Consider the following 72,089-nt stretch of genomic DNA (forward strand, 5'->3'; position numbering starts at 1 on the left):
GCTCAGGCCGAAGCAGCTGCAAGAGAAGAACGCGGTAAAGGTAAAAGAAAGGAAAAACAAACAGCTGAAGGTGAACCGCCCAAAAAGAAAAGGACACCGGAAAGCTCTGAACGTTTCATGGGTGCAAGCATAAGGGCAGCTGAATCTGAAGAGCACCGCCAACACATCAAAGATTTGAAAGCAATTCACGCTCTGCAAGAGAAGGAGAAAATGGATAAAAGTTTAAAGCGCAAAGAAATATCTCCCACAGAAAGGCCCGAAACGATACCTGAAGAAATTCAAAGAATGAATGAATTTGTTGACGCCATACTTGTTGATCCCGATGAAGTCCAAGCAAGTCAAGGCCCCTCAAATGTGTCTCCAGTAAAGCCAACAAGGATTTCAAGGCCTCCGGTTCCTCCGCAAAGGGTTCGCCCCTTCCAAGAACTGTACAACAAGTTAATCAAAGACACCGGGCCTTCAGTAGCTAAAGAAATCTGTTTGTTAAAAATCAAGTGAATGATACCAACATCCTCAGGGAAAAAGATTAAAGACCAGAGGAAGAAAAACAAAGATATGACTGCGTACATGGCTAAGCAGTCCAAATTCATCAGGTTCCAGCAAGCAGGGCTGGAGAAAATGTATAGAATGATGCGAAGTATGTGTGAGAAATTGAAAATCGAGCCAATGTTCACGTTTGACGAAATCTTTGACTTCGATGCTTTTATTGAAGAAGAAACATCTCGAAAGGAAAAAGAGGCTGAAGCCAAGAAGAGGCGGTTAGAGTCAGTTGACAAAGTATCGGAAGGTAATGAAAGTGACGAAGAAGAAGTAGATCGAGATGATATGCCAGCAAAATTTCTCGAATGGGGTCTTAGGAAGAAGTTCTTTATGAACTAGAAAATGGAAAGACATTTGCTCCTGAGCACCCCGAATGGTTCAAGAAAGAGAGAGAACGACTTCCGGATTTTTATCAAGTTATCACTGTGGAAAAGACTGAAGCTACCGATAAGATTATCAGTTGGATGTATGATAATATTCGAGGAATGTTCGTGGTGAAAAGACGGGGTGGAGTTGTACAGTATTTTCAGACCGGCTTTGACCTTTTCTCTCTTCCAAGGTGGGATCTACGAGAACTTGGGCGTCTAGACTTACTAAACCATGAAGACAGAGGAATCGGGAGGGATTTTGAACGAATAATCGCCAAAGAATGTAACAAGGGTTTCCAGAATCACACTCTGCAGCGCCCTAGACGCAGAGTATCAAAAACCACTATCGATCCTGTTACCGGAAAAGGAAAAGTGACGTGGGTGATCAACCCAGCCAAAGTTGTCACTAGAATTAAGCTTCCAGAAGAAATCTCTGTCGCTCTCAAGGATTTCAAGAAATGGTTTTACGACAGCAAGACCGGTGAAGTTGTGATAAGGTCGAATGAAAATGTGGATATTCGCATTCTGGATCCGATGGATGTATTTATGTTTGGGCTCTCAGACCTGACTATGCTGAACGCTAGCCGTATTATTGTTGGAGCAGGCAATGCAAACCTGGAAGAGGCAGCGTTATTTCAAAGAGCGGTAGAACGTGCCTGGAGATTGAAGAGAGAAATGCTTGATGTGGTCGATAAAATGGAGAAGAGAAAGGAAAAGGAACAAAAGAAGAAATAAGCAAGGAAGAAAAAGAAGCACGAGCGAACGAAGGAAGGAAGTTCTGTTTCAACAACTGAACCCACCACAACCTCACAAACAACACCAACACCTCCGGCCTCATCCACATATGAGGCCACCAAGGAGGACCAACCAACTTGTGAAGCTACTATTACTCAAGAAACTCCGAAAGCACCAACCGAGACAGAGGCACCACCAGAAACAACAACTAACGAAGAAAATCCAACAGAGCCCGAGAAGCAAGCTACTGAGAATCCAGCCGCCACAACTGAAGAATGAGAAGACAAGTATGCAACGATCTAGGGGGATATTGTTAGAACTTTTGAGATCGTTGATACTTGTGCTGGATCAGTTTAGTCTCAGTTAGTAGCTATTTTGAATGTATAGGGGCTGATTTTGTAATTCTCTAGAATTAGGAATCCTGACTTGGTGTAGTTAAGATTCCAGCAAATTTATAAATTTGCTGGCAAGTCAGGAGCTCACTATAAATACCCCAAGCATTGTAACCTAGCCAAGCTTTTGGCTCTTTGATGAATATTAGTGTTGTTACTTTCTCTTGTTGATCTTGTGCTCAAATCTGATATCCAAGGTTGTTTATTGTTATATCTTATTGTTTGGATTCAATACAACACTTGTTGTATTCATTAATCCATTAGCTTCACCTTCATCTTTGATTCTTCTTGACTTTTCATTTCTCAAACACCTAATCAATAGGTGTTATGGGCTAAAACAACCAACCACTGTGATCCGGATACGTTTTGGGATCTACAAGAATAAAATGAAAATGTAGAAAAAAACACTAAAAAATAACGGAAAGAAATCAACTAAAAAGTTGTATGGTAATGATGTTTGGTAGAAACCCGTAGTCAGAGATGAGCAAATAGTAATGGGTAGCGGTACCAAATTTTCTGAACCGAAAGATCCTAAGTACCAAATTGGTACTGACGTTTGGCGTTCCTAGTACCGATTCGCTACCGGTTTTTACCTTCATATATCGATACCGTAACCGGGGTATCAGTTGGCACCGAGTTCATCCCTACCCTTGAAACTAAAAAAAAAGTTGTACGACACCGTTGTTGTTCGCACGGTACCCGTGATCAGGGATGAGCAAATGGTACTGGGTAGCAGTACCAAATTTCTCGAATTAAAAGACTATCAAACTCAATCCGGTACCGACTTTTGGCGTTTTTGGTGCTGGTTTTTACCTTCATGTACCGATCATGAACCGGTATTTTCGAAACAAGTACCGATTGATAACAAACTTATCAAACTTAAAAAGTGGGTATTTTCGATACAAGTACCGGTTGATAACAAACTTAAAAAGTAAAGAAAATAACAATTAGTATAATATTAAAATAATAAAACTATAAAAAAACTGTATCTAATCTTTTATTATATTACTAGTATTAAGCCCTTGCGTTGCAACGTTGTAATGAAACTGTGTGAAGTAGTAGCAATACTATACCATTGTCAGCAACCACCAACACCTGAAAAGCTCGTAAAAACAAAATAAATAAAAATGGGAAAATATAATGCTGAGTGAAAAGTAGACGTAAAATCTTTGAATCACGCACGCTCGTTGCTGAGAAATTAAACCGAAACGTAAAACATAGAAAAAAATAACTAAATCCATCCAAGACCCGCATGTTGGACGAACTTTTCAAACGCAGAAAAATAGATGTAACGCGACGGGCCAGTTAAATGGGAAAAAATACACGAAAAAATGTTGAACCTCACACGGACGTTGCGGTGCGTTAACTCACAAAATTTAGAACGAAATGAAAAACTTAGGAAAAATGAAAAGTGTGGTGGACCAAAATTGAAATTAAAAAAGAGTTGGGATTAAATTAGAAAAGATGAAAAACTTTGGGTTAAAAGTAAAAAAAAGGGTCTAAATTGCAAAATTGAAGTTATTATTAATTTTAGATAAAGATAAGAATGAAAATAAGTGATATCTATACATTGGTTATTAATTAATATTAATATTAAAAGAAATTTATTAAATAAATATAAATAAAATTTATGAATTTGAAAGAGAGAATGACATGTGTCATTATTTGGAGTCTTTTATTATAAGTTAGATAATTAGATAATATATTAAAAATTACTGTTCATTGCATTGTATAATAATGTCTAAATTGCAAAATTGAAGTTATTTTTAATTTTAGATAAAGATAAGAATGAAAATAAGTGATATCTATATATTGGTTATTAATTAATATTAATATTTTAAATAAATATAAATTAAATTTATGAAGTTGAAGGAGAGAATGACATGTGTCATTATTTGGAGTCTTTTATTATAAGTTAGATAATTAGATAATATATTAAAAAATACTGTTCATTGCATTAATAATAATATTAATAATAATAATAATAAGGGGTATTGGATTTTAATAATCCCAAGTTTCACTAATTGGCCGATAATAATCCCAATTGCAAAAATTGCCTACAACAGTCCCAACTTGTAAGATTTTGGCCACCTATGATCCTTGTCTAACTGGGTTATAACCTTGTTGGGCTGGTGACTTCCAACTTATTCCGCCGACCCGTTTTACCCCTAAAACCACCAAACGAGACTACCACCAATCATCTCCGACCTCCTGTAGTCTTCTCCGCTTCTCAAAAGTTTAAAATTTCCACCATCTACGCAACTCCGGTGACCTGCAACTTATTCCGACGACCTTCTTTACCCCTGAAACCACCAAAGGAGACCACCACTTGTCATCTCCAACCTCTAGTGACCTTCTCCGCCGCTCAAAACTTCAAAAAACTAACAACCCTGTTAGACTAGGATCATTGGTGGCCAAAATCTTACAAGTTGAGACTGCTGTAGGCAATTTTTGAAGTTGAGATTATTACCGGCTAATTAGTGAAACTTGGCATTATTAAAATCCAATACCCCTAATTACTCGAGTTTTTTCCCAAAGGAGTGTAGGTGGAAAATTATTTACCAAAATGGGTGATTTGAAAAATAATTACCAAAATAGATGTTTTGCAGAGACTTTTTTTCCCAAATTGGTGAGGGTGGAAAAAATATTTACCAAAATGGGTGATTTTTAAAAAATTATTAAAATGAGTGTTATTTCTTATTTCTTTATTATTAACTAATCTATTATATTTTTTTTCAATTAACCTAATATGTTTTTAATCTATTTTCTCCAAACAATTACTTTTTATATTGTATTTACTTTTTAACCAACCAAAATATAATTCTTTTTCATAACATTTTTTTCTTTTATTTCCTTTTACATTTATGTGAGCTAAATCATTCTAATTTTAGAGATGTAAACAATCACTAAAGTGGCAAGTTCATGTTCATTTATTTAATGTTAATCGAACAAACAATCAAACACAAACATGGTTTTCTTTTTTGTAAACGAGGCATGTGTTCATGTTTACATCAACCCATGTTAATAAAATTATGTAACTTTAGAAAATACTATATTATGGGTTTTCATTTGAATTGGTAATCAACTACACGAACAATAGTAAATGAAAAGTTAATCTCAAAAAAATTAAATTAAAACAGTAGATGAGAGGTATTAGCACTCAGTTTGTTTTAACATGGGTTTCATTATAAAAAAAAGAAAAAAAATATATAATAATTAATAAGTTAGTTAAAAAAAATCTGTATAATGAGTTAGATGGAAGAAAAGAATATAAACGTGATAGGTTGATTAAATAAAAATAGAAGAATTATAACAGATTAGTTAAAAAATAAAGAAATATAGAAAAAACCTCATTTTAGTAATTATTTTTCAAATCACCTATTTTGGTAAATAAGTTTTCCACCAACACCCTTTTGAGAAAAAACTCCTAATTACTCATGAATTAATACATTATGAATAATTTGTTAATAGGTAATAATACAACAAGTTGCTTATCCCCTGGTCCCTTACATGTCGCCACCAACCCACTGTCTCCATCACAGCTCCGGAACTTGGGGTTTTCTGTAGGTGCTGTTAAACAATGAAATCTGAAGTTCTGGCGAAGCTTTCGTCGGAGGAGGATTTGAGGAAGTTGCGAGACGCGGTCTCGATCTTAAAAAAACGCCAGAAGCGTTTCAGTCGTTTCGTCTACCCCCAAAAGCGGTATCATCAGGACCTACGTCGCGAAATCCAGGTAATAAGCCGCTCCTTTTCAATTTTCACTGAAAGATAGTATTTTTCTTTTAGTCTAATTATCTTTTAGCCGGAAATCCTGTGTAAAATCTGGTGTTGATGGTAGACGCAGGATGTCTAAAACACCCTTGCCTTACCTTTTCGTGAGGTAAACGATCCGATCCGAGCTGGTTTGGTTTGGTTTGTAAACAAACCGATCTTGATGTTGGCAGTGGCGAAGCTTGAGATTTCCGACCGGGCGGAAGTCACCAGACCTAAAAATTTCTATAAAACCGGGGGTCGAAAATGTATATACCCAAAAACTTCTATATGAAAACTTACTGAGCGAAAAGTTCGGGGTCGGCGGCCCCCTCTCGCCCCTTAAAAGCTTCGCCCATGGATGTTGGCACATGCACTTTATCGGATCACATAAAGACACTAGGGGTCTTTTTGGTAGGAGTGGTAGCGGCGGAGGAGGCGGGTGGTGGGTAGCGGCGACGACGGCGGATGGTGGCGGTGGGTGGTGGTGGTCTATGTTGTCAAAGACGCAAAGCGTAGGCGAGGCGCATCGGCCTCGCCCGGAGCCTAGGCGCAAAAAAAGCGTGGGCTTTTTTAAGAAAAACGCACATAGAAAAAAAAGTATAAAAAATATGTTATGCTTTGAAAATAAATAAGATTCCACATATAAAATAAAAAAAGCTATTATATATGCCATTTAAGATCATGTAGCTAATAGTTAGTGGCAAAAGTTTAGGACTTATACACACATAGTGATACCAAAAGTTATACCAAAAGCTACTAGGATTTATACAAACGTTTGCGGTTACTAAAACATTTAAACTTATAGTTCATCATCAATCATCAAGACCATCATCAAAGTCATCAGAACTTCCATCAACATCAATTGGATATTCAGCTTCGGCTCGCTTCGCTGCACCCGAGCGCCTAGGCGCACGCCTTTTGCGCCTGAGCACCGTTTTACAAAAAAGCCCATTTTTGCGCCTAAGCTACCACCAGGCGCTATAGGCGCGCCTCGCAGCGCCCGAGCGCCTAGGCGCGCGCCTTTTGCGCTTTTGACAACTATGGTGGTGGTGATGAAGGGTGAACTATATAATTGAATGAAAAAAGATATAATTGAATGAAAAAAAGACAGGGGTGGATGAAATAAATTTCGGGTGACTAGCGAAGGAGATTTCTTGTACTAGGTGTAACTATTCCATTGACCAACCAAACACCTTTGTTTTCATTCTCTTATAATGGTCCATTTCATTTCATTGACCGCCCAAACACCCATTCCTGCATTTTAAACACTACATAATTGATTAAAACACAATAAAACACCGTTTTTTTGTGACTAAAACCTAGCCATATTTTCTCCAATAGTAAATAGTCATTTTAGTCCTTGTGGTTTTGGTCAGAAATGACTCTATATACAAGTGAACCAAAACAAATTTTCACATGTAAAATCAAGAATAAATTTCCAACATTTTAGCGAGCTTCAGGCTATGACTATGAGCTATTCAAACAACCCTAATATCAAGTGGTTCATATTGTTTCAGTTGTTTCGAGGATTCGGAGTTCAAATTTTATAACCCGTTTCCATACAATGATACCTCCTTGGTTTTAAAAAACAAGGGGCACACAAAAGTGACAAAGTCTAAAACGAGGCGCAAAACGCGAAGCGCAAAAGCGGTGGGATTTTCGTACCTGAGGCGCAAGGAGATTATATAAAGTTTTTTATGTATCCCATAGGTTTTAGCATTCCTTATATATGATGTTACTAACATGTACAAGCCAAAAAACCTATAGTACAACACTTCGATGCATAAAAAACCTACAGACCCCAAAAAAACCCAAAATATGCGTTTTTCTTGCGCTTTGTGGAAAAGGTGCGCCTCAGGTGACATAAGGCGCCGAGGCCTGCGCCACGTGCCTCAGGCGTGCTTTTATTAAAACCCAGGATACCTCTACTCTAAATAGCTTTGGTGACTCATTTGAGTGACTGATTATTGAGAACACACTTATGTGAGAATACTTAGGTAATTTGCATTAGCTATTTCTTGCATCTAGATAATCAAATCAAAATTATATATAAAATGATATATTTTTATCTAGATAATCAAATCAAAATTATATATAAAGTGATATATTTTTTTTTGCAGGAGAAAATAAGAGTTTCACTTTCTACACACAAGGCGCCACTGCAGTTTATAGACGGCATACAGGTACTAAACTTGCTACCTTGATTTAGACAATTTATAACCTACCTAAGCTAGAAAACCGAAGGCATTAAAGGCTATAATATCTCTCGAGTTACAATTCGGTCAAAGTTATACAATTTTTTAAAGACACATTTGGATTACAAATATTGTATATCATTCTACTAACTCTCCTAGTTATAATTGGTACTTAAAGGATTGTGCCATATGTTTTAAAAGTTGTATTATAAGTCTTAAAATTATGTAAAATTACCTTGTGCTCTTTATATGCATTATAATTTAGTATAGATGATATGTACCTTTCCTTTGTTGTTGAGACTAAACATACCTTCTAAATAAATATTATATTTTTTTATTATTCATAAGCATTATTTTAGCATTCGGATTTTAGACTGACCAGCCCAATTTGCAACCATGTATTGCAATATGCACCTTAGCCAAAAAGTTATATGTCGTTGCCATAGTCTATCACTAGTTCATAGATATTTATTTTTTCATTAAAAGTGAGAGGTTTAGTATGCCATTATACATCAATGTATTACCATGTATTAGCATTTGTTTTCTATAGGTATTTAACTTTAGATGTTTTTATTTATTATTGTATATTAAAAATTATTATATGACTTCTAAAGCATTTTAAACATAACAAATATTTAAATATGTATTTTTTTTTTTGTTTCAAAACAATAAACAATAACAATACCTTCTCATTCAGTTTATCTCTGTTTTTCTCTCCGGTTTACTTAGAGATACCGACATAAAGAGATATTATCCGCAACCAACAACTTTTCTCCTGAAAATCTCATTACGAAAGGTGCCTTAGGAGAGGTGTACAAAGGACAACTCTTGCGGGATGGGATTTTGATGAATTTTACCATACGAAGGTTAGATTGCACGTACAGGCAAGGAGATGAGATGCAGACGGAGGTTTCAATGCTTAAGAGCCTTGAACATAAAAATATCATTTCCATTTTTGGGCATTATGACGAGAATAATGAAAACATCATCATTTACGAGCAAGCATTTCACGGAACTCTTGACCATCATTTAAGTGATCCAACTCTCACATGGTCCCAAAGACTTAAAATATGTTTTGGTGTTGCAAGCGCACTCAGTTACATCCATTGTGATATCATACATTGCGACATCAATAGCTCTAAAGTATTTTTAGACGAAGATTGGGAACCTAAGATTTATGGTTTTGAACTTTCCACAAAATATCCTCAAAGTTGGAGGCATCGTCTTCTTTACTCTCACTACTTTGGCACCAACATTATGACACCGAAGTATGATATTCACTCTTTTGGTGTATTATTGTTTGAAATCCTTTGTGGGAGGAAACCAATGACTACAGATGATGGTATTCCAGAAGAACTAATTGATCGTAATTTAAGGAGACAGATGGAGACAGAATCATTGAAACAGTTCAAAGAATTGGCTCTTAAATGCTTGAATCAACAACTTGTGAAACATCTTACTATGGATCAGGTTGTTAAAGAACTTGAGGAGGTGTTGGAACTTCAATGGAAACATGCAAATATTGTAAGCCCATCCTTTTGTTTTTGCTGTTTCACCCTTTTCTCATTATTATTTTTGTGCTTACAATTCATTTTCCATTGTGGTAATTTGTATTGAAGGAGTCCTCTGTAGATGAAGGTACACCATCCAACAGCTTAAAGGTAAATAGTGTTTTTTTTTTTCACTATAACACAACTAAATTAGATTTTCTTTTAGTTTGTGTGATGTTCCTGGAATATAATAAGATTTTATAATTGAACTAAGTTATTTAAAAAAAGAAATACATGGAAAAGGATAAATAGAAAATTTTTATACCCAACAAACTAAACCACCATAATAAGAACACTATTCTTTTAACTGACAGCCACATATTTCAACACCAAAGAAATCACATCTTTTTTCTCCACACTTTCCATATCTGCACAATTTAAGAAGTATGTGCTCATGTTGTGTTTCTTTTCATACCAAATAAGTGTCAGGCGTGGCAAAGTGGGTAGGCTGGGTGGGTTTGGGACATGGGTCAAGATGGGTTTAGGTAAGGATGAGTTTGGGTCAGAACAAATATATATATATTTTTTTCTCATTCCAATAACCAGGGCAAAAAATAGGTCAAAATGGGTATATTAAAAATGTGTTAGGATGGGTTAGGGTTAGGATGAGCTAGGGCCATGATGAGTTTGGGTCAAGATGAGTTCGGGTTAAGATGGGATAAAAAAATTAATAATAAAAAATGAATATATATATATATATATATATATATATATATATATATATATATATATATATATATATATATATATATATATATATATATATATAGGGAGAAGATCATGCGAGAACCACCTCTTATTGTGAGAACCGCGAGAACCAATGTGAACACACCAAAAATGCCTAAAAATAGCTAAAAATCACACAAATTTTTTTTTTGATTTTTTTAATATTTTTTAGGTTAAAATCGCTACTTTTCGAATAAAAAAAAATAATTTTTTTTTTATTTTTTTTTGCTTCGAAAAGTAGCGATTTTAACCTAAAAAATATTAAAAAAATCAAAAAAAAATTTTTAGATTTTTTTTAGATTTTTTTAGATTTTTTTTTAGATTTTTAGGTTTTTTGGGGGTTTAGTTTTTAGCATTTTAGCTTGGGTGGGGGGGGGGGGGGTTTAGGTTTTTGGGGGGTGGGGGAGGGGGGTTTAGGTATTTTTTTGGGGGTGGGGGTGGGGGTTAGGTTTTTTTTTAGGTTTTTTTTAGCTTGGGGGGGGGTTTAGTTTTTTTGGGGGGGGGGGGGGTGGGGGTTAGGTTTTTTTTAGCTTTTTTTAGGTTTTTTTAGCTTGGGGGGGGGGGGTTAGGTTTTTTGGGGGGTGGGGGGCTTAGGTTTTTTTTTTTTGGGGGGGGGGGGTTGGGGGTTAGGTTTTTTTAGCTATTTTAGGTTGTGTTCACATTGGTTCTCAAGGTTCTCACAATAAGGGTGGTTCTCGCATGAGCTCCTCCCTATATATATATATATATATAGATTAAGTATAATGTACAAAAAGCCTAAACGTACGTTAACGTACGCGACAAGATTACAACGTGCGTGATTAACATACAACGTGCGTGATTTGTATAATAAAGGCTCCCATGCGTGATTTATTAGGGTTCCATGCGTGATTTGTGCCTCCCATGCGTGATTATCAAAAAAAACTGTCCCATGCGTGATTACTTACCTGATCGTACGGTTACACCCTTTGCGTATGTTAATGTACGATAAGGTGTTTTGTATGATAACCTTTCCCTATATATATATATATATATATATATATATATATATATATATATATATATATATATATATATATATAGGACAAAGATCCGTTAGGAACCACCCTTTATTGCGAGAACCGCGAGAACCAGTGTGAACACAAACAGTAATACCTAAAAAAATCTAAAAAACACCCAAATTTTTTTTTTATTTTTTTACTATTTTTTATATAAAAATCGCTACTTTTAGTACCCAAAAAAAAAAATTATTTTTTTGGCTACTAAAAGTAGCGATTTGAACATAAAAAATAGTAAAAAAATAAAAAAAAAATTTAGATTTTTTTTTTTGATTTTTTTTAGATTTTTTTAGATTTTTTTAGATTTTTTAGGTTTTTTGGGGGGTTTAGTTTTTAGCATTTTAGCTTGGAGGGGGGGGTTAGGTTTTTGGGGGGTGGGGGAGGGGGGTTTAGGTTTTTTTTGGGGGGGGGGGGTGGTTAGGTTTTTTGAGAGTTTTAGTTTTTAGCATTTAGCTTGGGGGGGGGGTTAGGTTTTTTTTTTGGGGGGGGGGGGGTTTAGGTTTTGGGGGGGGGGTTAGGTTTTTTGAGGGTTTTAGTTTTTAGCATTTAGCTTGGGGGGGGGGGTTAGGTTTTTTTTTTTGGGGGGGGGGTGGGGGTTAGGTTTTTTTTTTTTTGGGGGGGGGGGGTGGGGGTTAGGTTTTTTTAGGGTTTTTTAGGTTTTTTTAGCTATTTTAGCTTGGGTTCACATTGGTTCTCGCGGTTCTCACAATAAAGGTGGTTCTCGCATGAACCTTACCCTATATATATATATATATATATATGGGAAGGTTCATTGGGGAACACTTAAAAATTGGGGAACAGCGGGGAACCGGCTTAAACGAACTCCGATTGGACTCATTCCAGCGGCGTTGGAACCGGCTCGTCGAACCCTAACTAAGATCTTTTAACCCTAAACCCTAAATCCTAACTCCTAAACTCTAAACCCTAAAGCTAAAAAATAAGGCTAAAACCTAAGATAAACCGTACAATCTAAACTATAAACCCTAAAAACTAAACCCTAAAGGCTAAACCCTAATGCCTAAATTTTTTTTTGATTTTTTAATATTTTTTAGGTTGCGTTCACATTGGTTCTCGCATGAACCTTACCACATATATATATATACATATATACATATAGGGAGGAGCTCATGCGAGAACCACCCTTATTGTGAGAACCTTGAGAACCAATGTGAACACAACCTAAAATAGCTAAAAAAACCTAAAAAATCCTAACCCACAACCCCCCCCCCCCCCCCCCCCCCCCCCAAGCTAAAATGCTAAAAACTAAACCCCCAAAAAACCTAAAAAAATCTAAAAAAAATCTAAAATTTTTTTTTGATTTTTTTAATTTTTTTTAGGTTAAAATCGCTACTTTTCGAAGAAAAAAAAATTAAAAAAAAATAAAATAAATTTTTTTGCTTCTAAAAGTAGCGATTTTAACCTAAAAAATATTAAAAAAATCAAAAAAAAAAATTTTTGTGTGATTTTTAGCTATTTTTAGGCATTTTTGGTGTGTTCACATTGGTTTTCGCGGTTCTCACAATAAGAGGTGGTTCTCGCATGATCTTCTCCCTATACATATATACATATATATATATATATAGAAAAAGTGTATCGTACAATATGCCTTAACGTACGCTACCGCGATGGCAAAAGCGCACGTTATGTTACCAAAAAATTAAAACCGCGTGTTTCAAAAAACCTGAAAATCGTATGTACATAAGGGAAATCACATGTTCCAAAAAAACTCAAAATCGCATGTACATAAAAAAAGTGAAATCGCATGTAAAAAAATAAAAGTCGCATGTTATAAACCACATGTCGCATGTTTTTTTTTTTTTGAAACGTATACTTCATTACGAAACCGACGGCCCAAACCGGGCCGACGAAACAAACAAACAGACAAGGAAACTTACATATTTACAAATGAAACCCAATCCCCCCACATGTCGCATGTTGATACCGAATCTCGTACGCAGCGCACGTTAAGACATTTTGTAAATAACCGACCTCTATATATATAAATATAAAAAATAATTAAAAAGAAGTAAAGTAAAAAAAATTAAATTAAAATAAAAAAATTAAAAAAAATACTTAAATACTAAAAATAAAACAAGAAAAAAGTAAAAAAAAAAAATTCTAAAAATAAAAATAAGAAGAAATAAAAATAAAGAAAACTAATAAAGTCAATAAAACAAATGAAATATCTATGAGATACAAATGAAATATCTATGACATACAGAAAACATAGTCAAATAGTGAGCCATAAACAAACAACTGTTTATGCTTGCAATCCCATGAATACTGTTTTGTATAATTTTATTTATAACCAGTGTTTAACCCCCGTGTTGCGGTGGTATGGGTTGTAAAACCGTACAAAGTAGTAAGCAAACGACAACTAAAACCAGGAAAAATCATAAAACAAAGACGCGAATTTATAATGCCACGTGACGTGAAACGCAAACTTATGTCAGTAACCCAAGTGTTCTTCGCATCATAGACCCTAATCCAATTCCACCTCAACACACTACGTCCTTCGTAGAGTAATTCGTTCTCTAAAACTAGGGGTAACTTTATAGAATAGTAACCAAGTTTCCTATATGTTCTATAAAAGTCACTCGTTCTTATTTTGTTTATCTAAAGTCATTCAACTTTCATATGCCGTTACAATTTTGCGCAATTAGTAGGTTACCAGGTTACCCCACATGATGTGTCAGGTAACATTTTATATTTGAATTTTTAATGTTTACTTGAATAAAAAATAGTGACATGGCTTTTTAATTAAGAATGTTAAATTAGAAAATGTCATTTCTTTATTTTTTCAAATACAAAAATATTATATGAAAAAAAACTATCAAAAACGAGTATCGCAATGCCATGTGTCGTTCCCGTCGCATCGCACGGGCATCTTGCTAGTGTGTATATACGTGTTTAAAATTGAAAAATAAGTATTGTACATTTATGCTTGATAATGTACATATATGTACAAATGTGTATAATTGATTGTAGATCTATGTATATTAAGGAAGATTATGGTTCTGGGCATGTTTTTTCTAGTGTACACATGTGTAAATACGTGTTTAACGTTAAAAAATAAGTATTGTACATATATGTTTTATAATATACACATATGTATAATTTAAAATTTGACAATACACGTGTATAAATTAGTAAAAAATAATTTTAAAAAGGTGCGACTTGCGGTAATTTTTTCTTTCTTAGAGAAATTGTGTGGTCCTGAATAGTTCTCACAGCTCTCAATTACCATGTGTTTCTCTCATAGTTGTTAAAAGTCATCGCCTCTTGCGACTAGGCCCATTTTTAAGGCGAGCCGAGGCAATTGCGCTTTAATCCTCCAAGTGATGATTTTGGCGTAGATTCCAGCCAAATTCTCTAAATTCTGGCAAGATTTGAGCCAAATTTCTTTTGTTACCTAATGAAAACTACTTATCTACACCAATACGCCAATATTTTAGAACTGTTGGTACTAAATAGATGATATTAAATGTTATATAATGGGTTTTGTTTATTTTCCTTATAGAAATATTATTATTTTTCTACTACATAATATATATATATATATATATATATATATATATATATATATATATATATATATATATATATATATATTTCATTGTGCGCTTTTATTTTATCGGGCCCTGGTTTTTTTGCGCCTTGTGCCTAGGCCCCAGGCGAGGCCTATGTGCCTTTAATAACTATGGTTTCTCTTGGGATATATATATATATATATATATATATATATATATATATATATATATATATATATATATATATATATATATATATATATATATATATAGAGAGAGAGAGAGAGAGAGAGAGAGAGAGAGAGAGAGAGAGAAAGTGTAAAATACAATTGGCCTTAATGTACGAGCGTGTATATATTATACATACACAGTATAAACGTCAATTCATTTGTACTGTTGACACTCCCATTCATATATATTTCGTGTTAACTTAAACAAAGGATGTACACGCTCCAATGCTCCCCATTCTCACTTTATGCATAATTTTGTAGATGGATTTGCTGATGATCCCGCTAAGCGAAATAAGGCAAGCCACACAAAATTTCGAACAACAGGTTGTTGGGGCTGGTGCGTATGGTATAGTGTATAAAGCAAAACTTGATGTTTTAGACATCCAAAGCTTGTCATCAATGGTAGGGAAGCTTAATGATGAATTGCCCAAGATAAACAAAACGGTAGCTATAAAACGTATTATCGGTAAAATGGACGATGAAGGCAGAGAAGGGTTTTCAACAGAACTTGAATTGCTTACTAGTTGTACGCATCCAAATATAGTCTCTCTTCTTGGCTTTTCTAGAGAAGCTCAAGAAAAGATTCTTGTTTTTGAGTATGCTTCTAACGGAAGCCTTAGTGATTATTTGGAAAACAATGATAATACGGTTAATCTTACTTGGGTGCAAAGAATACAAATTTGCCTTAATACTGCAAATGCAATTAAGTACCTTCACACAGACATGGAGGGAAAACCAAGGATAATACATCGAGATATAAAGAGCGATAACATTTTATTAGATGAAAATATGAATGCAAAGCTTGCTGACTTTGGGCTCTCCAAATTTCAAAATAAACGATTTGCTAGCACTGTCAGTACAAAACATATCGCAGGCACAAAGGTTTATCTGGATCCAGAATATCTGACTACAGGCAGGTATAAAAGGAAATCAGATATCTACTCTTTTGGGGTTGTTTTATTTGAAGTCCTATCTGGGAGTTTGGCCTATGATTCATTTTACCTTCGCCAAGATGAAATGGGACTTGCACCCATTGCAAGGAGACACTACAATGAGCGAACGTTAAAGGAATTGATAGATCCTAAAATAACAGAAGAAGATAATGATCACATTTTCACTTTAAATAGAGGACCCAACCAAGATTCTTTCCACACATTTTCAGAAATTGCATATCGATGTTTGTTAGAAACTCAAGCCAAGCGTCCAACAATTGAAGACGGAACTTACAAAAGCATTGAAGTTGCAAGTAAGTCAATATTTTAGAAAAATTTACTATATATATATATAAATTTACTATATATATATATAGGGTATGGTAATTGTAAAAAAGGGTGTGTTTTGTGAGAAGTGTAGGAAAGAATCTACACCCTTTGATATGTGCAATATATATGGCATATGTGTAGTGTATCATACGTTACACATGTGTAATATATGTAGCAGACGTGCAACATATGATATGTTACACATCTGCAACATATGATATATTGCACATATGTAATAGAGTTTTCGAGTTTTCTCTTGAACCCTCCCCTATATATATATATATATATATATATATATATATATATATATATATAGGGTTCGGTTCAAATGAGAACCAACACGAGTTGTGAGATCTGTGAGAACCTTCTCTTCTCGCGCGAGTTGGGCCAAATTTTTTTTGCACAAACGTTGATGAAATATTATAAACACATCTGTAAAAAAAAGTAAAAAAAAATTGTCGAGTCGGTAGTTTTGACTGATGCAAGTTTTTTTTTACGCGCTGGTGTAAAATTTGTACGAAGATAAATATTTTTTTTACGCCTCATGTAAATTTGGGTATGCAGCATTTTTTTTTTGTTGAAACAAGTGATTTTTTATGACTTTTGAGAAAAAAAACCTTTTGGATGGCCTAGTTCTCACGGTTCTCACAACTCAAGGTGATTCTCATTTTAACCCATCCCTATATGTGTGTGTGTGTGTGTGTGTTTCATTTTATTAACCCCTTTATAGACATCGTGCTCTTACTTTAGTTTAGAATACATAGAGCACATATTTTATTTCGTATGCACAGAGCACAGAAGCACATACTTTATTTTATCATATAAATATACTTATCTGTTTGAAAATTTAGAGATTATAATGTGTATTTTTAGTGGGCTCTTCTAAACAGGTTTATAAGGGGCTTAATACTTTTAAGGGGTTCTAAATTTTGTGTTTTAACATCAACTTTATTGCCAAAATTTAGTTTTTAACCATATTTCTCATCAGTTTCTGTTAGTAATTCATATATGTGTATATATATATATATGTATATATAATACTTTTATCCCACTGATGCACAACTTTTGTAAATTGATCTCCACCTAAAATGCGGAGGCATATGCAAATGGATCAGTCTAGAAAAATAAGTGTGTTTTGCCCTTTAATAAAAAGAAAAATTACAAGTTTTGTCCTTTATCTTTATACCACTTTTCAGGCAGTGTCCTTTTTAACGAATGTTGACAGGCGGTGTCCTTTACTAGGTATTTTGTTGCAAGTTTAGTCCTTTACACCCAACCCAGTTAAAAAACCATGTTAATTGTTGGGTGTAAAGGACTAAACTTGCAACAAAATACCTAGGTAAAGGACAAAACTTGCAACAAAATACCTAGTAAAGGACACCGCCTGTCAACATTCGTTAAAAAGGACACCGCTTGAAAAGTGGTATAAAGATGACAAAACTTGTAATTTTTCCTTAATAAAATACATTTTTATACTTTTTACGTCAAGATCAAGATCGTTTTGGCTCAATGCTATATTCACAATTCACACATCTTTGTGTGTGAACTTGTCTTGCAATTCTAAAAAGTCGTGAACAAAGGATAAGGACAGTTCCTTTTAATTTCATCATCCTTACCCACATGTACAAATTTCTCATTTATTTTGAATCAAAATTTTGCAGGGGGAAACCATGGTACTCTCAAGGTTTCGGCTTAATGATATAAAGTCGGCTACCAAGAACTTTGCTGAATCATACCGCATTGGTCTAGACACAAACAGTATGGTGTACAAGGCCGAACTCGCTCATTTTGGAAACAATAGTTTGCTGGCAACAGATGGGAAGAATAATGGTGTCCCATCCGAGAAAGGCATTGCGGTAGCTATAAATCGCTTCACTAGTAGAAAAAGCATCCAAGGAAAACAAGAATTCTTCGCAGAGCTTGAAATGAGTACTGTTTATAAGCATCTCAACATAGTCTCTGTTCTTGGTCTTTGTGACGAAGCTGATGAAATGACCCTTGTCTATGACTATGCTCCTGAGAGAAGCCTTGATTACTATTTGAAACACAATACTAACATAGATAATTTTACATGGACTCACCGTCTACACATTTGCCTTGAGATTGCACGTGGGCTTGATCACCTTCACACCAATATGGTCAACCAACAAAGGATAATAACTATTGACATAAAGAGTGCTAACATTCTGTTAGACGAGAATTCGGAGGCGAAAATTGCGTGTTTTAAGATTTCCAAGTTACACCCAACAAATCAAGAGATAGACATGAAAGTGTATGAGGATCCGGAATACAAAACCACAGGTAAAGTAAAAAGAAAATCTGATGTATACTCTTTCGGAGTTGTTCTTTTTGAGATCTTTAGTGGGAGGTTGGCATATGATCTAGATTACATACGAGAAAATGACAAAGGGCTTGCACCAATTGCACGTCAATGTTTCAACGACAGAACCATAGAGAGAATAATGGATCAAAAGCTAAAGGAAGAAACCGATGAAGACATTTTCATTTTAAATAGACCACCCAATAAAAATTCTGTGGACACATTTTTAAAAGTTGCATATCAGTGTTTGGGAAAAGCTTCTGAGCGGCCTACAATGGGACTCGTGATCAAGGAGCTTGAGATAGCAGTAAACTTTCATGTAAGTCAAATAGTCAATAATTTCAAAGTACAAAATTCTTAACTTCTCTTCATATTCTTGATCACTAGTATTTGCTGTGCCATTTCCATTATCTTACCTGCTCTTCCATTTGAAACATGATGATCACAGGAATGTTTAGGATTGGTGTTGAGAGAGAATTCTTACATAAGTCTTAGAGATGCATTAGTCACAAATGTAGGATCACAAGGGTTTATATAGTTTGTGAAAGGGTGTGTTATCCCTTTGTTAACCGGCGTGATGGTTCGGCTTTATAACAACCATAAACGCCACCACTTTAGTTAAAATAATAATAATAATAATAATAATAATAATAATAATAATAATAATAATACAATTAAACTAATCCAACTTATGATTAAATCTAGGGGTGCAAACGAGTTGAGCGGCTCGCGAGCTACTCGAGATCGGCTCGAGAAAAAACTCGAAACAAGCCGAGCCTTATCGAGCCCGAGAAAACAAAGCTCGTTTGTTTATCGAGCCCGAGCTCAAGCCTCACATGTGAAGCTCGTTAGGCTCGTCGAGCCTTAGTGTAAACGAGCCGAGTCGAGCCGAGCTTATTTAAACTTGTATACAAGCCGACCTCGAACCTAAAAATAAGCTTATTTAGTAAACGAGCCCGAGCCCGAGCTTTACTTATCGAGCTCGCAAGCCTAAAAAGTCTATTATTTATATTATTTTTATTTATTATACTAATTAATAGATAATAAACGAGCCGAGCTCGTGCCCGAGCTCTCATAAGTTAATCGAGCTCGAGCCTGGCTGAGCTTGGGCTCGGCTCGGCTCGTTTGCACCCCTAATTAAATCAAGTAATCAGGGTAATAAAACACTCAAATTGTAGTATATACATAGTAATTGGCAGATAGATGACAATATGAGACTGCAGCCTTATGATTAAGCAAGTTTTGGCTCTATATGTAGGATAGAGAGAAGCTGATGTGTCAACGCAAAACCATGAACCTAGAAACAGGCCTGAATGCTATGAGATTGTTCATAATTTTTTAAACCATCAGTGGGTATAGTTTTATTTCTTGCTCTAGTATGTTGTATTGGTGTCAAATTTGGAAACCCATCGACATTGTTGAATATGGTTTGAGTGGTAATAATATTTGATTTGCTCTAACTACTTTCCTGTCATAAATCATAATTAACATACATGATGTCACATATGTATTTTGTACCAAAAGGTTGTCATGACTTATGGGTTTGTCATACTCATAACTTAAGACGGCCATACCTTTCTTATTTGTTTGAAGTTACATGCCTGCCTTAGATGCATAAATAGACTGCGAGAAGCTGTTGAGTGTCTCTTGGTTTACAGGAAACCCCTGTGAAAAAGCTCCAAATTTCGCGTAAAAATATTGAATTCGCCACAAAAAACTTTAGTGAAAAGAATTGCGTTGGAAGTGGTAGATTTTGGAAGGCGTATGAAGGAGAACTTCCGTTGGGACAAGACAATGCTTATGCTAGTGGTAGCACCACCATTGTTGCCAAGCGGTGGGATAGCAAGTTTGATCAAGGAGATCATCAATTTCGGACAGAAGTTAATATTCTTTTCAAGTGTCGTCACGAGAATGTCATCGGTCTTGTAGGATATTGTAACGAAATGGATGAGAAAATCATCGTTTACGAGCATATGTCTAATGGAAGTCTTGACAAATATTTAAAAGATGCTAATCTTACATGGATGAAACGGCTTGTGATATGTATCGGTGTTGCAAGCGGATTGGACTTTCTTCATCAAGGTGGTGTAAAGCTAAAGAAGGTGGTACACAGGGAGATTAAAAGCTCTTGTATTCTACTAAATGATGATTGGAAGGCAAAAATTTCTAATTTGGAGTTGTCTTCATTAGAATCACTACCGCAGGACATGGAACATGTCAGCGACAAGGCTTATGATACATCTGCTGAAAAATCGGATATATACTCCTTTGGGGTGGTTTTATTTGAGATCTTGTGCGGAAGATTGGCATATGCAGAAAATGGTGAAGACCACTCTCAGTTTTTAGGCTCTTTGGCTAAAAGGTGCTATGAAGAAGGAAAACTTGATGAGATGGTGTTTGACGGTATAAAAGACCAAATTGTTTCAGATTCATTGTCTACATTTGTAGAGGTTGCCTATCAATGCATGCATGACAAGAGCGAAGTACGGCCAACGGCACATGATGTGGTAACACAACTCAAGAAAGCATTGGATTTCCAAGTAAGTTCTCATTGTTTTGACAAAAAGTACGGCTATCTTTTGATGAATGTCGGTAATTGTAAAAGATTCGAATATTTTCAAAAGAGTTAATTACTGTTTTCGTCCCTGAGGTTTGTCAAAAATAACGGTTTCAGTCCATTAGTTTAAAAATTGCGATTTCAGTCCATTAGTTTCATTTTCGTAACCATTTCAGGCCACTAACTTAACTCCATCCATTTATTTTGTTAACTTTGAGTTAACTAACTAATTCAGGGAGGTTTGCGTCAGTTTTAGAAACACAGGGACTTAAGTGTAAACTCTAAAACATTAAAACAACAAAATAGTAAATTCCAAAAAATAAAAAAGATTCCAAAAAAACCAAACAAATTCCAAAAAATTCTAAAAAATAATAAAAATTCTAAAAAATCCTAAAAAATCCAAAAAAATCCGTTTCGGCGCGAACTGTTTCGAACCCGAACCGTTTCGAGCTTAACCGTTTCGACGCGAACTGTTTCGACCCGTACCGTTTCGACCAGTACCGTTTCGAGCTGAACCGTCCGTACCGTTTCGACCGGAACCGTTTCGAGCTGAACCGTTTCGACGCGAACCGTTTCGAGCCGAACTGTTTCGACCCGTACCGTTTCGAAGCCGAACCGTTTCGAGCTGAACCGTCTCGAACCGAACCGTTTCGACCCGTACCGTTTCGAAGCCGAACCGTTTCAAGCCGTACCGTTTCGAACCGAACCTTGCCGTTTCGAACCGAACCGTTTCGAGCTGAACCGTTTCGAACCGAACCGTGCCGTATCGAACCGAACCGTTTCAAGTTGTACCGTTTCGACGCGTACCGTGCCGTATCGAACCGAAACGGTTCGGGTCAAAACGGTACGGTTCGATACGGTTCAGCTCGAAACGGTTCGGTTCGATACGGCACGGTTCGGTTCGAAACGGCACGGTTCGGTTCGAAACGGTACGTCTTGAAACGGTTCGGCTTCGAAACGGTACGGGTCGAAACGGTTCGGTTCGAAACGGTTCGGTTCGAAACGGTTCGGCTTCGAAATGGTACGGGTCGAAACGGTTCGGCTTGAAATGGTACGGGTCGAAACGGTTCGCGTCGAAACGGTTCAGCTCGAAACGGTTCGGGTCGAAACAGTACGGACGGTTCAGCTCGAAACGGTTCGGGTTCGAAACAGTTTACGCCGAAATGGATTTTTTGGATTTTTTAGAATTTTATGATTTTTTAGAATTTTTATTATTTTTTGGAATTTGTTTGGTTTTTTGGAATTTTTTTGATTTTTTGGAATTTACTATTTTTTTGTTTTAATGTTTTAGAGTTTACGCTTAAGTCCTTGTGTTTCTAAAACTGACGCAAACCGTCCCTGAATTAGTTAGTTAACTCAAAGTTAACAAAATAAATGGATGGAGTTAAGTTAGTGGACTGAAATGGTTACGAAAATGAAACTAATGGACTGAAATCGCAATTTTTAAACTAATGGACTGAAACCGTTATTTTTGAGAAACCTCAGGGACGAAAACAGTAATTAACTCTTTTCAAAAACTTTAAGTTTATGATTTATTTGGTATATTGGAATACATGTTATTTGGTATAATGGAATATATGTTCCGCCATTCCGGTGTAATATGAATAATAAAGAGTGAAGTACACGGATGGTCCCTGTAGTTAACCAAAATTTTGGATTTAATCCCCCGCTTTCCAAATGTATATGAATGGTCCTTGTGGTTTGTACTTTGTAACACATTTAGTCTCTAACTTTTGCCAAAAGTACATGGATGGTCCCTATGGTTTTCACATTGTAACGCATTTAGTTACTAAAACATTAGGGACTAAATGTGTTACAAAGTGCAAACCACAAGGACCATCCATGTACTTTTGGCAAAAGTTGAGGACTAAATGTATTATAAAATGCAAACCACAGGGACCATCCGTGTATTTTTAGAAAGACAGAGACTAAATCCAAAATTTTCGTTAGCCATTGGGACCATCTGTGAAGATAAATAAGTTGATGATTTACTTGAAAGCCACATTTTGGTGGATATATTTTTAATTTATTTCTTGTTACTTGTCATGGAAAAAAATAATTTTACTGATGGTAATTTTTTTTTGATGTTTTGTTTATATATAGAAAGATTATGAAAAATGGGAGGCCCAAGTGCCTGAACGCTACAAAGAAATAATCCGGATGTCAGACACCCCTGAGATGTACTCTAAAGTAAAGAGAAAAGATCTTATTGACGCTTTCTCTAAAGGAATCCTCATACAGGATGGCAAAGTGGTATTTTCTTGTTCTCCTATCTCATTTATTTTACACATATATTAAACGGTCTTTGATTTGATTATTTTGTTTTCATAGTGGTTTTCACTTGGATGCAATGAAGAAAGAAATGAAATGGTATCAGCAAGCCAATTTTCATACGAAAATCATTCCTCACATAAGTGGTGTTCCGTTCCAGAATCAAGGTCCTCTATTTTGCTTCATGTGTGTTTGTGTGCACATACACGTATGTTCTATGTAATATATATACAGGGGATGGTTCAAATGAAAACTACTTTTATTGTGAAAACTCGAAAACTAACAAAAAAAAAGCCTAAAAAACACACAAATTTTTTTTTTCAATTTTTTTTTATAAAAATCGCAATCGCTAGTTTTTATATATAAAAAAAAATTTCAAAAAAAAAAAAAAATTTTTTTGTGTAGTGCACATGTGTAATAATACACATGTGTAGTACACAAACACATGTGCAGTATTACACATGTGCACTACACAAAAAAAAAAAAATTTTTTTTGAAAATTTTTTTTTATATATAAAAACCTGCGAAATTTTTTTTGCAAAAAAAAAAAAAAAATTTTTTTTGTATGTTTTTTTGGCTTTTTTTAATTAGTTTTCGAGTTTTCACAATAACTAGTGGTTTTCATTTGAACCTTCCCCTATATATATATATATATCTTATAGCTAACATGTGTGTGCAGATTTGAGAAAGTAGCAGAGATGTCAAATATTTCAAATTTGAATATCCAAATAAAGATAAGAAGTCGGTCTCTATCTTCTAGTGTCAATTATGGTGTTCATCTTGTCTTTAAATTTTGCGGTGCAAGAAAATCCGGAGCCAAGCCGATGTATGTGAACCTAACTTACAAAATGGGGAATGAAACTTTACATGCTTATTTCGCAACATGGAGAGAAGATGAGTGGATGAAGATTGAATTGTACCGTTTCTTCAATCACAACGAATCAGATACTATCGACTTTGAGTTTCTGTTAGAGAGCTTTTCACGATGCTATTGTGGAAGCGGTGCCATTTATGTTGAAGGCATTGAGTTTCGAGCCATTGACAATGCAAGTTTTACAATACTTTTAATTTGTTCTTTTGTTTATATATCATGTTGTACATTATTGTAAGTTTTATTTTTACATGGTTTTAATATATCCCCACAGGTGAAACCTGAAGAAAACAACTTAACGGAAGTCCAACAAGTAATCATGGATCCGATGCAACAATTGCAAACTAATGATGTTCCTTCTCATATTGGTGGCTTAAAACCGCTTCTGAAGTTGTTCAAATGGAGAAAAAAGAAGAGACAATATTACATGCTTTCAGCAAATGAGGCTTTTCGCAAGACTTTTAATGCGAAGTTTTTTAATTTGAAACCCTCAACCGAGTCCAAATTTAAGAAAGTGATTGAGGTTTTATCCACTCACGTATTTCGTATCAAGGGCAAGATCAAAAGTAAAATGTTGTTAGAAAATACAGAATATAGTTGTCACCTTGTGTTCAAGCTCTCAGAAAAGCGGTGTGGGTTGCATTGTCCGGTGATAGTACGAGATCTACATCAACATAGGAATAAACATAGTGAAGTTGTTTATTTTAGATCCCCAAGTCCATGGAATAAAGATGATGTTAATCGGGTTCCTCAAGAGAGGGAAGATGGATGGATGGAGGTTTATGTGTGGAAATTCAAATCAAATCATAAGCTTCAAAATATGTGGATGAATTTGAAATTTGTAACCTATGAAGGAACGATGTCTGGCCTTATTATATGTGGTCTTGAGTTTCGCCCAGTGTAAGTTCATCAAGAGGAGATAATTCTGGCCATATTGTATTTCTATAGACAGACAACATATAGCAGTGGCCATTTCACTTGTAATTGTGCCCTCTTCTACTTTGCTGAATGCTGATATAATTTTTCTTTGAATTAAGAGTAAATTGTCATTTTAGTCCCTGAGGATTGGTCCAAATTGCCATTTTAGTCCAAATAATTTTTTTTCTTCTCTGGGTCCTTGACTTTTCCATTTTCTTGCCATTTTGATCATATTGCCTAACACAGTCTAAAAATCTGGTTATAACCAGAGGTATTTTTGGCATAACCGTTGTGTAGTGATAACCAGGGGTAGTTTACAACATAATTTATAAAACTCATAATAATTTAATGCCAAAAATACCCCTGATTATAACCTGTTTTTTAGACTAAGTTAGGCAATGTGATCAAATTGGCAAGAAAAAGGAAAGGTCAGGGAACCAGAGGATAAAAAAAAAACTATTTGGACTAAAATGTCAATTTGGACAAAAACTCAGAGACTAAAATGGCAATTTACTCTTAGAATTAATGATGTCAGCAGTGGCAACTAATGCTTCCTCTCTGTATTTAGTTTTCTTTACTTGGATTTGTTGGTAAGAGAAGAAACTAATGTAGATTTGCTAAGTTCTGAATGCTTAGATACATTATTGAACTTGTAAAAAAATTACATATTGGTGATTAAGATAGTGATGACTAGAGGTGCAAAGAAAAACCGAACCAAAACCCTACCTGGTAAAAAAAAAACCCGGAACTTGGTTTATTTAGAATCGGGTATTTAGGAACCTCAAATATGACTTTTTTTAAGCTTTTTAATGTATTTCTACACCCCTAGACTTGGTATAAATAGTTGGTTGAGGTTTGGGTTTGGCAACCACACTTGAAAAAGTTCAAAAATGCGAAAAGCGCTATAAAAACACCTGAAAATGGCTTCTGAAAGTGTTACCTCTTCCGTTGGCATGAGTTCTTACCCCTAGACCGGTTATGTGGTGGTAAAGAACTTCCTCTAGATTAACTTCTAAGTCCATTGTGTTGTAGAGAAAGTATAATGTACTTCAAGGCTTAACCTACACTAACATATATGACAAAAAATATAACGTGCGTTATTATCATAGAACGTGCGTGATTATAGTCCCATGCGTGATTATGTGGTCCCATGCGTGATTATGCGGTCACATGCGTGATTATACCCCTGATCCAACGGCTACCATTGTCTCCTACGTAATGTATGATAAGGCTTTTTGTATATTAACCTTACTCTTGTGTTGTATATGTCTTGTATTATAAATTGAAAAATAAATTACTTTTTGAGCCTCTTTATTGTATTTTAATGGTTTTAACCAAGTACTCAAACACAAATACTAAAAAAAGGAATAATGGATTTTAATAATCCAAACTTTCACCCATTGGCCGGCAATGGACCCAACTTCAAAAATAACCGGTGGTGGTCCCAACTTTTCGTATATTGTAAACCAATGGACTTTTACTAAAAAAAAACCTTAATTTCTTTTTGTCTCCTTATCCTTTTCGGTTTAGTAAAGGTCCATTGGTTTACATTATACGAAAAAGTTGCCGAAAAGGATAAGGAGAGAAAAAGAAATTAAGGTTTTTATTAGTAAAAGTCCATTGGTTTACAATACACGAAAAGTTGGGACCACCACCGGTTATTTTTTAAGTTGGGTCTGTTGCCGGCCAATGGGTGAAAGTTTGGATTATTAAAATCCATTATTCCCTAAAAAAATAATTTTCTCTAAATTGAATATTTATATAATAATAAATGTTGAATGTTCTTATCAATAGTGTCACTTTCTATGTTCTCTTAACCTATATGTGTCAGTCATTTAGATAATCATTTGAGTGAATGGTCCTCGTGGTTTTGTTTTTGTGAATTTGTTTTTCGTTTTGATTTACTGTAATAATAATTTAGTTGAATCGGGTTGCAAAAATATTAATTTATTAAATTATTTATAGTATGTTAATTTTCATATCCTATTACTATATATATTTTAGAGTAAACTTTTGTTTTGCTTCCTGTGGTTTGATTGTTTTAACGGTTTTGCCCAAATCCTTTAAAAATAGTCATTTTCCTCCAATAGTTTACTATTTTTTTCCAATCAGCTCCCTGACACTAACTCCATCTAAATTGTTTGTTAGCTGTAAGAGTATTTTGGTAACTTCAAGTATAAAACTAATGGTATTTTGGTACACGTAAAAATTTTATATTATACATAATAAAATATTTTATATATACATAACAAAACACATCTCTATAAAATCTCTTCTCTCCCTCTAGCCTCTGTTCTCCATCATCAACAACCACCACCACCACCATCATCAGCCACTACCCCACCCACTCCAAACGACCGCCGACCACCACCACTGCCACCCCATCGTCACTCCAAACGACCGTCGACCAACAATCTGCAAAATCGTATCACCGCCCCTATGGTTTCCAGCGTTTCAAGGCCTTAAAAATTGGTGGTGGCTTTAAGTGACTAGTGGTCTAGATATATAATTAGTTTATAATAGAGGGTATTAGAATGTAATTTAGTCATCTATATAAACTATTGTAATCAACAATTATGATTGAATAAAAAAATATCATGGTTTGATTTGGTATGAGAGCCTAATCAAACCCCTCTCCAAATCTTGGCCTTAACATTCTGGAGTTAACCCTACTGCCTTGTCAACAATCTACAACAACAACAACAATCAACTCTTCAGGTAACCTAACCCTACTGCTGTAGATCAACCAGCCATATTATAATCAGGCAACTAATGGCTGCCATCACTTTATTTACTAATCAAGTAAAAGCAACCCATCAATCTCACAAGTTTGCGTTCTCCCTTAAACCTACAAATTATGGATATTGGAAGCAAATGCTTGAACCCTTTCTAATTTCTCATAACCTCTTCGGTTATGTAGGTGGAACGATACCCTGTCCACCTTCTAAAGTCACCACAGGGACCACTAGCACCGACAATCCAAGTTATAGTCCATGGGTGAAGAATAATGCTCATATGCGCTTACTGATCAGATCTACCATCTCTGAGGAATCGTTTCAGCATGTCTAAGGGCAAACTTCTCGTGAGATATGTGAAGAAACACCAGATCTAAAATGACCGGAATCAATCTAGATTTGAGGACATGGTTTCTGCATAAAAATGGTTAATCTCCTCTGTCACACCCCCAAATTACCACCTAGGGTATGTCCCTATTGGAGGTGCAACGATCCAACAAAGAGCCACCAAACATATCAAACACAAATCATAATGTATTGAAATACCCAATTGAAATAAATATAACGTTTGAAAAGTTTAACCAAAACCAAAGTATTGAGCGGAAGCATAAAAGTATAAATGTATAAGTGTGTCGAAACCCAATCAATATAAATGTTTATCATGACCATAACCACTCCAGCAGCATCAGACAGCAAGTTCCCAAGTTCCTTCAGTAATTACCTACAAGCATGTAAACAAGTGTGTCAGACTACGCTGGTGAGTTCAAGGTTTGTGTTTGTTTACCAAGTAGTGTTACCGATCATGTTAGTAAAACAGTTTACAAAATGATATGTTGCTTGTTGTTATGATGTTTGACGTTTTGATGTTGTTATTACTCGAGTACCGAATGGCCAGATGATATGTGATTGCCAACCCCAATGCCTCTATCAAAGCATTGGTCATGTTTTAAGGTAATTAGTTCACGCCCGTTCCCCTTGAACGTCGTGAGGGTGCCAAACCTAATAGCGCTATCAACTAATAACCCCCGTTGCCCTACAAGCAACGTGCCGGTAGATGTAGTGGTCTTACAGTGATAGAAAAACAGAGTACAATAACCAACATCCCGTTACCCATGCATTCCTCATCGGAACGTTACCCGTTAACCCTTCACTGGGATCCATGCTTGAGAAAAGAGCAATGAACTCACCTTTGGTTTGCTCGGTAAGACTTAGTTAATTGTTTGTCAAAGGATTACACACGTCCTACCACAGTTACCAACATAATCAGTTTCGGGTGCCCAAAAATCCTCATGTTACACGTACAAATAGTTCATGCATTCCTTATTCACATAATGTACCATTATATTACATATAGCACGCACGTGTAACTCATGTCATACTAGTTAACCTATCGGCCCAGTGTCACCAACTATTTACTTAGTAGGAACTCAGTTCATAAGGGGATTCATCTCCTAGTTTTATATTTACAAAACATTTAGCACTTAACTCCACAACACAGCCAATTAATAAGATTAATAACTTGCAGATTGCTATGCCATTTAGGCTTGGTACGGCCCACTTAACAAATGAGACCCAATGACAAATGAGACCCAATGTCTATTTAATTAGAAGAAACAATGAAATCAAGTAAAAAAAATAAAAGAAAACGAATCAGTTTAGTCTTGTTCGTGTATTTGTGGCCCAAACAACCAGGCCCGCTATAGCATCTAATAACCTATTCGACCCATCCCTAAGTCAGTTAGACTCCTTTTTCTTATTAGACACAAAGTTCAAATACAAGTCTAAAGGAGTACAGCTATAAAGCCCTATGGTAGTTCAAACTGGAAGCATCTAATTGGACCACTTAAATGGCAGATTATCCTCATGTTATTGGACCTCTCGATTTCACATATATATAAACTCCAAAGTTTTGTTTACATCACATGCAATTATCTAGCAAACAATATTTAAAACAATTAAAAACTATTGGACCGTAAATGTCATGCAGCAACACAATTAACTTAGTCTACTGCCCACCATGTACAACCTTTTCCATTAATGCCCCACCTCATCGATTACTACCCATGTGCTTTTGACAATCCAAACCATTCACAGAATTATCATCATTATGTGTAAAACTTAAGCGATTAATGGCAAGACATCAACAGAGAATTATCAAAGCGATTATTTCAGCACACAAAATTTATTCATATAAAACCCTACATAAAACAGGATCATCGAGTAGGAAGCACATATACCACAAGATCACGTAAACAGAATCATCAAGTGGGAATTAATACATGAATATAGTTTTACTAACCTAATGAATCGATCCACAGGAGAAAGCCTCGTGGTGGGGGGTTTCTTCAGTCGTAGGCTAATATGAAAGAGGGTAAGGTTTGTTATAGTTTAAATTGTTAAGAGTTTGATTGCGAGTACAATACCTACGCCTGAATCTAAATGGATAGGGTGTTGGGCCGGTTACACTATCTAGACAACAGTTGGGCCGATAGACAACAGTTGGGCCGATATAATGAAGCTTCAACTGTACTTCTTCTTTGGGTCGATGTAAGGGCATATCGAACCTTCATTGTGGCTTGAACTGGGCTGCCCATCACTATATATGATTGTGGGCTTGATTAGTCGATTATGTAATTGTTAGATATATAATGGTAATGGCCGGCCCAATGTAGTATGTGCATGATAAATATACACAGGCCCAATGTAATATGTGTATAATAAATATACACATGACATGGACTATCCACTAATATATGGCCCACTAACCCACTCGAACATAATCCGACGCGTTTACGTTAAGTAACTAGTCGTAGCGAAAGTGAAGGAGGAATAACGAGGAATCAAAATTTGCGAGGCTAACCTTAAAAGTTCGGGTTGTCACATCCTCGTTGATGACTGCTGGACAATTCTTCACCTGAATCATTGCAAAACAGACAACGTCGTCAGCCTCGCCACGGGGAGAATGGGGGTTCTCTCCGTGACCACCCTCCGGCTTGAGAATAAGTACAGTGATTGAAGAAGATGAAGTAGTAAAGAGTGAAAGTATTGAGAGTGATTGAATAACTTGTACCTTAAGTCTCTTATTTGTAGCAGAAGGTTTTGGCGCTTAAAATTTAACAGAGAGTTAACATAATCTTCTTTTCTGTCTGCGGTTATTTCCCCATCCATGCACACGGATCGTGGGTTGATCGATGCCTTGGGAGATGCCACGTGGAAAGTGATTTAATCTTCTTTTCCGTCTGCGGTTATTTCCCCGCTCTACCTGGCCGTTTCCCTGGGGATGCGCCACTGATGTGAAAATTTGCTGGATCTGGAGGTCGGCGCACCATTCTTGAAAAACCCTGTCGGTAAACTGTGTTCCATTGTCACTTACCAGATATAGCGGCAACCCAAATCGACATACTATGTGTTCCCAAAGGAACTTTTTGGCATTCTCTGCCGTGATTTTAGCCAAAGGCTTGGCCTCCACCCACTTTGTTAAAAGTAATCAATCGCCACGATTAAGTATTTTAGCCTTCCAGGAGCGGGCGGGAATGGCCCAACAATATCCACTGCCCATTTTTGAAAAGGCCATGCTGTTGTAACTGGTATTAAGTTGTTCTTGGGCCTGAGTGTTCGGGGAGCGAATTTTTGGCAACTACGGCACTTTCTGAGTTCTCGTACGGCGTCTTCGTGCATTCAGGGCCAATAGTATCTGGCGTTATGGATTTTGGCCACAACTGCCCGGGGTCCGACATGAATGCCACATATGCCTGCATGAATCTCGCTGATTAAGTACTTTGCTTCTGTTGGAGAGACACACCGCAAAAGTGGTCCCAAATATGACTTTCGATACAGGACGCCGTTATTCACTTCGTATTGCAATGCCTTTGTCTGTACCTTCTGTGCTTCGCCCCTAGCGGGAGGTAACTCCCCATTGGTGAGGAATTTCAGCACTGGGGTGTACCAGCAAGGTTCTTCCGTTGTAACGGCGGAAACATTCCGTGGTTTGATGGTTTGATTGAGGGTGTCTGTAGCGTTTCAACTTTGACTTCTTTTTCCATGCCCGAGGTGGCGAGTTTGCTTAGAGCATCCGCTATTTGGTTTTTTCCTCTATGAACATGGTTGAGTGTGAAGTTATCAAAGGAAGCCATGAGCTCCTTCGTTTTTGCCAGGTATCTCGCCATTGATTCATCTTTGACCTCGTATGTCTCATTTACTTGATTGTTGACCAGCAAAGAATCAACATATGCATCAACCCTTGTAGCTCCCATATATTGGGCCATTCTTAAACCTGCGAGTAGCGCTTCATATTCTGCTTCATTGTTGGAACATTCGAAATCGAAACGTAAGGCGTACATCAGTCTTATCTCGTCTGGAAAGCTTTGTTTCTCATCCCTGCTTTTGATCACAAGATCATCGACGTATACTTCCAAATTTATGCCAATTTGTGTTTCGAAAGCTTTGTCCATAAGTCGCTGGTAGGTGGCCCCGACATTTCGTAAGCCGAAAGGCATCTTCGTGTAACAAAAAATGCCAACATCAGTGTGAAATGTCGTTTTTTCTTTATCTTCTTTGGACATCTTAATCTGGTGGTACCCTTTATAAGCGTCTAAGAAGCACTTATACCTTTAAGACCAGGGAATCAACCTTGAAGTCCATCTCGGGCAGTGGGTACGCGTCTTTGGGGCATGCTTTATTTAGATCTTTGAAATCAATGCACATCCGCCATGTGCCGTCGGGATTCTTTACCATCACCGGATTTGATACCCACGTATGATACTGTGTTTCTCTGAGGATTTCGGCTTCCACCAATTTTCGTACCTCTCTAACAACCGCTGCCTTTCTATCCGGAGCCATACTTTGTTTACCCTGTGCGACTGGCTTAATGCCTGGGAGTGTTGCTAGCTTGTGTTCTGCCTTATCGCGGGGTTTTCCTGTCATGTCGGAATGCTCGAAAGCGAAGATATCGACATTCTTTCTCAGCAGCTGTTTCAAATCATTTTTAACCTCAGGAGAGAGGCTGTCTCCGATTGTAACTGTCTGATCCGGATGGCGTGTGCTTAATACCCTTCTTTCTGGACCAACGGCTCCGGTGGGGCCTTGGCGACATCTTTTGGCATTTAATCCTCCCCTATCTTGTCACGAAACACTGTTGCAACACCCCGTGGGGTAGGGAACTTCATAAAACCTCGCGCCATAGAAACTATCGCGTCCAATTTACCCAGGGTGAACCTTCCAATGATCACATTGTGGTATGACTCAGCGCGTACCACGAGGAAAGTTAGGAGTATGGTTCTTTCTCTAGGTTCTTGTCCAAACGTAACCGGAAAGGTAATCTGACCATTTGGGTCCACCTTTTCTCCAGTGATACCTTTGATGGGGGCGTGTACCGACTCAAGCAGCTTTCTGTCTTCCGGTTGCATTCTATTGAAACAATGCTCATAGATAATGTCTTCTGAACTCCCGGTATCTACCAGGATTCTTCTCATGTGGTAATCCCCTACTGCAATGGATATGACCACGACATCCATGGAGAGGTGCAAATCTTCCACGCGAGGTTCAATGGTCATGGTTGCTAACATCCAGGGTTCGAGCGTGGAGAAACTCCGCTTTGCCCCTTTTCCCTTGTCGGCGTGTACCATATTAAGTTCTCGCGGTCTCTTTCCCGCTGCCTTATCATTCTCTTCCTTGACGGCAGGTGGGCCCTGCTTGATATCTCTCACTAACTGTGCCAATTTACCCGCTTTCACGAAATATTCAATCTGCTTTTTTAACTGAAAACAATCATTCGTATCGTGGCCACTTCCCTTATGGTATTCACAATATTTACTTGTGTCTTTGTTAGGATTGTCTTTCAGCGGCTTTGGAGGATTAAACTTGAGGTTTCCGAGGCCAAGATCTCTGCTGGTGTTTTGCTCAGGTTGGGGTAGTCAGATCGCGGTTTAGAGGACTCATTCCTTGAATAAGTGTTTCTGGATCTATCATACCGCGAGTCTGTCCTATCATTCCTGTGATATCGGTCTCCTCTGCCCTTACCTTTAATACCTCGTTGCTCTCTTTCTTCCTGGTTTTTCAGAGCCTCCTTTTTCCTGTTGGCAGCATGACTGGCGGCCACGGTCTTTTCTTGTATAACATATACTTTAGCGATCCTTAGTATTTCATCAATGGTGGGAGGTACGCCATCCCTTCCATGAAGTGTTCTTAACAACTCGTCTTCGTTTACTCCTTATAGGAAAGCTCCACATGCTAGATCGTTTGTAACACCCGGAATTGCCAGGCTTTCTTTATTGAACCTAACGATGAAATTTTCCACCGTTTCGTTGTCTCGCCGGTGAATGTGGAGGAGCTCGTTTCGATCTTTTGTGTGCCTGCGTTGTTGGCTGAATTGTAAGATGAACTTAGCCTCTAGATCTTCGAAACTGTCAATTTCCCCCGTGGGCAGACTATCCTACCAAACGCGAGCTGCGCCTATCAGCGTTTGGACAAACATCTTGCACCAAAGGGGCATAGGCCAACATGCTACTTCTCCTGCACTTTTGAATAGGATGAGATGATCGTCCGGATCACCTAACCCATCGTACTTGCCTACCGTCTAGGCATCCTGGGTTTTTCCTTGATAGGGGCTTCCGCTATTCTTCGAGTGAATTTGGATTTGAAGGTAGCGTCTACCGGTTTATATGACCTGTTAAGTTTGTCTTCTTCCACGTTGATGGGTTGCACAGGAGGGGTTATCCCGCCCTGGCTGATACCCTAGGTGACAGTGAGTGGGATTGGAGTAACGTTAACTGTTGATCTTGGGCCTCTTCCTGGGGAGAAACGAGGTCTAGATGTATTTCCTCTATCATATAGGGGTTCCACCGAGGGAGGAGTTTGACAGTAGACCGGTTGGGATGCTGGAAGAGTCCACTAAGGCGGCATAGATGCCGCATATGGCGATTGTTGAGTATAACCTTGTGGTCCTCCTTGGGGAGTATACATTGGCGTGTTCATGATTCCAGCGGGCATGACCACAGGTTGACGAGGCGGCGTGGATAACGCCGCTGTAAGCGCTACCGAATACAAGGGTGGCATGGCGTAAGTAACTGAAGGTTGATAGTAGTGGGGTGTGCAACCCTGCGATATGATGGTGTTGGGGCTAGCAGATGTGATAACCGGCGCAGTGTTGTGACGTATAGTCCGTGCATTGGAGGTTGTGGCTGAGGCAAAAACGTTTATGCCTGTTGTGATTGGTCCAACTGACTAGAGCTTTAAAGGAGTGTATGAAAATAAATCTACTATTCTTGTCCCAGAAGAGGCAGCGATGGTATTGGCAAAACCTGGTGGGGGTCCTTCTGCCTCAAACTCCAAGTCGAGTGACCTGGTTACAATCGGTGAAACTGGCGTGGAGACAGCGGGGTTTGTCTCTTCCAACGGATCACTAGTTAACATCGCCTGACTCGGTGTTGTTGCTATGTTCTGAACGCTTGCCATTGGGGTTCAGTCTTGTTGTTGCTACTGATCTAGTCCCACGGATGGCGCCAATGAAGAAGCACTAACCTTCACGGTAGTATCCAACGAGAACTTCAACACCTGGCAATCCGAACAGCTTAACTGCAAAACAGAACACCGTTAGGACTCGTTACAGGAATGGGTTTATTCCTGTAACCACCCTCCGGCGTGAGAATAAGTCACGGTTTTGGGAGTGAAAGAATATGTGTAGAGAGAGAAATTGTATGAGAGTAAGATGATCTATACCTTAGATGTTTACCTCTATTTATAGTTTACTATTAGGGTTTCCCTTAACTTAGGATGGGCTCCGATAAGTTAGGGATTTACATAATCTTCCCAAAAAGTTGGAGGTTTGGTTGTGTGACCTATCCATGCAAAACGGAATATTCTAGAATAAACGTTTATAATTATTTTTTATAATGAAATAATAGGTAATGACCGGGTCGGGTTAGCCGATTCGGGTCATACCTTGTGTCACACCCCGATATTTCCACGTTTCACTGGTGGGCCCGGTGGGGGAATATCATGACGTAGTTGGTAACATTACAGTCAAGCAACACAATATTTAAATGCACATCGGAAGCAAAATATAGATATGTTTCAACTTTAATAAATTATAATATCAAGTATCACAACAGTTGAAAGTAATCCACAGGGGGATCAAAATAAATAGGAAACATTGTTCAACAGTTTGACATCCAAGCTTGCGAGACTTATTATGGACGCTAGGAGAAAGCCAACCTAGTTCGCGTAGTACCTGCACTTAACCTTTTTGGGAAAATACGTCAGTTTACACTGGTAAATACATTCAACCGACTCATTTTGAAAAGTTTAATAAAATTGATTTGAATGCACGTGGCACAAACTTTTTATAACTTGGAATAATTATTTGAATATAATCTTGTAAAAGAATTACACGTTTCTTATGCGTTTAGTAGCCCGATCCGTAGACCGGGTTAAAGAACAATAGACACACCACATTATTTATTTATGCACTGACGGATGTACGCCTACACCCCGTGCCCAGGTCGTGGCCATCTCGTAAGATGATGCCAAGGATATCCGGGACATGGTCATTAACCCCCCAAAGGCTTTATGCAAACAAAACATTTCAGAACAGAGCATATCAATGATTTAACCTCAATTCGATTAAAGATTCAATGCTGGATCAAGCGGTATTTTTATATACCGTGCCCTAAGCCCGTATAAGGGAAATTAAGTTAAAAGTATTTACCTTTGCAAGTATCAATCACAAATAGCAAGTGCGTGTAGCTTTTAACGGGTCTCCTATTCTGGAACGAAGGTTTATAATAACCTATTAGAATCCTAACGGGGGTTTAATTAAGCCTAAACTTAGACCGGTTAGTTTTTAAAGAAAGATACGGTTCTAACGCGCGATTAAGGGAAGACCGGAATAGAATGTGACTTAGACCCGACAAGTTTGAAGACTTGTATAATATGGGTAATCTAACCACATTCTGGATTTTGAGACAAAAATGATAATGGTTGACCCGTTTCGGCTAGTTTATGCAAACTAGTTACATAAACCGAACCGAACGCGCGAGACGCGTAACGGGTAACCGTAAGTCATTTACAGGTTTCCTAAGTTAATATGCCCTAAATATGTTGTGATATCAGTAGGATACCTTCCATTATGTCCAAAACGAGTTTAATCTTAATATAAGCCCAGTAGGGGTATTTTAGTCATTTTAAAGATTATAAAAGAGATTATTTATAATTCTGATGTTCGGGTCTGAAGTAATCAGTAAAACCACTTACTTTAAAAAGTTATATCAGTAGGTAATAAGCCTTACATGACAAAATGGTTTTAAACCCAAATTATGCGTTTAATTACACTTAAAAGCCATTTTAAGCGACTTCCGGGTTATACAGGAAATCTGAGTTTTCTGATCAGGTTATATAGTTCAAAATACTATATTTATTATATAAGATCAGTAGCAATTGGATTTGTGTCAAAATATTATGTAGAACTCGTTTTATGCCCGAAAAGGGTATAATCGGCATTTACTGAATTAGCGTCATAACCTTAGGTTATGAGCAGGTTAAAAATAATTAAAAATCTTTAATAATCTCAGAATATGATATTACATCAGTGGGTAAAAGGTTTGGTGCCAAAAGTTGGGTTTAGATAGGCTTTATGCTAAGTGCGCCGTTTAATTAACAAAAGTTTCTTAAATGCGCTATTTAGCATAGCTCCTATTCTGGACCTCGAACTGTTATGAAACTTTAGGGATATGTTTATAAATCAGTAATCAAGGTTATTGTCTTCTTACATATCCAAAATTCTTGTTTTATGGTCAAAAGGGCATATTGGTCAACATTAGGCAATTTAACGGAACCATGTAAGCGAATCGAGTAAACAACGAACCAAACACAGAGGTTTATTCCAACATGTAACTTGGTCCTAATGAAGCTCTAAGGCATTGCTAAACTCTACTAAAACGGATCAGAACTGAAGTCAAAGCAAAAGTCAAAGTTTTGCGACTTTCGGTTCCAAACCGGGTCAAAACAGAAAATTGTCGGACCAAACAAGCTTAGACCAGTTCTTATACTTATTACCAACTTATATGAGTGATAAAATAGGTTACATGTCTTCTACATTGTTAATTATGCGTTAAATCGAAAATTAGCATGCTATTGACTTTTTCTAAACAACTTTGACCCGACATTTGGTCTAGTTAGAGCGGGAATCAGAGGGTGCCCTTTTAAGGGTTTAATTCCCACATGATTACCAACTTATAACTACCTTCAATTCGACTAATAACTGGACCATTAATGATTAATCGCTAAGTCAAACGTTAATTACGATGATTTGACTTTTAAGCAAATAACTAAGTAAAGCTCAACAAGGGAAGGTTAAGCATACTTACAAAAGTCCTATGCACGATTAAGGATGGCTTGGGCCTACTTTGGAACTCCAGAAGTCTTCACAAATGCAGATGGAATGAATGCAAGAATGTTGCAAACATTGTGGCCTTATATAGTGATTTCAATTGCTTGTGATCTTGACACACAAGTCTAACATAGTTCCCAGATCATTTACAAGTGCTCCTAGGGTCTAAAAGCATGTAGGGGTCGTCCAAGAAGTAAAAATATCTGATTTAGGTCGGTTAAAACGTTTATAACAGCCAACCTCCAATATTCTGTCGCTGGGCACTCCTTACGGACCGTAAGGCTTGCACCTTGCGGTCCGTAATCTTGTTCCATAAGACAAAAAATTTTTGCCCTTTCAAGCTTCGAACAGTTAGCACCTTTAATGATGTACAATTGTTTTGGACTTTAATGAAAAGTCATGAACAAAGGGTTGATGTGTATTTCTTCGTAGGATTCCATTCTTGAAATTTTGAATCAATTATTGTTAGTATTTACCGAATTTGAGTATATCAGATGTTTATCATATACATTAGGGTGTTAGGATTTATAATGAGGTCGTTCTGTGGTATAAATTAACATGACGACACTTTTAATTCCTGCCATACATCTTTAACTAAATCCGGGTTTATAATACTTTTTGTCTTACACGACACGTGTCGTTATTTCATTTGACGAAAAATTTCTAGGTGTTACATCCTCACCCCCTTAAAAGAAATCTCGACCTCGAGATTTACTGAAACAAATGAGGGTACTTTCCTTTCATTGTGGACTCTACCTCCCACGTATACTCGGGACCTCTACGGGCATCCCATTTAACCTTTACAATCGGTACATGCTTCCTTCGAAGCTTCTTAACCTGTCGATCCTCGATCGACACAGGTTTTTCAACAAACTTTAAGCTCTCTTCTATGTGCACATCTGTGTGTGGTATGACTAGTGAATCATCAGTGACACACTTCTTCAGATTGCAGATGTGGAATACATTGTGAATACCACTAAGCTCTTCAGGTAAGTTTAACTTATAGGCAACTGATCCGACACGTTCGATGATCTCGAATGGTCCTATGTATCTCGGGCTAAACTTACATTCTTACCAAATCGCATCACTCCCTTCCAGGGTGATACTTTAAGCAGTACTTTGTCACCTACCTCGAAGTTAAAAGGTTTACGCTTTAAATCTACGTAGTTTTTCTGCCTATCTCGGGCAGCTTTCAGACGGTCACGAATCTGGACAGTCTTGTCCGTCGTTTCAAAGACTATTTCCGGTCCTGTCAGTTGGACATCTCCAACTTCCGCCCAACAAACGGGCGTTCTACACTTCCTACTGTACAAGGCCTCAAAAGGCGCAGCCTTAATGCTGGTATGGTAGCTATTGTTATACGAGAACTCGATTAATGGCAGGTGGTTATCCCAACTACCACCTAAGTCAATCACACATACACGAAGCATGTCTTCCAAAGTTTGGATTGTACGCTCACTCTGCCTGTCCGTCTGAGGATGGTAAGCCGTACTGAAATTTAAGCGCGTGCCCAAAGATTTTTGGAAACTCTTCCAAAAATGAGATGTGTATCTAGTATCTCTGTCGGAGATGATAGACACAGGTACGCCATGTAGAGATACAATCTTATCTACGTACAATTGGGCTAACATGTCGGAGCTATAAGTCTCCTTAATGGGTAGGAAATGTGCTGACTTAGTCAGCCTATCAACTATCACCCATATCGTATCATTTCCTTTCCTTGTCTTCGGCAACTTGGTGATGAAATCCATCGTCACCATTTCCCACTTCCATGTGGGAAGTTCAGGCTGTTGTAGCAAACCTGACGGCTTCTGATGTTCAGCTTTGACTTGCGCACATGTCAAACATTTAGCTACATAGGTAGCTATAGACCTCTTCAAGCCTATCCACCAAAAGTTTGCCTTCAAATCCTGGTACATCTTGTCAGCTCCAGGATGAACGGAGTATTTGGAACTGTGGGCTTCCTGGAGGATAACATCTCGAAGTTCTCCATAAACTGGAACCCATATTCGTCCATTTAACCTTAGAATTCCGTCCTTGCCATAGGACAACTGTTCTTTAGTTACTCCTAGCTTTTCATTAGGGTAGTTAGCTTCCAGCACAGCGTCCTTCTGTGCCGCTAACAGCCTTTCATTCAAACTATTCCTTACCTCAATGCTCTTGGCATTTATTTTTATAGGCTTCACCCTTTCCTTTCGACTCAAGGCATCAGCGACTACATTCGCCTTGCCAGGATGGTATCTTATTGACGTGATGTCGTGGGTCACGCAAATTTAATCCCCAAACAACTGTAGTTAGTGGTAGTAGGGTATCGAACTCAGGGAGTATGTGGAAGATGTGTCGATTATATAGCTTTGTACTTAACTAATTATTAGACTAAATTGCAGAAAATTAAAATTCAAGAGTTTGGATTGTTGTTTTAGAAAACTAAATTAAAAACTAATTCAAATCAAAGTTGGTTGTAAAACAATTAGGAGAGAACAATGATCACCTTAGGTTTCAGTTTCTTTAAACAGTTGTGTGTAATTCCACTAGAAAGAGTTACATAGACATAACTCGTGTATATATGATTGAAGTGATAAAAGGGAACAAAGTACTCGGATTAGATAAACGCGAGGTTGTTTCCCGATGACCTATTAATCAATAACCAACCCTAACCCTTCCCGTGATATCTCGGTTGCCAACGGCACCAAAAACGTACGATTAAGACTAGAAATTGCAATATTGATTAACAAACTACAAACAATTAAACATACACCATGACATTCAAGCAACGCAAATTGTCATTCTAGAAATGCAGAAATTAAACACACAAAGGTTCAAGAAACATTCACCTAAGATGATAACCGAAGAGTTTAGCCAGACATGGCTCGGTGAATCATCATCAACATCAAACTATTGTTCATACGAATCAAAAGCACAAACCGAATGATAGAAATTGTTCACAAACCAAGCCACAAGCCAAAAATCGCCCCTATGCTGTCCTAGAACCGTCCAATGATGAGAAGATATCAAAAGCCACCATAAAACTAACTTAAATGAGGCAATTACATAAAATTCCGCAGATACCACCGTAAATTACGGCTCCACCGTAATTTACGGTGGACTTGATTTGTTTACGGTGCAAGTTGACTGATTTACGGTGGCCACCAAGTGATTTTCAGGTCCACCGTAAATTACGGTGAGACCGTAATTTACGGTGGTGACTTGAATATTCTTCTTTGTTCCTCACCAATGCTAGCCGCCAAATGTGTGCGTGTTTATCGTATCACCGCCCAAGTCACGTGCTGTTGATGTTTGTGAACCCAAGATGTCTTTTTTTTCTTCACATGTGCCGCCCCAATGCGGCCCAATCAAGGAAGTCCACAAGTGCTTGATGATGTTGTTGTTGAATTTGCCGCCACCTCCTCTGCAAGAGATGATGATGAGTTTTAATGTTGTTGTTGATGTATTTAGTCCCCACATGTGATGGCGGCCCAATCCAAACAGAGCTACCATCCACCTGATCCACTACATGCCGCCCCCAAAGTCACAGCCCATGTGTTGAAATCGGCCCAATAAAAAGAATGAATCATGTGCTGTTGTTTATTTGACCTTGGCTGCGTGACATCTTCTTTCACTTGACCAAAACCAACCCCGATTCACGTGATGTTGCTGCCAATTTGATGATGATCTGTTGTTGTTGAAAGAAAATAATAAATATCCCTCAAACACATCCACCAAAGTCTGCCTCCAAGTCTTACATGTGTGCTTCTTTTGTCTCAATGTATACGTGTATGGAGTCCAAGCCCAATGATGATGTTTTATGACTTGTTGTCCACATGATTCTGATGATGATTTGATGTTTCTAAACAAAACAAAACCAAAGTCACAGTGATGACTTTTGGTGCCACCCCTTTTATCCTTTTAATCCCTTGAACCACAAAGTCACATTGCCATTTAATTTCCAACCGTAGCCTACGGGTCCAATTTAACCGAATTAAGCGATTTACCTGCAAATCACACAAACATTCGTAGTTACTAAGTTCAAGAAAATAACCAAGTAAAGCATGGAATTTTAATCTTTTTAACCCATTTAAGGGTTGTCCAACGGACCACCCGTCACATCCCCACATTTACCCGTTGCTTGTCCCAAGCAACCCGTTCAAAAACTATTTCAACACCAAAGCGATCAAACTTGCAAACCAAGCTAAATGTGTCGTCCTTTTACTAACCTTCAACCATATCATAAGACATACCCCTCGCCAAACTCTCGGTGACAAAAATTACTAGCATGTAATGCAAAACCACTCAATGCGTGTGTGTGTGTGTGCGACAATAAGCTTGTATACAAATCAAGTTTCCTCCTAACAAATATCTAACATGCTTTTGAATCAAAGGGACTTGCGGGTTGTAACGGGGCTAGGTGCAAAGGTAGGAAAATGGTGGAATATATATGCGAGAGCTAATTGATTTGACCCGGTTTTTTATTTCTACCACTAAACAAAGCAACCATCAAATATATACACAACTTCTTGACATTTTCAACTACTATTGCAACCAATCACTTCTTTTTGTATTTTTCTCATATTTTCCTCTTTTTTGATTTTTTTTCATCATATTTTTTTTTCATCATATCAAACTCAACAATATATACAAGAACATTAATACTACATACTAAATCTCCTAAACCGGGTCATCTCAAAAGGTAAAATTTGTAGGAAGTAAGCTTGGGTCACAATCGAATGGTCTAAGGCTCAACATGGCTTTCTAAGGACCAAACCCCCACCCCTCACAATACCAAGCTCATATATGTAACGTATGAGGTCCAACCCACCAATCCCGCACTCTCACACATCTAGACGAGGCTTCCTAAAAGTCCCCCTATCATTTTCAAAAGCATGCTAATTCTAGGATTTAACAAGTATTCACACACAAGTTCTATTAACACACAACACACAACGCCACTCAAACAATGAAATATCAATAACAATCATGTGTGGCTCAAATCCTCACCAAGAAAAGACTAAGAATGGGTGTCGGTGTGTTAAATGGTACAATATCAAACTTTCAAATTTTAACAATTTTCGCTCGGATTTACAAATTTTTTTTTTTAAAAAAAAAAAACTCCTCAAAAATTTCCCCCATCCCCACACTTGGGATACATTGTCCCAATGTATGGCTTTGAGGGCGTTGATCACTAAAATTCATTCAACATTAACAAAAGCTTTAATTCTCAAACCCCAAATTTCTTTTTTTTATATTTTATATTTTTTTAATAAACAAAAGCAAACTAATAAACTAACAATATTTCAAAGCTAAAGAACATAACAAGACTAAGGAAAGAGTACATTGACCTGATGAAGTTTGCCACAACAGATGTTATGGCAATCCGACTTCCTATCACCACCTTCACCCAAATATCCGTACATCTTCCCCACACTTGAATGTCGCCATGGCCCTGAAACATAGAAAGATAAAAACAACAAGATCAATATAAAACCCCGGGTTGCCTCCCGAGCAGCGCTAAGTTTCGAGTCTTCAGCCAGACTGTGCCACCACCATTTATGGTGGTTCAAAGAATCGGTTCCTATCACCTCCCCCACTGTAGCTTGTCATTGGGCAAAATGCATCCGTCTCATTTTGACTCGGTGGGTAATCAAATACACTCTTGCTCGCACCCATATATGTTTCTTCACGGTCCGGTGGGTGTTTTTTTCTCATTCGTGGTAACACATTTTTCACACAATCACTAGACTCATCACCCTTCCTCTCAATAGACTCATAACTAATCCCTCCAGTTTGAACATCAAAATACAACCTACGGTTCTTTTCGGTCATGGTAATAATCTCGTCTCTACAATTAATTTGAGCATTTGCTGCATATAGAAACGGTCGACCTAAAATTACCCTTTGTTGTGATGCCATATTGGTAGAAGCATAGTCCAAAACTAGGAAATCCACCGGGTATTCAAATTCTCCCAACTGAATCTTAACATTCCTAACCATTCCCCGTGGACGCCTCCAACTTCCATCCGCTAAGCTCACCATGGTGTGTGACACCCCGCGAAAACGCTTAACAAAACTAGCTTCCTCAGCGACTGTTTGCTAAATTTCGGGACGAAATTTTCTTCAAGTTGGGGATGATGTGACAACCCGGACTTGAACGGTTAGTATCTTAGTCTCATGATTCTGTTTTTCTTAGTTATTCTTGTGTTCGTCCTTTGCATTAATATATATAAGAAAACGCTCGTATCTGGAATAAACCTTCTAAACTTGAAATGGATAGGAAATGTTGAGCCGTCATGGGCTAGGTATTGGGCCGCATGTATCACATATGCATTGGGCCGCATGTATCACATATGCGGATTAACACACACACTTAAACCACTTTATAATTTGCCTTGGCCCACTACTTATGCTAAACCCAAATTACATAAGCTATTCCTTGGCCCATAACAGTGAAACGAATTGGAGCCCAACTTTGATTGCTTATAATATGTATAGGAGCCCAACTTGATTGTTTAGAATATGTATAGGATTAGGAGAGTTATAAGGATACATTAAAACAAACTCCACCCTATCTCTCTCTCAAACTTACATACGGCAGCAGGAGAAACCCCACCCCCCTCCCCTCTTCGAGATAGTGTGTTGATCATTCAGATTTCGGGTTAGTGTTTAATACTTGTTAATCTTTACGATTGTGTGGTGTTGATCTTTCATTTGATATATGTGTATATATATGTGTGCTATGCCTACAATTGGTGATTCTAAAGTTATGATGTCCGAAACCATTTATATGTTTTGATATCTGGTCCCGTTTATGTATGTTAATTGTACTGAATGAGGTTTCTACATGTGATAAGAATGATTGAATGTTACTGAATAATTATGGATCATGATCTTACATGTATATTAGACTATGATAGTAGCATATATATTATTCATGTATGGGCTGTAATTGTTGCATATATATTATTGTTAGCATATTACTTGACTGGTTAACTATGGTTGATATTTAAACTGATGTTGATAATATGCGACAATTCGGTGAATAATGTAAAAGGATTGTGAACTGAGAATTGGGCCGTAGACTAAATGAATAATCTGAACTGATTTGGGTTATTATTTTGCTTGGGCCTCACATGTAAATGTTTAAAGCTGGGCCGCGAATTGGGATAAATCGCACAGCCCAAGCGGACTCAAGGTTGGGCCGCACATTGATCCGCGGGCCATTCAGATTGGGCTGCACACATCCTAAACCGTGTGGAGTCGCGCAACTTGGTTCAGCACCGGTTGGGCTTCGGATCAAGTGGGCCGCACATTAGGGGGATCGGGTTAGGTAACTTGGCTGGGATCCGGGTGTTAGGTGTAGTAAACATGATCAGTAGGGTGATGTCTCATGTTAACGGTTGTACAATTAAATTGGGCCGGACCACCGGTTAATTGGGTTGGTTAATAATGGGCTGTTAAGATTAAAGGGTGAATAAAGCTGTGGTTTAGTAAATGGGGCCTGGTCGTTTGGGCAACAAATACAGGAAATAAACTAAACTGTTTAGTTGAATTACTAGATATCATTGTTCCTTTTTATTTAAATTGACATTGGGTCTCGTTGGGTAACTGGGCCGCACTTTGGCTATAATTGGAACGGGTCAGTCTAAGACCCGGGGCTGCACATTATTAATAAGTGGACTCGAAAGATATGCAGCCGGTTATGTACGTAGATGGTATGTTTGAGCTTCAATAGCATTATGTGAATGGATTAACTATCATGACTTGAATTATGTGTGTTACCTGTTCAATCAATGTGTTTTATGTGAATGATGAATACGTGTATTAATCGTACGTGTAGTATGTGAACTAGTAACCTGAACTGGTATGATGATTGGTGATAGAATACGAACGCTTGCAACCTGATGTGATATGATATGTGTTTACTTAATTGAAATCTATGTGATACATGCAAAGCACACATGAGCCACGTGTATACGAACTAATTATTAATGATAACCACACTAGGATCTGGTTAATCAATTGGAACGGATAGTAGACTATAACATACCGAGCAAATCAAGGTGAGTTCATTGCTTTTTCTCAAGCATGGATCCCAGGGAAGGGATAACGGGTAACGTTCCGATGAGGAATGCATGGGTAACGGGATGTTGGTTATTATACTCAGTTTTCTATCATTGTAAGACCACTACATCTACCGGGTCGTTGCTTGTAGGGCAACGGGGGTTATTAGTTGATAGCGCTATTAGGTTTGGCACCCTCACGACGTTCGAGGAGAACGGGCGTGAACTAATTACCTTAAAACATGACCAATGCTTTGATAGAGGCATTGGGGTTGGCAATCACAAATCATATGGCCATTCGGTACTCGAGTAATAACAACATCGAAACATCAAACATCATAACAACGAACAACATATCGTTTTGTAAACTGTTTTACTCACATGATCGGTAACACAACTTGGTAATCAAACACAAACCTTGAACTCACCAGCGTAGTCTGACACACTTGTTTACATGCTTGTAGGTAATTATTGAAGGAACTTGGGAGCTTGCCGTCTGATGCTGCTGGAGTGGTTATGGTCATGATAAACAATTACATTGATTTGGCTTCGATACATTTATACATTTATACTTTTATGCTTCCGCTCAATACTTTGGTTTTGGTTTAACTTTTCAACGTTACATTTATTTCAATTGGGAATTTCAATACATTATAACTTGTGTTTGATATGATTGGTGGCTCTCTGTTGAATCGTTACACCTCCATTAGGGACACGCCCTAGGTGGTAATTTGGGGGTGTGACATGGTGTCTATACCTTCGAGTGGACCAAAGTCGTACATATCGTATAGATCGCTTGGTAGCACACTCACGCTTGCCCCGTAGTCCAACAATGCGTGAGGAATTTTTAATTTCCCCACACGAATAGGCACGATTGGCACTCCATACTCTTTATCATTCTCGACTTCGGCACCTTTTTCCAAACCTGCATTCATTTGACACGAAGAAGTTAGCAATGCTTCATCAAATTTAGTATTTGGAACGGTGCTTACCACATTGATGTTAATGCTTTTTATGTTCTTGGGATTTGGCACCGTATCACTCGGTAGCTGGCCTTTTGCTTTCTTTAACATCGCCACGTCACTTGCAAGTTGACCCATTTGTGTGGTCAACGATTGGATGCTTTTGTCACGAACCTCGTCCTTTTGCATCCGAGCCTTATCACGTTGGTTCATTCTTTGCATCTCCATTTGCATCGCCTTCAACATCTCCATCATCTCATTTCCACCCGAAGAGCTTTGACCCGTTTGATATTGCCTTTGAAATCCTTGGTTTCCTTGGAAATTCGGGTTGGCTTGATTTGATGGATTCCCATACCGAAAATTTGGATGGTTCCTCAACCCGGGGTGGTAGGTATTAGAGTTCATGTTATAGTTTCTACCACCCCCTCCTTGACCTTGACCTTGAACCGCATGAACTTCCTCGTATTGCCCGTCCAACATCCCTTGGCAATTTTCAGCCGCATGACCTATTTCATTACACAAAGCACAAACATCATATATTTGATTAGTGGTTTGAACATTACCATCATCTATGGCGTGCACTTGCGGTCGGGTGGTGGTCGGTCGGGCTCTTCTCGAGGCTTGAGCTTTTCTCTTTGATGTAGTTGCCATGCTTTCCAAGAACTCCCAATCTTCATTCTCATAGTTTGTTCCAAAAGTCCCACCGGTGATGGACATCAAATCGCGTGCGTCTTCGGCACTCAACCCCTCATGAAAGGCATTCATTAACTCCCACAATTCGATTCCATGGTGAGGGCAATTCTTTATCATCATATTGAATCGTTCAAACGCTTCATGGAACATCTCACCATGTTGTTGTTGGAAGCTCCTCAACCCCTTTCTAGCATCATTGGTCTTTTGGGTGGTATAGAACTCGTCTAAGAAAGTTTGTTGCATTTCCCCCCAAGTGTAAATAGATGCCGAAGGCAAAGTGTAGAACCACTTCTTTGCCTTATCCTCCAAAGAAAACTGAAATAAGACCAACTTGACTTCATCGGCCGAAAAACCTTGACTCCCAAAAGTGTTGCAAATTGAGTCATAGGCCTCTAGATGGAAATACGGCTCCTCCGTTGCTAACCCTTTGTACTTCGGTAAACTTTGCAACGAGTTTGTTCTTACTTCAAAAGTTCTCCCTTGGTTGTTGTGAGGGATAACCACCGGTGAAGGGTTTTGAGTAATGATTAGCCTGAAATGTGCCTCTATTCCCCTTGCTTGTTCCCTAAGATGCCTTCTTGGAACACCCAATCGACCCCTTGGACGAATAGGACCCATTGGTCTTGGCATAGGCCCTTGTGGTGCAATTGGTTGTTGGGGCATCGGTGGGTATTGAATCGGCCTTTGAAATTGTGGTTGTACATGTTGTGGCCGAACTTGTTGCAATGGAATAGGTTGTTGTATTGGTGGCCCTTGTGGTCTTGGCCGAATGTGTTGTGGTATAATTTGTTGTTGTGGCATTCCACCAACACTTGCCATCCCTTGAGATTGACTTTGCAAATACCCAAACTCCCCTTGATCACCATAACCTCCATAACCGTACCCATCATCTTCATAACCCTCATAATCTTCAAATCCCTCATTATAACCATCTCCTTGAATTCCCGAGGTCTGCCCAAATGGGATGGTCGAATACTGAAAGCCCGACTGTTGTTGTTGTGGTCTAAAAGATGAAGTAGTATGCACGATAGTTGAATTGGGTGCAATTGTGAAGGTGGATGATGATTGACCCGTAGTTGGGGGAAAGAAGTGAGATAATGGTGGGATTGTGGTGGATGGATTGTAGGTGATAGTAGGCTCAGTTTGAGTGGTGATTGGTTGGGTGACATGGGATGGTGTAAATTCAGCAGTGGTATTAGGTAATGTAGTGTTTGGTGATGGTTGGGTGGAAGTAGGCATAAAGGATGAGGTTGCTTGACTGGTTGTAGGTGGAATCTGAGAATCAGCCATGATGTTTCTTGGTGTAATGGGTGAAGTGGGTGAACCAATGATTTTGTTTTCTCGCACTAAAACTCGGTTTTGTCTTAGCGTTCTTTCAATTTCCGGATCAAACGATAGCGGTGATGACCTGTGAGAGCCTCTAGTATGCATACACCTGAAGTACCTGCACACTAAACACAACCAACGTAAACCCGAAAATAACAAACAAAACTATTAAACTAACACACGTTGCGCACTACTCCCCGGCAACGGCGCCAAAATTTGACGTGATGTCGTGGGTCACGCAAATTTAATCCCCAAACAACTGTAGTTAGTGGTAGTAGGGTATCGAACTCAGGGAGTATGTGGAAGATGTGTCGATTATATAGCTTTGTACTTAACTAATTATTAGACTAAATTGCAGAAAATTAAAATTCAAGAGTTTGGATTGTTGTTTTAGAAAACTAAATTAAAAACTAATTCAAATCAAAGTTGGTTGTAAAACAATTAGGAGAGAACAATGATCACCTTAGGTTTCAGTTTCTTTAAACAGTTGTGTGTAATTCCACTAGAAAGAGTTACATAGACATAACTCGTGTATATATGATTGAAGTGATAAAAGGGAACAAAGTACTCGGATTAGATAAACGCGAGGTTGTTTCCCGATGACCTATTAATAAATAACCAACCCTAACCCTTCCCGTGATATCTCGGTTGCCAACGGCACCAAGAACGTACGATTAAGACTAGAAATTGCAATATTGATTAACAAACTACAAACAATCAAACATACACCATGACATTCAAGCAACGCAAATTGTCATTCTAGAAATGCAGAAATTAAACACACAAAGGTTCAAGAAACATTCACCTAAGATGATCACCGAAGAGTTTAGCCGGACATGGCTCGGTGAATCATCATCAACATCAAACTATTGTTCATACGAATCAAAAGCACAAACCGAATGATAGAAATTGTTCACAAACCAAGCCACAAGCCAAAAATCGCCCCTATGCTGTCCTAGAACCGTCCAATGATGAGAAGATATCAAAAGCCACCATCAAACTAACTTAAATGAGGCAGTTACATAAAATTCCGCAGATACCACCGTAAATTACGGCTCCACCGTAATTTACGGTGGACTTGATTTATTTACGGTGCAAGTTGACTGATTTACGGTGGCCACCAAGTGATTTTCAGGTCCACCGTAAATTACGGTGAGACCGTAATTTACGGTGGTGACTTGAATATTCTTCTTTGTTCCTCACCAATGCTAGTCGCCAAATGTGTGCGTGTTTATCGTATCACCGCCCAAGTCACGTGCTGTTGATGTTTGTGAACCCAAGATGTCTTTTTTTTCTTCACATGTGCCGCCCCAATGCGGCCCAATTAAGGAAGTCCACAAGTGCTTGATGATGTTGTTGTTGAATTTGCCGCCACCTCCTCTGCAAGAGATGATGATGAGTTTTAATGTTGTTGTTGATGTATTTAGTCCCCACATGTGATGGCGGCCCAATCCAAACAGAGCTACCATCCACCTGATCCACTACATGCCGCCCCCAAAGTCACAGCCCATGTGTTGAAATCGGCCCAATAAAAAGAATGAATCATGTGCTGTTGTTTATTTGACCTTGGCTGCGTGACATCTTCTTTCACTTGACCAAAACCAACCCCGATTCACGTGATGTTGCTGCCAATTTGATGATGATCTGTTGTTGTTGAAAGAAAATAATAAATATCCCTCAAACACATCCACCAAAGTCTGCCTCTAAGTCTTACACGTGTGCTTCTTTTGTCTCAATGTATACGTGTATGGAGTCCAAGCCCAATGATGATGTTTTGTGACTTGTTGTCCACATGATTCTGATGATGATTTGATGTTTCTAAACAAAACAAAACCAAAGTCACAGTGATGACTTTTGGTGCCACCCCTTTTATCCTTTTAATCCCTTGAACCACAAAGTCTCATTGCCATTTAATTTCCAACCGTAGCCTACGGGTCCAATTTAACCGAATTAAGCGATTTACCTGCAAATCACACAAACATTCGTAGTTACTAAGTTCAAGCAAATAACCAAGTAAAGCATGGAATTTTAATCTTTTTAACCCATTTAAGGGTTGTCCAACAGACCACCCGTCACTTATCTCACAATCATAATCATTCAAAGTTTCCATCCATCGTCGTTGCCTCATGTTTAAATCCTTTTGGTTAAACAGATGCTGGAGGCTCTTATGATCAGAATAGATCACACACTTGATGTCATATAATAGTGCCTCCAAAGCTTCAGTGCGAATACCACGGCACCCAATTCTAACTCATGGGTGGTGTAATTCTTTTTCATGCACCTTTAATTGACGCGAAGCATAGGCAATAACCTTGCCTTTCTGCATAAGCACACATCCCATCTCTGTGTGTGACGCATCACAATATACCACAAACTCTTCTATCCCATCAGGCAATGTCAACACAGGTGCATTGCTTAGCTTCTGCTTAAGTATATCAAAGGGTTCTTGTTGCTTAGGGCCCCGATCGAACTTTATTTTCTTTCTAGTCAAAGAAGTTAGGGGTGCAACAATCCTTGAAAAATTTTCCATAAAGCGCCTGTAGTATCCTGCCAGCCCCAAGAAACTGTGAATTTATGTGGGCGTTTTTGGCTCTTGCCAATTCATGACAGCTTCAACCTTAGCGGGATCTACTTGGATACCACGCTCACTAACCACATGTCCAAGGAATTGGACTTCTCGAAGCCAGAACTCACACTTCAAAAATTTGGCATAAAGCTTCTCCTGTTGAAGTAGTGAAAGAATACATCGAAGATACTTCTCATGATCAGCTTGGTTCTTAGAGTAGATGAGGAAAATGAAGACGATGACAAATTTATCCAAGTACGGTTTGCAGACACGGTTCATGAGATCCATGAATGCCGCTGGTGCATTAATGAGCCCAAAAGGCATCACTAGGAACTCGTAGTGACCATAACGGGTCCTAAATGCAGTCTTGTGTACGTCTTCATCTCTAACCTTTAGTTGGTGATAGCCTGACCTTAAGTCAATCTTAGAGAAGTAACTTGCCCCTTGAAGTTGATCGAACAGATCGTCGATCCTGGGCAATGGATACCTATTCTTGATAGTGACCTTGTTAAGCTCACGGTAGTCGATGCACAGACGCATCGATCCATCCTTCTTCTTGACAAATAAGATTAGTGCTCCCCAAGGAGACGAACTAGGTCTAATGAAACCTTTGGCTAACAAATCATCCAGTTGTGTTCTCAATTCCTTCATCTCTGTTGGCGCCAACCTATAAGGCGCCCTTGCTAATGGTGCTGCTCTGGGGATAATGTCAATTCTGAATTCTACTTGTCTGTCTGGTGGTAAGTGATTCACCGGACAGAGTCTTGATCACCACTTGCTTCTTATTGCAGACAATCTGGGCCTAGTTATGAGATAACCAGTCCATACCCAAAACTATGTCGAAACTGGCTAACTTCAAAGGAAGTAGGTACAAAGGAAAAGAGTGGTTCTTAATGGATATGAGACATCCCTCTAATATGGTTGAGGCGGTTTCTAAGGTGCCATCTGCTAATTCCACCTCATACTTCACACTTAAGGTTCTGACAGGTAAATTCAGCAATTTGCAAAACTTATTATCTACAAAAGATATATCAGCTCCTGAATAAAAAAGTACTCTTGCATAGACATCATTTATGAGAAAGGTACCTGTGATCACGTGATCGTCCTGCACAACTTCCTTCGCATCCATTCTGAAGACCCTAGCATTGGTCTTCTTTCCTTCTTCAGCTTTCTTTGCATATTTTGGGCAATTTGTCTTAATGTGCCCTTTTTCGTTGCAACTATAGCATGTTGCGTCCTTCAGCTTCTTGCACTCCAGGGTTTTATGTTCCGTGGATTTGCAAATCCCACAAGGCCTCGACTGAGATTGGGATATTGAGTCAAGTCTGCACCTCCCAAAGTGGTGCTTCTGACAAATCTTACACTTGGGGTTATCTCCAGATTGATGCCCATCCTTCTTAGAACCAAATCCCCTATTGTGGTCATTGTTTCATCTATGCTTCTTATCTGACCGTCGTGAATTGTCATCATCACGCTTCCTTTTCTCGGTATCCGTTTTCCTCAGCGATCTCTGCCTGACCGCGTCTAGTGTGAGGGACAAGGATATATCAGCTACAGACCTGAAGGTAGCTAGCCAAGAGGCTTTTACACTTGCCTTTATCTCTGGGGCTAAACCCCCAATGAAACGAGCTATTCTTTTTGGTTCTGGGGTCACCAGATAGGGAACCAACCTTGACATTGTATTAAAGCTCGTAAGGTAAGCTTGGCAATCCAGATTCTTCATAACCAATGACAGAAAATCCGACTCAATCTTCTCTACCTCATGCTGAGGGCAGTAGTTTTCTCTGATGAGGGTAACAAATTGTTCCCATGACATACTGTATAGTGGAATCTTCCCCGTAGCTTGAATCAATGATCTCCACCAGGCTAAGGCCTCACCTTTGAACGATTGAGACACAAACTTTACCACATCCATCTCAGCGCACCCGCTGATATCAACCACGGTGTCCATCTCATCTAACCACGTCATGCAGTCTATTGCTCCTTTCTCCCCAGTGAAATCCCGGGGCTTGCATGAAACAAAGTATTTGTAGGAGCAACCCTTATCACGGGGTCCTTGATTCAGCACGATCTTTTGAGATGGGACACTTTGCCGGTTTGATGAGTGACGATCGTCATCGTCTTTCTTTGGTTCTTCTTTCTTGGAGGGTGGGGTCTTGCTGTGAGCCCCAGGGTGAGTCTTAGTCTTGGAATGCGGTGCGGATAGGGTCTTACTCCGAGTACCGCTCGACTCACTATACTGCCTATCCAAGGCTTTTGCAACAGCATTGTCAATTAACGTTTGGAGTTCTGCACCCGCTATGTTAATCTGGGTGTTATCGTGATTCTCCCTTGGGTGACTGTTGATCTCATCCGAGTCAGCCATGTAGTTGAGCTGTTACATAAGATATTGACACTGGTTTATTATGGAATTGTCTTTTTATGGCAATTCATTAACCATGGTAAACATAGACCATATTTGGTTAATTTTTATTAGGATTTTATTTATAATTATCCTAATTACAAAACAATAATAGTATTATTAGCACAAAAGGCCTAGTCACAGGGACATTTTAAATCATAAGTCATAATTTCACAGAATCATGGTATGAAGGTTTGAATATAGTTCCTTACCTTTTCTTTGACAGGGAGCCGTAGACTACTACTGTCTTTTGTCTTATACGACAATGAGTATGGCCAGTAGGCACTATACTACCAATGTATGGTCAACATATGATCATCTTAATTGATGATTTAAACCCATGCTTTATAGATCATTAAGTTAGGTTTAGGAATCTTTAGAAGATTCCTTTTATAAGAATGACGTGTGTGATTTTAATGAATCACGTCTGCCAGGATTGTTAACATATCTCCGGATGTTAACAGGGATTCGAATCTTTTAAACAGGTCTTACCATCTTGGCCAAGTCTTATAAAGACATGTAAGCTAGGTTATACCTTCGAGATTCTTATATGATAGGCAAATTATTTTAAAAGGAATGATTTTGGATTATTTATTTCATATATAATGTATTCATGCATAAAATGGCAAAGGCGAAAATTATAAACTTGACATTCCATTAGTTATTAAGAGGATTACGCATTGCCCTAAACGAGACTTTTAATAGACGAATTACCCACACAGAGGTTAAACTAGAACATAAGTCCTCGCAGGGACCAATACTAGAATAGATGTCTACACAGGGACTAAAAGACAAGTCCACGCAGGGACTAAAAGGCAAGTCCATGCAGGGACTAAATACACAAATAAATGTCCACGCAGGGATTTGATTGAAATAGGAAATACAATAATACATATAGGGATTAATGATCCCTCTTGTTCTTCCCTTTTAACAAGCTTGGCAGGCCCTTGAGGAATCCACGGTTGTTCTTACTCTCTTCTTCAAAATCTCGTTCCACCCTGTTTAACCGGTGAAGGATTTCTTCTTGCTCCGGTGGGGAAAAACATGGTGGCTGCGACTGTTGTGGAATCAGAGGTTGAACAGGTATTTGATACCCTTGAGTTGGGTATCCCATTCCCCAAGGAGTTCCATATGGTCCTTCAGGATGAAGGGCGTTATAGTTTGTCGCTACCAGGTATGGGTCGGTTTCAACATAGTTGTAGTGAGTGTAAGCTGGTTGCTCAAATGGGTTATATGCCGTGGAACCGGCGTATGCAGGTATCGGGTTATCATAACCAAATGGTGGCGGTGGTGGTGAAACTGGTGCAGAATTCACCTCTGCAGTTGGGTTTGAAGGCCCACCCATTTGTGGGTCTTCATGCAGTGGCGGATAGTGACTGCCACTTGAGTGATGGAGAGTGCTAAAGTGAAAATCCCATCTTCGAGTGGATATTCGTGCGCTTGCCCTTCTACGCCTCGGTGGTTCTAGAGGTGCTTGATGAACTGGCGGCGGTGGAGGCGGTGGCGGGACTGCCACGAAACACAAATCCCCGGAGGGATCCTGCAGATGTTGTTGGTACTGTTGGTGGGGTGAAGAATGGTGAGAAGGCGTGAAGTACCACTCATGCTGGTTAAACCTTGGTTGGTAACTGTCTGGACCCTGATAGGGTGTTTCGTGGAAGGATGATCCATCAGAGATCCTGATTGGATGGTTAGGGGTACCTCGTACATGTTTGACGGGATCCGTGTCCTCGTCCATGTCCATTGCATTGTCTTCTGAGAAGTGGTCCTCTGGTCCCAAAGGGTTAAAAGCCACTGGTTCTTAGACGTAGTTTGCCGGGTTGAACCGGCCCTGAAAGACAGGAGTGGGGTCGCCAAAGGAGTGGTGCGAAAGGGGTCGCTGGAGAGGTATATGTGAAGGTTGTTGGGTATCGGGCTCGTTTTTTGAGTGCGGCCCAAAAGAGTGATGGTAAGAGGGTATTGAACTGTGAGAGATAAACCGTCTAGCGGGCTTAAAAAGGTTCCTCCTGTTTCTCTGAGGATCGGCACTCATTGTAGAGGAAGGAGTTCGCAGGTGAGAAGGCCCGGCCTCGTGATCGTTGGGAGCGCTCATTGGCCCCTTACCTCTTCCTCCTCTTCGATATCTCGGTGGCATATTTCCTGTTCAAACAATTGAAATAAGTAACAAACAATAAAGGGCAACTAAAACAACAAATTTGAAATCGTCCTAAGTTCGTGTCTAGACTCGAGTATGTGCAATTGTGTCATTGAGATTAAACTCAAAAGGCTAGTGTTTAATTCACTCAATGTTGGCTCTTCACACCCCGATATTTCCACGTTTCATCGGTGGGCCCGGTGGGAGATTATCGTGACGTAGTTGGTAACATTACAGTCAAACAACACAATATTTAAATGCACAGCGGAAGCAAAAGATAGATATATTTCAACTTTAATAAATTGTAATATCAAGTATCACAACAGTTGAAAGTAATCCACAGGGGGATCAAAATAAATAGGAAACATTGTTCAACAGTTTGACATCCAAGCTTGCGAGACTTATTGTGGATGCTAGGAGAAAGCCAGCCTAGTTCGCGTAGTACCTGCACTTAACCTTCTTGGGAAAATACGTCAGTTTACACTGGTAAATACATTCAACCGACTCATTTTGAAAAGTTTAATAAAATTGATTTGAATGCACGTGGCACAAACTTTTTATAACTTGGGATAATTATTTGAATATAATCTTTGTAAAAGAATTACATGTTTCTTATGCGTTCAGTAGCCCGATCCGTAGACCGGGTTAAAGAACAATAGACACACCACATTATTTATTTATGCACTGACGGATGTACGCCTACACCCTGTGCCCAGATCGTGGCCATCTCGTAAGATGATGCCAAGGATATCCGGGACATGGTCATTAACCCCCCAAAGGCTTTAAGAAAACAAAACATTTCAGAACAGAGCATATCAATGATTTAACCTCTATTCGATTAAAGATTCAATGCTGGATCAAGTGGTATTTTTATATACCGTGCCCCAAGCCCGTATAAGGGAAATTAAGTTAAAAGTATATACCTTTGCAAGTGTCAATCACAAATAGCAAGTGCGTGTAGCTTTTACTGGGTCTGCTATTCTGGAACGAAGGTTTATAATAACCTATTAGAATCCTAAGGGGTCTTTAATTAAGCCTAAACTTAGACCGGTTAGTTTTTAAAGAAAGATACGGTTCGAACGCGCGATTAAGCGAAGAACGGAATAGAATGTGACTTAGACCCGACAAGTTTGAAGACTTGTATAATATGGGTAATCTAACCACATTCTGGATTTTGAGACAAAAATGATAATTTTTGACCCGTTTCGGCTAGTTTATGCAAACTAGTTACATAAACCGAACCGAACGCGCGAGACGCGTAACGGGTAACCGTAAGTCCTTTACAGGTTTCCTAAGTTACTATGCCCTAAATATGTTGTGATATCAGTAGGATACCTTCCATTATGTCCAAAACGAGTTTAATCTTAATATAAGCCTAGTAGGGGTATTTTAGTCATTTTAAAGATTATAAAAGAGATTATTTATAATTCTGATGTTCGGGTCTGAAGTAATCAGTAAAACCACTTACTTTAACAAGTTATATCAGTTGGTAATAAGCCTTACATGACAAAATGGTTTTAAACCCAAATTATGCGTTTAATTACACTTAAAAGCCATTTTAAGCGACTTCCGGGTTATACAGGAAATCTGAGTTTTCTGATCAGGTTATATAGTTCAAAATAATTTATTTATTATATAAGATCAGTAGCAATTGGATTTGTGTCAAAATATTATGTAGAACTCGTTTTATGCCCGAAAAGGGTATAATCGGCATTTACTGAATTAACGTCATAACCTTAAGTTATGAGCAGGTTAAAAATAATTAAAAATCTTTAAAAATCTCAGAATATTATATTACATCAGTGGGTAAAAGGTTTGGTGCTAAAAGTTGGGTTTAGATAGGCTTTATGCTAAGTGCGCCATTTAATTAACAAAAGTTTCTTAAATGCGCTATTTAGCATAGCTCCTATTCTGGACCTCGAACTGTTATGAAAATTTAGGGATATGTTTATAAATCAGTAACCAAGGTTATTGTCTTCTTACATATCCAAAATTCTTGTTTTATGGTCAAAAGGGCATATTGGTCAACATTAGGCAATTTAACGGAACCATGTAAGCGAATCGAGTAAACAACGAACCAAACACAGAGGGTTATTCCAACATGTAACTTGGTCCTAATGAAGCTCTAAGGCATTGCTAAACTCTACTAAAACGGATCAGAACTGAAGTCAAAGCAAAAGTCAAAGTTTTGCGACTTTCTGTTCCGAACCGGGTCAAAACAGAAAATTGTCGGACCAAACAAGCTTAGACCAGTTCTTATACTTATTACCAATTTATATGAGTGATAAAATAGGTTACATGTCTTCTACATTGTTAATTATGCGTTAATTCGAAAATTAGCATTCTGTTGACTTTTTCTAAACAACTTTGACCCGGCATTTGGTCTAGTTAGAGCGGGAATCAGAGGGTGCCCTTTTAAGGGTTTAATGCCCACATGATTACCTACTTATAACTACCTTCAATTCGACTAATCACTGGACCATTAATGATTAATCGCTAAGTCAAACATTAATTACGACGGTTTGACTTTTAAGCTAATAACTAAGTAAAGCTCAACTAGGGAAGGTTAAGCATACTTACAGAAGTCCTATGCACGATTAAGGATGGCTTGGGCCTGCTTTGGAACTCCAGAAGTCTTCACAAATGCAGATGGAATGAATGCAAGACTGTTGCAAACATTGTGGCCTTATATAGTGATTTCAGTTGCTTGTGATCTTGACACACAAGTCTAGCATAGTTCCCAGATCATTTACAAGTGCTCCTAGGGTCTAAAAGCATGTAGGGGTCGTCCAAGAAGTAAAAATATCTGATTTAGGTCGGTTAAAACGTTTATAACAGCCAACTGCCAACATTCTGTCGCTGGGCACTCCTTACGGACCGTAAGGCTTGCACCTTGCGGTCCGTAAGCTTGTTCCAGAAGACAAAATTTTTTCCCTTTCAAGCTTCGAACAGTTAGCATGGTTATTACGAATTTTGGACTTCTATTTTTTAGAATGGGGCCTCATGACCATGCCTTGTACAGTTTAGATCACCTTTAATGATGTACAATTGTTTTGGACTTTAATGAAAAGTCATGAACAAAGGGTTGTCGTGTATTTCTTCGTAGGATTCCATTATTGAAAATTTGAATCAATTATTGTTTGTATTTACCGGATTTGAGTATATCAGATGTTTATCATATACATTAGGGTCTTGGGATTTATAATGAGTTCGTTCAGAGGTATAAATTAACATGACGACACTTTTAATTCCTGCCGTACATCTTTAACTAAATCCGGGTTTATAATACTTTTTGTCTTACACGACACGTGTCGTTATTTCATTTGTGGTGGTGGCGGTGGTGGTGGAGTTCACGGTGGTGGTGGTGGTGTTCGACAGAGAGGAGAGAGAGAGAAGAGAGAGATGGGTGTTTGGAGAGAGAAAGAGAGTGTGTGTGTGTTCAGGTTTTAGAGAGAGAGTTCACGGGGATGGTGGTGTTGGCGGCGTTGGGATGGTGGTGGTGGGGATGATGCGGTGGTGGGGGTGGTAGTTCAGAGCATTCACAAACTGCCAGTCAAAAAAGAACCATATGGTTCAGAGCATTCTGGTGACAACCTAAATTCCACAAAAATGATGGAATGGATGTTAAATGGAAAGCAAAATGACCAAAATGCCCCTGAACTAAAACACAAAATAGGAGGTTGCAACAGTCAAAAAATAGGGTTTTTAAATTTTGGACTAAAATGACAACAAAATGCAAACCACAGGGACCCAGATGTAAAAAGTTTGAGATTTGGACTAAAATGTCAAAAGTGCCCAAACCACAGGGACCAAAATGGCAGTTTACTCTTTATTTTATTTCATTCTAGGTGTCTTCCTTGTTAAAATTTAATATGATTTGGGTTGAAAAAATTTTTTTAACGAAAAATTTGGATTACTAACGGACCATCAGAGTATCATCGTGCCACCAGCAGAACCACCAGATTATATCCATCTCCACTAGGCAATAATGTCTATAACCCAGAACCTAATGGCCCCTAAGTCTTATCCCACTCCCAAGATACCACTAGGCTATAATACCATGGACTGATTTGGGTTGAATTACCTGTCCACTTTTAAAGGTATCTTGTTATATGTAAGATGTGATCCTTCCTTCGCACTATTGCTTGAAGTTAATGCCCTCCGGAGTATTGCTTGAAGTTAATGTGGGGTTGGTCGACTTGGTAGAGACACATTCCTTTTAGAGGGGAGGTTTAAGGTTCAAATCTGGGCAAAGGAAAATAGTTTACGATTATTGGTGTTATGTATAGTAGGAATTAGAATAAACTTATAATGAATGAACTCAAATTTCATAATGATAGAAAAATTACATAAGAATGACAGGTAACTATGCAACAATCTGTGCCGCAACCCCATTTTAAATAGCAAATCTAATTCAAAGAAAAAGTGTTGTTGGAATCCAAAGTAGTTTAGTCATTGGTTCTTCTGGCTGTGTGACTATGTGGAGTAGAGTAAGATGATAAATGTGAAATTTACGCACATTACTTTAATGACAATGATTTAATGGTTCACCTCGTTGTGCTATTGTGTTTATTTTAAACCTTTAGAATGGTTTGTGGCATTGCAATATTAAGTAAGTTGAATGTGAGCTTTTGAAGTCTTTTTTTAAATGTGTATTTGGATGAAATAGTCGAACGGTTATTCTAAATGGTCCACATAGTCGTGTCACTTGATTTCTAAGTATTTGGCCAATTAAGATAGTCGTCTCGCGTCGTGTGAGCTATCGTAATTCATAAGCTTCAAGTTCGATAAAATGGCAGATGACTATGTGAAGTGCTTGGATAGCCAATTAGGGGGCTTTAGGGGGGGGGGGATGGTCATCACTCATCACTCACAACACCCGATCAAGTTCTGCCATGTAATCAACAATTTTCCATCACTCACAACCTTTTTTAGTGGCAATGGTCATTCACAACACCTAACAATAAACCCCCACACCCCCTCACATCCATCCATTTTTCACGCGTGAAAAAAATCACGGAAACCCATCACGTACCAGCCATCACTCGTTGAACTATTATGTGGCGGTGGTCTTTTTGTTTGTTCAACGCGTGGAAAATGGCCCATCACGGACCACCCCCACTGCCCTTATGAAAACATGGATTTTTCATAAAAAGTTACTAGGTTATGTAAGGATTTCTCACATAGTTGTTGCAATTCTTTTATATAAACATGAATTTTCCAAAAATAAAATACAAAAAACCAAAGGTTATGTAAAGATTTCTTTCATAGTCGTCTCAACCATTTTTCAGAAAAATCCTTACAATTTTTCAATATAGTTTTTTGTTTGAACCCATATAAATCACTTTGCATTGCTAAATATATGATGTATTTTTTTTAAGTGAACTCAAAATATAGGTGTAAAAAACACTGTTGGGTTCAAACCGGTTAGGTTTGTAAACAAGCCTGTTTTTTTACCTTGTGCTCAAACCGGCTCGGATTGTAAGCCGATTTTAGGGTAGAAAAAACCCAATCCACTCTAATCGATTCGGATGGGATTCAAAACCAGTTTGGGGTGTTAAACGTGTTTTTTAGGAGTAAACCCATATCGGTCCACGTTGGAACTTGTTCTCAAAACAAAAATCCTAAACCTATGTCAAGCGTTGGGCATTTTATTTGGGCTATCGTATCGGGCTTTGAACTGGTTCATCGGGCTCAAACTGGTTTTTTACACCTCTAACTCAAAATGATGGTAGTAAGAGTAGACAAAATTCATCTCCAATCCATAATCCATATTCACTTCTTTGTACTCCTTCCTATATTTACATGAGCAATTTAAAACTAAAGACTTTCAGATTTTTTTAAATACGATGGTGGTATATTCTTCTTTATAGTCGATACGAGTTCTCTGTAAGAAAAAGAGCAAATAGGTTGAAAATTAAACATGAAGGGCAACTTTTCCAACCCAACTTATTACTTATTGACTTAATCAAAAAAGCTAAAAATAAGTTTTAGTGTTTGACAAACCTAAAAGTCTTTTTCAAAATGATTTTTTGAAAAGGAGAAAAAGTCGTCAAAGAGTCATTTTTGAGAAGTTAGGAGCTTGTGACTTTTTGATCAGCTTATAACTTTTCAAATACCAAATTACCAGATTACCCCTGATTTAACACTCCTTGTATTTGTTGACTTATGAAAGAATGTCCCTTTTAATCATTTTACATCAATAAGCTAAGCCAAACACTTTTTTAAAAAACAACTTATTGACTTATTGGATTTTCCCACCCTATAAGATAATCCAAACACTTTTTTAAAAACTCCTTTTCAAAAAGTCGTAAGTCAATAAGTCATTTTCACAAAAAGTCATTTTTAGGTAAAATAAGCTTAGCCAATTTCAAAAAGTCATCAGTCAATAATAAGCTTAGCCAATTTCAAACCGAACAACCCGATCTTCATGGTGACACCCCCGCCGGAAAGAATGAAGGCACATGCACTCCCAACACAAGATAGAAGTATTTTTTTAAAGGTGAAACTCTACATATAAATATAGAAACCAGGCTAACAAGAAACTGGAATCCAAAATTACAAAATTACATCACGAATAGAAACCAGGCCAACAAGAAACTGGAATCCAAAATTACAAAATTACATCACGAATATTAAAATCAACCCATCAAGACCAATTAACATTACACAACTTTGATCTACTCGTGATCCAAAGAAACAAATATTCCTTGATTAGCTCCGCCGTTCTCATGAAGTGAATATGATGATTATTAAAAGTCTTCTCGTTTCGAGACTTCCATATCTCCCACATCACCACCATAATCACAGCCCCGATTAATTTTGTCCATTCCTTTGACCCCCTGTGATCCATAGCATAGTTGATGAGTAGTGGTGTTCTATCTGAAGTCAGAAAAGGGAAGCTTGAGCCACGCTAGAACCGAACTCCATATGGATTTTGCAATCCAATGATCCCAAAAAATTGCTAATTTGAACCTTTATGAGTGAAGTCACAAAAAAGAAAGAAAAGAAATCGGAGAAGACAAGCTCTTGAATCTTTGGAAACTGTCTAGGAGTCAGTTTATTTTCAGGGACCATCTTCAACACAATTCCCATGGATATAAGAATCAAACCGCTGCAATGCTGTTTTGTTAATGTTTTTTGTGACTATGAAGCGCGTGAAAGAAGTCGCATTTCTAATCGTTGTAACCTGTCACAAGAAGTCAAGAATATAGTACAAGTTTAGGAACAAAAAATGACAACACATAATATATAAAGGCTGTGACAGGGCGAATGAGGGGCGAGAGGTCAGGCCTTGAGAGGCGTTTTGTGACTTGGCCAATAAATGTTGCCGCATAACAAATTGAGGTTATTAACTGTTTTTAAAAAGACTAGTGTCAATCAAGATTTTAGGAAGTAATATGATTGACCTCAAAAGTCAAAATCCATGATTCTTTAAATTCTTACCTGAGAACAATAACTCCGAGCTTCGAACAACTTCCAGTAAAAATCATTGGAGGAATCAAAAAATACATATCTATCTGTCAATGAAACCAATATAGAAAATGATCAAATATTTTTCAGATAGAATATGCATTGGCTAGTAAGGATTTATTTGAGCCTCTACCTGTCAAAATACTGGATAGTTCAAATTAATTATACGAGACATGAATAAAAATTTACCTAAAAACCAATGTTTTTGTAACCAGACCCGGCCAACCGGTCCGATGGGTAACCGCCCCCATCATCATCGGTTGCTTTTGTACTGCAGAGAATAGGCTGCTGGATCTGCATAACAGCAAACTGAATTATCAATTTTTAATAATTCGTTACACTTAATTAAAGTCATTTCCTCAAAAATCAAGATTACTATAGATCCTTGCTCAGATTATTCTTTAGTGGTAGCAGTGGCGAAGCTTGAGATTTCCGACCGAGGGGGCGGAAGTCACCGGACCTAAAATTTTCTATAAAACGGAGGGTCGAAAACGTATACACCCAAAAAATTCTATCCGAAAACTACATATTTTCCACTACTGAGCAAAAAGTTTGGGGGGTCGGACGCCCCCTCCCGCCCCTTAAAAGCTTCGCCATTAAGTGAGTGGTAGAACTATATTTTGACCATTAAGTGGGATTAAAGGGACCACTAAAATTGACCAAATACATCAATAGCCAAAGTTGACATTGAATTAATATAAAAAATATAATTTTTGGGTATGTGAAGAAATTGTAAACAAATCCTGACACCAACTAAAATTTGCAAGAAAACCACCAAAAAAGCTTGCATGCAACTCATAAACATAATCAAGAACAATACATAAAAAAATAACAATTATATAAACATCATTTTTAAACTTCTCTTGGAGATTTTGTGCCTTATTTAGACGACACACACGAACTCATGAAGAACTGATATTAACCAATATATGAACACCAAATTCTGTTAGAAAAATTATAGATTACCAATAAGCACAAACTTTGTTTCCGCATAAGTTGCATCTTGCTATAAACCACAAACTCTGTTTCTTTATAAGCAGTCTCTTGCTGTAAATTCCAAACTCTCTTTCTTCAATGAGTCCAATCAATCGGAATCCCTATAGAAAACAAAAATCACTATTAGAAGGAGATCACATATTTTCTTCAATGTAATTTAGTAGAAAAGGAGATCAATAAGTACCTTAAAAGAAGTCAAAAGGGAATTCAACTAGTCACATATTTTCGGAATCATTAAACTAATTGTCTTAAGATGAAATGTAATTTTGTTGTTTGATTGAAAGCAAATTTAAATATTTGATGTATACACACATATCCAAATTAAAGCAAAGCAAAAAGGAGTGTTTAGTAAAAGAAAAGTACCTGGATTCTATTTCGATGCGTGGGATATGAGAGATGACAGGCCAGTAGTGAGAGCCTCTTCCTGCACACCTTTCTTCAAGATTTGGACATTTTTCGACTATCAGACTTAAAAGTGAAGGTAATAGCGTCTCTGGTAGATCGTTCACCTTTGGACAATCGTCAATGTGCAGATGTTGAAGGGAGGTGAGGTGTTGGAGTCCCATTGAAATTGATTCCAGGTTATCAAACCTTTCTATCCAAAGTCTAGTAAGAGAAGAAGGGAAAAGGCGGGACAATTGACTAAAGTTCCTCACATTGGATTCGCCACTTAACCTTAAGTCAACCAGGGAAGCTGGAAAATTCTGATAGCCCCATTCTGAGATGGGTTTTTTCAACTCCCCTACTTCAAGCAAACACAATTGGGGAGGCCAAAGCCCACGAGGAAAGGAAGCATCAATCATTGGACATTTTATGATACGCATATCTTTTAACATGGTGAGATTGGATAGCTGACGGTCAGGAAATGACTCCAGATTTTCACAATCTTCTATCCTCCAACTGATTAGATTTGGTAGCTGCAGGCCACCAAATGCCTTCATGTTTTGGCAACGTGCTATGTCCAGATATGTGAGATTTGGCAACTGCAGGTCAGGAAATGACTCAACACTTGGACAATCATATAGCTCAAGGTGGGTGAGGTGAATGAAGTCGAATTGAGTGATTGACTTCAAATTTGTCCAATGATAAATAAACAAATATTCTAGCATTGGCATGCCTGTGGTGTTGTTGATTTCAGTTTGTTTGTTGCAAAGAGATAAATCAAGGGATTTAAGCTTCTGCCCTCCTGTCGTTGTTGGGAAGGAGACACGTGTAACTGAACTACAAGAACCAATACACAAACTCTCAATGTTATCTGGACAACAACAACGCTCCATGTTCTTACAATGCCAGACATCCAAAATCCTAAGAGATGATAAGAGGTTGCTAGCAAAATTATCCTCCAACTCCTCTTTTTCTCCTAAACTTATCAAATCAGAACAGTTGTATACATACAATTCCTTTAGATTCACAAGAACCTTACTTGCTTCTGCTTCTGATTCCCACAAGTAACTTATTTCATTGCACATATATATTCTTATTTCTTCAACTGCCCCAAGATACTCCATAACGCCTTTCCACGCCTCATATGTAAGCCCAAAAATAGACATAATTTCCAACTTAGTAATTGATGAAGCTACGTGAACCATTCTTCTCAGCACACAAACATCACATCTGTCTATTTTTAAAACCTCTAGTGAAGGTAGTTCTTCAACTGAGACCTTAATCAATTTGGGACAATCTTTTATTTGAAGCTCTCGAAGACATGGAAACACTGCATGAAAAACCTCACTATTGGCTGACCATACCTCCCACCCCTGCATATTTTCAAACCTTAGGATTTCAAGTGAAGGGAAGGCGGCGCCAAACTGGTTGGTGCCGGTAAACTCCGAACCTATAAATTTAACCTGATCCATGCCATCTATAAACAACTCCTTAAGTGAAGGTAGTTGTCCAAGTTGTGGCAGAGTTGCACAGTTCTTACAATTTCTTATCGACACATGAGCCAACCGACGAAAAGAGGGGTGCCCAACCCATGTTGGAAACTCTATTCCCGAATATGAATCAACTGAAAGCTTTTTCAACCGATCACTATTAGGCTCCAACTCTTTGAGAACCTCCTTTTCAAGTGTTCCATGTTGAGAACCTTCGCCCCAATTCAACTCTAACTTAGTAAGCCTTTTTAGAGATAGTTTTGCCTCATGTGCATGCGTTGGGCTTTGCACGTTGTGCAACCTCTGGATGGAAATTTCTCCATGAAGATTATTTAAACCCCTGAGCTCGGTTATTGAAAAACCATTGTCTCCTTCAATGATGATCTTGGTGAGAGTATGTAGGTCTTTTATCTCACCAATTCCAACGGGCAACTTCTCAAGGAGTGGAGTATCCCTGATGTCTAAATGCCGCAACAATTTCAGCTTTAGGAAACTTTCGGGCAACATAGTCAAACACGTACAACCAAAAAGGATCAAAGTTTGTAAATTATAAAGATTGCCAACATCCTGTGGTAACCTTTTGATTTTAGTTTGAGATAAATTAAGATACGTCAAGTACTTTAAACTGCCAATGGAATCTGGTACCTCACTTATCTCAAAACGACTCAAACAAAGAACCTTTAAAAATGGTAAGTTTCTGATTAAATCAACCAAAAGCTTACTAGATAAGTAAAAGGTTTCCCAACTTTTATTCACTCCAGCCGATACAGCTAATAATGTTCTCAAATTTATAGCTCTTTTAAATGTCTGGAACTTTTGGTAAGCTACATATTCCTCACGAATAAATGACATATGTAGGTACTTTGCCAAAGCTTCCTCCGCCATCTCTCTCTCATTGTAAAACTGAAAAAAATAATCTTCAGCAATAGATTTGGCCAAGTCGTTCATGAGATCATGCATGACAAACAAAGATTCATCATTAGGCGCATGTTGAAAAAACGACCTTGATAACAATGTTTCAAAACATTCACGGCCTATGCCTTCTGGTGACTTGGTTGCATATGATGGATTTAGATACCCTTCTGCCATCCATAATAAAATCAACTCCTCCTTGTCAAACAAAAAGTCCTTTGGGAACAAGGAGCAATATGAAAACAATCGCTTCAAATCAGCAGGGAGATCATGGTAACTTAGCCTAAGGGCTGGGAGAATTTCATCAGCACTTTCCAAATTCCATATCTCACTGTTCAACACTTCATTCCATTCTTCTTCTCCGGTTTTTGTACTCAGTAACCTTCCAATTGCCTTTAAAGCTAAAGGCAAACCACCACATTTTTTTACAATACCTTCAGCTTGTGGTTTAAGTGGTGTATGTGAATCAAAGTTATCTACACCCAATGCATGTAGAGCGAATAAAGACAAAGCATCTTCATGCGACAAAATCTCAAGTTGGTCTAGATGATTAAAAACTATCATTCTAAACAGTTGCTGCTTGCGAGTTGTCATGATTACCCTACTTCCATAAGCCCCTGAATGAAATGGGAGCACTAACCTCTCCCAGTCGTCATAGTTTTCATTCCACACGTCATCAAGTACAACAAGAAATCTTTTGTCCTTGATTTCCCTTGCAATAGCCATTTGAAGCTTATCTAAATCTTCAAACTCCTTTTCGTCCTTAGACACATCTTGAAATATGGTTTTGCTTATCTTAAAGATATCAAAATCAGCAGAAACAGAGACCCATGACTTGAGTTGAAAGTGATCCTGCACCCTTGTATCTTGATACAAAAGTCTAGCCAGAGTGGTTTTTCCTACCCCACCCATACCAACTATGGGTACGATGCTAAAATTTTCCTGAGATGACCCATCATCCCCTAACAACTTGTTCAACAATTTCTCTTTCTCAACCTCTCTTCCAACAACATCACTTTCTAGCAAATAGACTTCATTTCTTCTGTTAGTATTATTTTTTGGCTTTTCATCTTTCACAATCAAATCTAGATCAGACTTTTGTTTTTCTAGACGTTGTAACTGGGTGATAATGTTATGTAACTCGGGAGACAACCTATGAGTAAGTGAGAACAACCTTTGAGTAAGTGAGAAATTTGTGCAGTAACTTTGGATGTTCTTTATTATCTTGCTTGTGCCTGCCCCTGACTCCTGGGTCAGCTCATGATGCCTGGCTTCTGTAGCCAAATCGTCAAGTACAGCATCAATATCGTAAGCCAAACGTTGGAGACTATTGAGCCATAGTCTGACAGATTCATCAGTTATTTCCTTGTCCGAATCATCATTAATTATAAGCAGAGCTTGGATCCGGGACAAGGTGATCTCCAATTGCTTGAGCTCTGAGTGGATATTCAGAGAGCGAGCATATTTCTTGAAGGCTTCATCGGCTAGCTTCTCAAAAATGACACTGACGAGGGCAGCAGCTTCAGCCATTGTTAACTAACAGTGAAGATGAAAAACAAGAATATATGGTGTTAGGTGTGATATTGATAGGGGTGTAGATACTGATAGAACTCACAGATGCTTATAGTGATTGTATCGATGTTCTTGCTTGCTTGGTGAACATTTTTTAACAATTCTTTTAAGGGATAGCTGTCAGCCACATGACAATGGCTTTATTACTTCTTTTTATAACACTTAACAGATTAAATTAATGTCAAGTTGCCAAAATAACAACGTCTTTATTAGTTCTTTTTATAATCCTTAATGGATTAAATTAATGCAAGTTGCCAAAATGATAACCTCTTTATTAGTTCTTTTTTATGTATGTGAAAGCTTCGTCGTTAGACATGATAAAAGGTTTGTCATTACCTAATAAGTAATAATAGGTCGGTTATAACATATGTAATGTACGCGGGTAGTTTTCTTGGGGTATTGAGAGCATGGGCGGTTCTTTGAAGGCTTCTGGTAGGGTTATGGCCCGGTCAAGTTTTTCGGCCGTAGTGCTAATTTTCCGCATTTCGATTGAAATTTTTTATATATACTATGTTTGGCCCGGGCTTGCCTGGGCTTTTTTAGTGCCCATGTCTTTCGGCCCTGGCACGTTCAACGGGTAAGATCCGCCACTGATTGAGAGGGTAACTCCATTAGAAATTTTGTTAGGTTCATGAGGTGTTTCTACTACATTTTGGGCCTTAAAATTAGTTATAAAAATCAGATATTTCGGTAGATGGGAAGGTCAAGAGACGGTAAATCAAATGGCTTCAATAATAAATTGTAATGTTGGATTTTTCCCATGCAAGTATCTAGGAATTCCTGTGGGGGTAAACATGAATCAAAAAAAGAATTGGAATTGCGTGATTGAGAGTTTTAAAAAGCAGCTTTACATGTGGAAGTCGAAAACACTTTCGGTAGGTGGAGACTAATTATGTTGAAAGCATCTTTGGATAGCCTTCCTTTGTATTTCTTCTTCTTGTTCAAGGCAGCGTAAGGTGTGTTGGACAAGTTGAAGGCACTTAGACGGGTTTTTTTTAGGGGGCGGAGGGGTGGGGAATGACGAAAAATCAAAGACTGCATGGGTGTGTTGTGAAAAGGTAATAGGTCCGATTGACAAAGGGGGACTTGGGTTGGGGTCGCTTCAAGACATGAATCTAAGCCTACTTTCAAAATGGTGGTGATGATTTAAACATGAGAAAGAAAGCTTATGGGGGAGAACAATCATGGGTATTCATGATCATAGGCATTCACAATCTTATATGCCAATCAAAGAAGGTATTGAGATTGTATTGTTCAAGAAATTAGGGTTACAAGATAGGTGTTTATATAGGACACCACTTTACACACAAGCCCCTATACAATCTATTTTTCTCCTTTCCGACACTCCCCCTCAAGTTGAGTAGTGGGGTCACAAACACTCAACTTGCTCAAACAGCTACTAAATGCGTTTCCGTTGACTGCCTTTGTGAGAATATCTACGAGTTGATCTTTCGATGCTATATACGGGAGCTCTATGATGCCTTCCTCTAACTTCTCCTTGATGAACTGTCGATCTACCTCCACATGTTTTGTTCGATCATGTTGGACTGGATTTTCTGAGATCTGTATAGCAGCTTTATTGTCGCACATGATTTTGGTTGCTGTAGTAGGAAGAAAACCAATCTCAGTTAGGAGCTTGCGAATCCACAGAACCTCTGCTAAGCCGCGAGCAACCCCTCGGAATTCAGCTTCTGCACTAGATAGGGCGACTACTTTTTGTTTCTTACTTCTCCAGGTAACTAGATTTCCTCCAACCATGGTGAAGTATCCTGAGGTTGACCTTCTTGTTCCTTTATCCCCTGCCCAGTCGGCGTCTGTGTAAGCTTGGATCTCTAAGTGCCCATTTGATTTAAACAGAATACCATGACCTGCTGTTCCCTTGAGATACCTGACGATTCTTAATACTGCTTCCATATGGCTTGCTTGGGGTTGGTGCATAAACTGACTCACCACTCCTACTGCATAAGCTATATCTGGACGAGTGTGGGAGAGGTATATCAGCTTTCCCACCATTCGTTGGTATCTCTCCTTATCTGCCAGATCTGCTCCATCTTCCATGTGTAAGTCATGATTGACCATCATTGGGGTGTCCGCCGGTCTACACTCAACCATTCCGGTTTCCGCTAGCAGATCAAGAACATATTTCCTTTGACAGATAAAAATCCCTTGTTTAGATCTCAGAACTTCAATTCCAAGAAAGTATTTCAGTCTTCCCAGATCTTTCATCTCGAATTCTGAACACAGTTTATCTCTTAACATTGACATTTCCTCTTCATCGTTTCCCGTGAGAATCATGTCATCGACATAGATAATTAAGCAGGTCACAAGACTGCCTCTACGTTTCAAAAATAGGGTATGATCTGAGTTGCTTTGTTTGAAGCCATATTTTTTCATTGCAAGGATAAACCTCCCAAACCAAGCACTAGGAGACTGTTTAAGCCCATACAGAGATTTCTTCAACCGACACGTTTCTCCATATTTGAAATTCTCATTGAATCCTGGTGGAGCGTCCATATAGACCTCCTCGTTTAGTTCCCCGTGAAGAAAGGCATTTTTTACATCAAATTGATGAAGAGGCCAACCTTTATTGGCAGCTATAGAAAACAGGACTCTGATCGTATCAATTTTGGCTACTGGGGAGAAGGTTTCAGAGTAATCGATTCCATAAGTCTGAGTGTAACCTTTTGCATCGGGTCTGTGTTTGACTGAAAACACCCACCGACATCCCACTGGTTTCTTTCCTAGTGGGAGA

The 72,089-nt window shown here is 38.2% G+C and overlaps 2 protein-coding genes and 1 non-coding gene across 4 annotated transcripts; 2 read left to right on the forward strand and 1 right to left on the reverse strand.

Annotated features, from left to right (window-relative positions):
* Nucleotides 1–5,542: 5,542 nt before the first annotated feature.
* Nucleotides 5,543–25,919, forward strand: LOC110927202. 2 transcript variants are annotated; one of them, XR_004876648.1, is made up of 11 exons: nucleotides 5,543–5,768; nucleotides 7,909–7,971; nucleotides 8,713–9,507; nucleotides 9,603–9,644; nucleotides 15,318–16,302; nucleotides 17,980–18,957; nucleotides 20,297–21,178; nucleotides 23,299–23,448; nucleotides 23,527–23,633; nucleotides 24,146–24,512; nucleotides 24,612–25,321. XR_004876648.1 is itself a non-coding variant. In XM_022170832.2 (9 exons), exons 4-9 carry the CDS (start codon nucleotides 17,989–17,991, stop codon nucleotides 25,239–25,241), a joined length of 3,105 nt encoding a protein of 1,034 aa, XP_022026524.1. In that variant the 5' UTR covers nucleotides 9,440–9,507; nucleotides 9,603–9,644; nucleotides 15,318–16,302; nucleotides 17,980–17,988; the 3' UTR covers nucleotides 25,242–25,919. The 2 variants fall into 2 exon arrangements, 1 of the variants encoding a protein (XP_022026524.1); XM_022170832.2 differs by lacking the exons at nucleotides 5,543–5,768; nucleotides 7,909–7,971 and having other exon boundaries at nucleotides 9,440–9,507; nucleotides 24,612–25,919.
* A 22,252-nt stretch (nucleotides 25,920–48,171) lies between these two features.
* Nucleotides 48,172–48,277, forward strand: LOC118486053. The gene has a single exon (XR_004877909.1). It is a non-coding gene; the product is annotated as a small nucleolar RNA R71 (small nucleolar RNA).
* Nucleotides 48,278–62,999: 14,722 nt separating this feature from the next.
* Nucleotides 63,000–69,342, reverse strand: LOC110927201 (putative disease resistance protein At3g14460). Its single transcript, XM_022170831.2, has 5 exons — nucleotides 65,343–69,342; nucleotides 64,950–65,080; nucleotides 64,173–64,277; nucleotides 63,957–64,030; nucleotides 63,000–63,699 (listed from the first exon to the last, which is right to left on the reverse strand). The coding sequence occupies exons 1-2, from the start codon at nucleotides 69,293–69,295 to the stop codon at nucleotides 65,068–65,070; spliced, it is 3,966 nt and encodes a 1,321-aa protein (XP_022026523.1). The 5' UTR covers nucleotides 69,296–69,342; the 3' UTR covers nucleotides 63,000–63,699; nucleotides 63,957–64,030; nucleotides 64,173–64,277; nucleotides 64,950–65,067.
* Nucleotides 69,343–72,089: the final 2,747 nt, after the last annotated feature.

The sequence above is a fragment of the Helianthus annuus genome, chromosome 13, assembly GCF_002127325.2.
Source record: "Helianthus annuus cultivar XRQ/B chromosome 13, HanXRQr2.0-SUNRISE, whole genome shotgun sequence".
In the NCBI taxonomy this organism is placed as follows: Eukaryota; Viridiplantae; Streptophyta; class Magnoliopsida; order Asterales; family Asteraceae; genus Helianthus; species Helianthus annuus.

Bases quoted from the DNA above. Each gene is read 5' to 3' on its own strand.
- LOC110927202 (XM_022170832.2), top strand. From the start codon at position 17,989: ATGGTACTCTCAAGGTTTCGGCTTAATGATATAAAGTCGGCTACCAAG. The intron at 23,634-24,145 runs GTCCTCTATTTT...ATGTGTGTGCAG, and splicing joins TGTTCCGTTCCAGAATCAAG to ATTTGAGAAAGTAGCAGAGA. The intron at 24,513-24,611 runs GCAAGTTTTACA...ATATCCCCACAG, and splicing joins AGTTTCGAGCCATTGACAAT to GTGAAACCTGAAGAAAACAA.
- LOC110927201 (XM_022170831.2), bottom strand. From the start codon at position 69,295: ATGGCTGAAGCTGCTGCCCTCGTCAGTGTCATTTTTGAGAAGCTAGCC.